The 72,089-nt window shown below is 44.1% G+C and overlaps 4 protein-coding genes across 7 annotated transcripts in view; 3 read left to right on the forward strand and 1 right to left on the reverse strand.

The window, feature by feature from the left end:
- The window catches only part of LOC123769762 (uncharacterized), a 27,869-nt gene extending 7,712 nt beyond the window's left edge, over positions 1–20,157 (reverse strand). The window contains exons 1-11 of one of the 3 annotated variants that reach the window (XM_045761006.2): positions 19,920–20,157; positions 17,679–17,789; positions 17,352–17,534; positions 15,244–15,426; positions 14,971–15,078; positions 14,462–14,599; positions 12,047–12,107; positions 5,200–5,377; positions 3,368–3,532; positions 2,651–2,783; positions 2,003–2,118 (exon numbers count right to left, since the gene is read on the reverse strand). In XM_045761006.2, the coding sequence (XP_045616962.2) occupies positions 2,003–2,118; positions 2,651–2,783; positions 3,368–3,532; positions 5,200–5,377; positions 12,047–12,107; positions 14,462–14,599; positions 14,971–15,078; positions 15,244–15,426; positions 17,352–17,534; positions 17,679–17,699 (1,286 nt within the window). In that variant the 5' untranslated portion in view covers positions 17,700–17,789; positions 19,920–20,157. Of the gene's footprint in view, positions 1–2,002; positions 2,119–2,650; positions 2,784–3,367; positions 3,533–5,199; positions 5,378–12,046; positions 12,108–14,461; positions 14,600–14,970; positions 15,079–15,243; positions 15,427–17,351; positions 17,535–17,678; positions 17,790–17,865; positions 19,821–19,859 lie in introns of those variants that run through there. The other 2 variants (XM_045761005.2, XM_069301425.1) reach the window with 2 other exon arrangements.
- Positions 20,158–25,636: 5,479 nt separating this feature from the next.
- On the forward strand, positions 25,637–34,118 carry LOC138350422 (dynein heavy chain-like). Its single transcript, XM_069301058.1, has 3 exons — positions 25,637–25,660; positions 31,371–33,611; positions 34,110–34,118. Exons 1-3 carry the CDS (start codon positions 25,637–25,639, stop codon positions 34,116–34,118), a joined length of 2,274 nt encoding a protein of 757 aa, XP_069157159.1.
- A 3,287-nt stretch (positions 34,119–37,405) lies between these two features.
- LOC123769761 (galactosylgalactosylxylosylprotein 3-beta-glucuronosyltransferase P-like) lies at positions 37,406–56,318 on the forward strand. 2 transcript variants are annotated; one of them, XM_045761004.2, is made up of 8 exons: positions 37,406–37,500; positions 42,631–42,812; positions 43,590–43,690; positions 46,911–47,052; positions 48,804–48,964; positions 52,161–52,337; positions 53,116–53,226; positions 54,463–56,318. In XM_045761004.2, coding segments are annotated over exons 1-8 (999 nt in total). In that variant the 5' UTR covers positions 37,406–37,498; the 3' UTR covers positions 54,586–56,318. The 2 variants fall into 2 exon arrangements, with proteins under 2 accessions (XP_045616960.2, XP_069157527.1); XM_069301426.1 differs by lacking the exon at positions 53,116–53,226.
- Positions 56,319–65,951: 9,633 nt separating this feature from the next.
- LOC123769760 (uncharacterized) overlaps positions 65,952–72,089 on the forward strand; it is a 49,886-nt gene continuing 43,748 nt past the window's right edge. The window contains exon 1 of the mRNA XM_045761002.2: positions 65,952–66,079. Coding sequence (XP_045616958.2) covers positions 66,007–66,079 — 73 coding nt within the window. The 5' untranslated portion in view covers positions 65,952–66,006. The remainder of the gene's footprint in view (positions 66,080–72,089) is intronic.

Below are 72,089 nucleotides of genomic sequence, written 5' to 3' on the forward strand. Positions count from 1 at the left end.
CATTATATAGTGTACAGTACAGTACACTATACAGTGCTCATACTCTCAGTCAAACCAACAGACTCATACTGGACTCCTCTGATGCTACCAAGTTTGATGATAAATTTACTTTTTATTACTATAAAATTATAGAGCATACTTTAGCACACATTTTGGTACCCATGTCAATTGAAGAAGCAAATTGTCAAAAATTTTGTTGATTTTACTTTACGTTTCTCGATACCAATATTCTTGTCCAACAAAATGCTCGAACTGCTCCACCAGAAATCATCTGTAATATCCCATTGTAAATGACCATAACTATCATACAACTGGAACAGACTCCTTCCATTGCATCCAGCACACAGATGTACAAAGGAGGGAAAGTGACCAAGCCAGCTCATTCTCTCGAGTTGCCACAATGAACCAAGTACTGGGTTTGGGCTTTAGTACTGGTTTACTAAAATAGGTGAACCCAAATCACCCACCTAACCTAACCAACTAATGCATAGAAAATGTGGATATTGGTGAAAGACTTAGGATCCAACAAAATAAATTTCTATATTGGAAATGAATAAAGCAACATAAGACAAAGACCCCTCCTTACATGAAATAAAATTTTAAGGATGAGCAATAGTTACTTAAAACTTTGCCTGGGCGGGGACGCATATTGCGACCTTAAATAAATCTATGGATCTTGGGCGGGGACACACGTTGCGTCCAAAATTAAAATATTTGTTAAAATTCCATTTTATTTCCAATCATTATGGGACATGTTTTAAAATGTGTGCCACCCTCTTCCCCTTTTCTATAAAAAGAGCTTGCCAGATATTTGGGACTGACAATGTTGATGGGCCTTGTAAAGATGCCAACGATGAGAATGTACTGGCAAACAGGTAGATTGTGGCATGTACCTTCTTCAATAATTTTATGACTGTGAAACGATATGTAATGATTGCAAAGTATTTTCATATTCATAACAATAATGCCATTCCCAAAGACAATCAAGACAGACTAATAAAAGTTAGAACAGTCATGGAATATCTAACACATAAATGTAAAACAATACCTCAGAAAAATCTGTGTTTGGATAAAGGCACAATCATGGAGGGGCTGACTAGCTTTCAAGGTTTATAATCTAAATAAACCTGATTAGTATGGTGTAAAGCTGCACATGCTGGCTGAATTGCATACTGGTTACATCTATGACTTTGAAGTGCATGCAGGAATTTGGAAGACAACAAATCAAAAGGTTATGGGCTTGATTGAACCACTGAAGAACAAAGGTTACCATTTATATATATGAATGACTACTGTAACTCGATTCAACTTGGTGAAAAATTGATTGAACAGGGTGTATACACCTGTGGTACTCTCAGATTGCAGCGTGGTGCACAAAAAGATCTTCAGCTACAAGCAAAAGGGTAAACTGCCAGTAGATAAAACTCTATTTCGACGGAAGGACAATACTTTTATAATTCTTGAATAATTCTCATATATCCCTTTAGAGAATTCTGTTGCGAACAATTTGATACAAAAATGGACGACGTAGTACAAAATGAACGACATAGTTGAGGTGAGAAAACTGAAAAGAGTATACACATTTCAGTGAGGGTGTGCACACTCACAGGAAATGCCCGACTAACTTTGGGGTGTGCTGGGGGTCAAATGAGGATGGTGGCTTCCTAAGTATCTGTCAACATTATGGTGCTGAGGGTAGTGACCAGATAGACCAACTAGCACCTAGCAGAAAGATGTTAAGATCATGTAATCTCTATTGTTTCCCTTCCCCAGTTACTTGGTTGTGACTTCCCCAGTGACTTGGTTGTCTTGGGTAGAGCAAGATATTGGTTAAGGAAGGAAAATAGTGGCCTAGCTCAGAAATATAGAATTCCACTGATTTTGTTATTTTTTTATTTTAGAAAAGCACTGCTGGTTAAGATGGAAAGAACATATGAAATAAATAAAAAAAAAATTTAATGTCATAAATAATGGTTAAAACTAAATTGTCAACTGAACTTACTTGACTGAATAAACTTTATTTTTGCTCTTAATCTTATAGACTTCATATTTTCGCACAATAAATTCATATTTGTCCCCAGCTTCTACAAGATTCTTTTTAATTGTTTCCAGCTCAATCTGAAAAAGAATACAGCAAAACTACAATCATAATTCATTAATGAAATTACAATAATAATTAGAACAGTTAACTTAGAATTTACTGAACCAATTGGGAACAGACTCGGTTTGTAATTTATGTCGTTTCATTAGACAATATGCAAAAGTTAGTGTAATAGTACTGAACTGTTCATTATCTTTTGTATTTGCACAAATGATAAAACTTATGTTTCTGTATACAGTGTACTATACTGTACTCAATATACAGTACTATACTGCTTTCACTTGCATTTACAATAAGCTGAATTGCCTCATCATCCTCTCAACATATACCAAAACATAACAGTATAGGTATTTGAATTACTGCTGCTTAGGCATAGTTTTTTTTTTTACTTGAAATGTGTTGATTTTGCAGTAAACCAAAATCAAGAGCTGTTTTGGTTCTGCCAATCTGGCAGTTTAGCTAATTGAAGTTTGGAAAATCAAGAGCGTCTGCATATGTAACACTAAGCATTCCAAGATAACAATATACATGAAATGATAATCAACATACTTGAAGCTTCTTAACCTCTTCTAGCATACTGATTTGGTTTCTGGAACTTTGAATTTGTTCGTCAAAGAGTGAATGGAGCTTTCTAGGGGAAGTAGATCCACAGCTCACAATGCTGTTGCGATGACTGCCAAACCTAGACAAAATAAAATAGCCATGAAATTAATTAAAAAACATGACAAGTTGGATATATGAGAAAAATATTCAGACATCTATTGGCTTTTCTGATTTAAAAAATTTAAAAGCAATAGTTAATTCAAGCATGAATCTGTTAATAAGTTGAGTATTCATAATGTTTGAAGAAGGCATTTCCATCACTGAACCCTTGCACTGCACATTACATCATAACGATGTAATGTGCACCAATGATGTGGCACATCACATCCTATAATGTTTTAGGTACTTTGCAGCATTTAAAACTCCCATGTATAACGTGTTCCCAATCGGTATTTGGAGCCTCCAGTAAACATCTGCCATCTTGAAGAGTGACTTACAACTTTTTGGACGTTGTTCCTATGCTCGGGACATGGTTTTTAAGAATATAGGAAAACAAAAACATTGTTTTGAAAATAATTTTTCTGTACATGTATAGCCTTATACCTGTATAACATTTAAGCAATGCAAGGGTTAATGTATTTTAAGTTCAAGATGCAAAATGGATATGGACAGGTATATAATTCTAATATGACAATATACAGTATACAAAAGGAGCTCTCTTACAGTTCATGACCTTTCCCGAGTAATGATGATGCCGACTCTCCTTCGTCAATGTGAGGCACGGCATCCTTAACTTCAGCTCCTCCGCCCAAGATGCTTGCCCTGTCATTGTGTCTTTGCCTCAGGCTATTCCTAGGCGATTTGCCTCTTTCCATTCTTGCTGGCTCCCTGGAAAGCGGAGAAAAATTACTAATATGAAAAATGCCAAATAAGCTTATGAATTAGTTATTTCTATTAAGCTGGCCTATGACCACTGACTACAATGTTGGACCCCAAAAAGTTTACATTTTGTATTACTGAATTAGCCCAAATGGCATACACTACCGTACTACAAAAATGGAAGAGAAACCATAGAATTTAACCTAACCGGTCCAAACAATCCTAGGCCTAATATATGATGTCTTAGGCTTAATATGGTGCATATAAATGTGTTATACTAGGCCTATAAATGTTAAAGTTTATTCTGTGGTCTCAACAAAATTAACAGTACACAACATGAACAGTGTTGGCTGTGTGTTGGCCATATATATTTCTTGCAAAATCCTTGAGGAAGGTTCACAGAACTTTCACTGAAAAACATTGGAAAATGGGAGTCATAATTTTGTCTATAAATACAGTACATGACCTGCAGAACCCAGTCTTATTTATGCATCCCTTTTCAAACGGTCTTATCACTTATTCGGAGAGAGAGGAGAAAGTAGAGAGTAATTTCACTTCACAAATAAAACAACTACTGACTATAATGCACATTAACAGATATAAGCCCCTCACCCCAACTTTAAATGATAACTGGGAACTGCCCACCACTTGACTACTACCAACTGGCAGCACTAGCTAGATAACAGGATTGGAGATGTTGGCAGTCCACTCCTCCCCCCCCCACCCCCCTTAAAACACAGGACATCCTAACATTCTCAGGATATTGAGACAAAGGGTGAGAATGGGGAGCAACTAAGTGGCCACTCAAAAAGGAGCGTTCCATGTTATTCAGTACCATATTTCTGCGCAGAGCCTCCCTCGGATGCTCCCCAAGCCAACTTCTCATGGAGAAGTTGGCTCGGGGAAAACAACATACTATGGCACTCATACAAAATCAGGGAACTTACCTAAACCAGCACCATGAGACATAAATAAAAAAGTGAACTGGAGCCTAAGAACTAGGTGCTGGTTCATGAAGACGATTCAGCATGTGGAAATGTGTTCCAAGTTAAATCAAAATTACTGAGCTGAGAGAGATATGAGAGATAGCTTGTGGCAACTGTTCTGTTCAATCTACAGAAACTTTATAACTAACAGGGGAGATTAGAAAGCTAGATGCTGAACTAACCCAACAGAGTAAATGTCCCAAACCAAATATAAGAAAGAGCCTCACATTTCCAAAACTCACAATGAAACTTACAAGTACTGTATCAAGGTCTAAAATTTCCATCACATCCTCATATAACAGGAGTCAACAGAGCACATACAACATTAGCAATGCCAGAAGCTGACACTCGTATAGTTGCACAACCAAACAACAGTGTCATAAGTTGAAAGGAGTCTTAAGAAGGATAGCAGACCACCTCTATCACTGTTCATATATATGCATGTGAAAGGGGTCAAAGGATTACACACCCAACAAGAGGCAAGCCGGAAACAAAAGGGGTGATAATTGAGGTTAAAAAACAGATTAACATTCCGAAAAATATTGCACAAATAGTGAGGTTCAGAACCAGAATGGGACATATTAATGCCGTACAACTGGATCAAACCTGTGTCCCAGAACTCCTCAGGTACATGCAGTACCAACTGGACTTGGGGGAGATTTAATATTTTCTTGCATAATAATTTCTTACCTTAGCTTTCTTCTGTCGCTACTTCTTGAAGACTCTCTTTTGTGAACACCCTTCCTTTGAGAATCCCCATGAGAGAATGCACTGTCTGAAAGTGGTAGGCTCCTTAGGCTTTGTGGTTCAAATTCCTCTTGGCTCCGCAAGCTTGTTCGTAGTGATTCTCCTCGTCTGAAGCACGAGTCTGAAAATATATAAATTAACATTCAACTTATCATTTTATAAGCTGATTCAAAATTGCTTCTTATTACAAACATTTGGGCATCATATCATTAATAAAATAATTTAACATCTACAACTTGCAAAGCTATTCATTTAGTCATCATTATTGGGATAATAGCAGAATAATTTACAAATACTGTACTGTGCATGGATCAACTATGTAACATATTACTGTTATACACTTCAACATACAGCCAGCCCTTGATCTGTGCAAAATTAAAGAATGTAAATTGGTAAAGTTATAAGAGAATGAGGGTCAATTCACTGTACTGTACAGTACACATTTTGACAGTGCAGTAGTTCATAGTTTGGGAATTGTTGTGTTGGTGTCGTAGGTCTCCCTGTTAATGTGCTCTTTTCCTGTTGGTACCCCCACACCGTCACACGTGGGGCCACCCCACAGGGTCATCTCATATGTGACGGTGTGGGGTGGCCCAGTCCAAACAATTGTGTCCGAACCCCATGCATCATCAACTGAATATCATTGATGAATAACATTTTGTTAGTAGTGAGGCATGTGTGGCTGAGAAGTGCAATAACTACAGTAATTGTTTCCCATTGCCAAAGACGGGAAGCCTGTTAGATTCACCAGTGCTCCTAATCTAGGCCAATGACTGGCCTTGCCCTAGATTACAACCCACACCAGTCACCAAACATTTGAGTTTGGTGACTGGTGTGGGTTGTTATATTTTCTGCTAGATGTCTGGAATCTAGCAGATTCCGGACATCTAGGACAATATTCCAGACAATAGTTTCTGTTAGATGTCCGGAAAGAATCTATAACTTCTCCAGTGTATCCAACCCTGAAATGTACAAATTTACTCAGCACAAGGATTTCCCGCAAAGCAAAATCCAGCATACGCAGATCAAAGGCCAACTATATTTGCAAAAAGACATGTGCAGTTCTACAATGGTTTGAAGAGTAACCTTGCAAGCATGTTGTGAAACATTATAAAATGATAACACAAGAGGGTGTTGTGTTGCAACAACAATCAAAAGTGACAAGCTACAATAAAAGGAATTAGAAAGCAAGGAATAGATAAATGCTTGAAAACAGCAATTATTTAATGAAGAAATACAGTATGAAAAGCCCATAAAGAAAAGCTGACACCAAACCCATAAATCTGAAAATGAAGAACCAATGACATATTGGTCCATCCAAGACCATTATCAAGTCGTATAATTGATTTTTCCTTTTCAGGTTTGTGGGATGACTGTCAACTCTTCAGCCACATTATTGTGACTCATTATCTCTCCATAAGGGAAACTTAAGGATGCTATAGGAGTATTGTGTATAAGAAAATGAAGGAGCACTATGATAGCAAATATATATGTAAAGTGAGCTAAAATTAAATGTTTTCATCAGAAATGCAAATGAGTGAAGAAGTCAAATAGTCAAGAAATTAAATGGGTGAACTGACAAGCCTCAGAATATTTGGCAAAGAGAAACAATTTATAAAATAGTGACACCTTCACAAATTTAAGTTGTATGCCATGTACAAACAAATGCTTACTATAAGTGCTTTTAAATAAATGGAAGCACAATGTTTCTATTGTAAGTATTCCGTGTTTACCTGAAGTTTACAGTGTTCAAGTTTTTCAAAAGTGGTACTATATATATTTCTTGTAAATCAACACTTATCATCACTTTAATGGTGGGGGAAAGTATTTAGCCAGAAGTTGGAGAGAATTTAAGAAAAGATAAGCTTCCGACATGTCTCCTTCCACTTTACTGCATGGGTTGTGTGTCTTTATATCACTGTATGTATATCAAACTAAGTATAAATACTATTACTACTACTATTTTATTTATAAAATTACAAAGCCTCAGATCACAGTGGTTAGTCAGCAGGTACAGTATTTGTATATTTGCAGGTATTGAGGATCACTCGTGGTGATTTGTCACCTACTGTCAATTGAGGTGATTGAGGACAGTACTGTATGTCACTTTCGCGAGCCGCTTCCTTTTTCTAGTACGACAATTTGTGGCCTTATGTAACAAATACAAGCGAAAAGCGACATTCTTTGTAGGAGGACAGGTTGGACAAACAGGTGCAGAACCAGAGTGACAATGTACAGAACAGGAATTTACTAAACACAGGAACAATCTCGCAGCCATATATTCCATATGGCTGAGAGCCTAAGCCACAGGAACAATATCAGGAGTTTAAATTGTTTTTGCAAACCAAGCATGACAGAGGTATTGTTCCTACAATTTTAAATTTGGTTCATGAAAAAGAAGCCATCTTCAATTTGACTGGCCATCCATTACAATATTCATATTAGTATTATCAAAAACTTTTCACATAATTTAGGAGTATGCTAGCATCCATTATTTGCACACAGCAAAAGTCCAACCTAAAGCTAAATGCTTTATCAATGACCAAAATCAAAATTTAAGTCTTCTCCAATTTCTATGCTCTCCATTAAATATTTTCCCTTTCCATATTTTGTCATTACTTTAGTATCTTCTTGAGGTTATCTTGAGATGATTTCGGGGCTTTAGTGTCCCCGCGGCCCGGTCCTCGACCAGTCCTCCACCCCCAGGAAGCAGCCTGTGACAGCTGACTAACACCCAGGTACCTATTTTACTGCTAGGTAACAGGGGCATAGGGTGAAAGAAACTTTGGCCATTGTTTCTCGCCGGCGCCTGGGATCAAACCCAGGACCACAGGATCACAAGTCCAGTGTGCTGTCCGCTCGGCCAACCGGCTCCCCCCTAGTAATGAATGAACCAACCTAGTAATAAATGAATAGCTAATATTTTAGTTATATTTAATCTATGATCATCCATACACTTCAATCTTAATCCCCTAATCACTATTACATTGCAAGTTTCCCTCAATACTAGTGAAGCCCAACACTATGGTTTTCCCAGTATTGAAAACACACAGCTTGTTAGGCTTGCAGAGGTGTCCCTAGGATAACAACTAACTTTTCCCAGGCACATCCACAACAGCTGCCTTCTTCCTTGGTATCTATTTACTTGTAGGTGAACAGAGGCATCAAATGTAATAAAACATGCGCCAATTTTCTCATCCTGCCTGAGAATCAAATCTGAGGTCACTTCGCTATAAGTCAACTACACTAATCATTATGCAGTTGAGCACAGTTTTGGGGGATTTATGTGCAAATCTTCATTCCTAAGTCCTGAACTACAATGAGGCCATGCATTATTATTTTCCAATTCCTTGTTTCCTGCTGGTTTACCTGCAAGATAACTGACACTAATATTTAATTATAATCTATTCAACACATAAAATTCTTAAAACACCTGTACAACTTTCTTAGGATTTGCAAATACAATTACAATTGTATTTGCATTTTTTCTATAATGGGTCATGAAAGCACATGTATCTTGCAAAGCCACTCACACACACATTAATGGTAAATTACCTTAACCATGTTAAGTTCTCTGTAAAGGAAGAACAATAACAGTTCATGAAATAAAAGTTACACCCTTTCGAGCATGCCAATTTCGTCACATAACTGATGCAGTAATTTATTATTCTTACGAATTATGTTTACCCTCTGATGACACTAAAAGCCATGCAACATAAAATTAAAGAAAAAACTACTGTATATTGTATAAGCAAAACATAATCTGAAAACTATAACTTAATAACTCAAAACTGCAGCTCGGTGTTCATGCAACATTTTACACAGTGCACACTCTAAAAAAAAAATCCAGCGTTGAATGTAATGAAACGCCATTTTTTGGGTTGAGCCCCGGACGCTCCCTCAAGCTATCAAACTGATATCTGCCATGGTAGTCTAGCGCACCAGTTACTGAAGTCCTTTGCCTACCAGGAACCATGAGCCAGAACCTAGTTCTCTCACGGAGGCATAGGGAGCAATGGCTTATGAAACACTCCACTGTTTGAGAGTACAGTCATGTCTGCCATTGACTGGGGGTATCACCCAGAAAGGTAGGTGAACCAAGCAACCAACCAAGGCAGCAGAGAGCACAGGAACCTGGGCATGCAACTGCTGCAGCCCAACCTCACAAGAAAGCACAGGGGCATAAAGGCACTCATTGAGGATCTCAAGAGAGTCCCTCCAGGAAAACCTGTAACACTGAGGAAACCTCACGCCACTCAAGCATGCAGGAACAACAAAACCCATGCTAAGCCCCCAGAACAAAGAGAGGGCAGTCTGCAACCCAGGAAGACCCAGGAACCTTGTAACGCACCCAGTATAGGGAAGAGGAACTGAACTCAAAAGAGACCGGGTCCATAATAGAGGTGAATTCCGGGTCATGCAGGAGGTAGGCATCAAGAGAGCCTCCTGAACATCTGCAGGGGAAATCCGAGAGGCAGAAAACCTCTGGATAGACGAATCGGAAGAACCCAAAGGAACCTGGACACGAAGCCAGGGGGGAGGGGGGTCACCCCAAATCAAATTCATACATGGAAGGGGATACAAAAACCCCAAACCTTGCAACAACCACCCATGCCCCAAAGGCACCAAAGCCCAGACATGGTCAAATGGAGCCCAAGAGCCCCAAGCCAACTTCCCCACCCCCTGCCCCGGGAACCCCTGACACAAGCTCCGGGGTAGAACCGATATCCACGCCCACCACCCCGGAAGAAAGGGCAGAGTCCAAGGAAAAAGCCTCAAAAAAGATGGTCTGCTGGGAGGACTCGGAAGCCTCGGTGGGATGAACGGGCTCAACCACCTCTGTACCTGCATCGAAGGGGGCAGCCCCCGAAACTGCCCAAGTCTCGTCCTAAGCTAAACCTTGCCCTGACTCCGAAACCCTAAGACGTTTGGAAGCTGGGAACAGGAAGGGGAAGGAGCAGGGCGAACCACGCCCACCGGGAAAGGAATCAGGGGAGCGGACAAAACCAAGGCCAAAGCAACCAACACCCCCAATTCTGATTCCCTAAAATCAAAATGGGGCAGCTCCGGGGCATCCGAGCGGGCTACAAACCGCACACATTGCAACAACATAAACCCACCATGGAACGCAGCCGCTACCTGACTCCTACGGTCCCCCAAAGAAGAATGGGTCAGATGGATGATTAGCAGGGAACAAGTCGCACACGACACAGGGTCGTAGGCATCACCGACCCAACAAGCAATACGACAGAGATAGAACAAATGATCGTCATCCTGAGACACTTACGATAAACAACCTTGAAACTCGTACAAAGCTAGGGGGACACAGAAGACATATCCATAGATGTACTGAGCCCCAAGGGGTTTACCAGGACCCACAAGAGGAGTAATCCCGACAGGGAGCCCAGTCACTGGTGTAGCCAAGTCGGTTGACCCCCGTCTAGTACTGAGCAAACAGACCCCAGGAAGCCGTGCATGCAGCCTCGAGGGGCCCAGAGGAGGATACCAAACACAACCTAGGTGAACCTAATTAGAAGCTAGGCAGACCTCCTCCAGGTAATAATAAAATAAAAACTGAACCCTCAAGAGTACACCACCAACAACTAGAGGCCAGAGAGAGACACAGTCGCCGCGATTATGCAAGCTGTGCAAAACATCATGCGTCCCACCCAACAACAACACCCCCTACCCAGGGCCAGACAAAGTGCCCCACAACCCCTGCTGAACCCCAAGGGCGAGGTTAATAAGTGACACCAACCTCAGCGGGATTGCAATCCCGAATGTCCCAGGGAAGAAAAGCCTGGATATGCAAAGTACTTACTAGGCGCTTAGGAAAGATAACCCTAGATGCATACAGCCTGAGTACTTCTTAAAACACCTGCCCACAGCACAAGAATCACAGAGCCGGTACAACTGCACAAGGTAAAATCCAGCAGGAAACTGAGGCCAGAGGCAACGTCAGCTCTAGGCGACATCAGTATATGAACTGCTGGCTCAGCGCTTGCGGCCGTGTGGGCGGGGCCCCCCTACCCCGAGAACTAATGAGCGAGCGGGCACGCTGGTTTATTGGACTTTTTGCTAGTTTGGTGTTTTCACTTGGGGGGAGTTCTTTGCCTCTGTTTGGTCTTGAGTTGCAATATTTTACCAGTTAGGACTTGTGATGGTTCACCTACCTTTCCAGGTTATACCCACAGTCGATGGCAGACATGACTGTACTCTCAAATAGTGGAATGTTTCATGAGCCTCCCTGCGCCTCTGTGAGGAAACCAGGTTCTGGCTTCTGGTTCCTGGTAGACAAAAGACTTCAGTAACTGATGCTCTAGACTAATATGGCAGATATCAGATATCAGTTCAATAGCTTCAGGGAGCCGTATATGTGTGTGTGTGTGTGTAATATAAATATATATATATAATATATATATATATATATATATATAAATATATATATATAAATATATATATATATAAAACAAACAAACTCTATGACCTGACCAGGGTTTGAAGCTGCATTACCAGGGCTTACCCCCCTAGTGTACATAATACCATAATCACTTCACCAGTGATTGCCAATAAGAATTGGTCAGTCCTGGAGCTCATTAACTGAGCTCCATGAATGACCAGTCCTCAGTAACACTCGTGGAGCAATTTGGGCACAGTTTTTCATTAAAACCTGGTGCATGCACGGATCGTGCTAAGCCTACAAAAAAATATACAGTATAGAGATCATATACAAGAAATGCAGCACAAAACCTAATGCAAACCCATCGCATGTATTATTACATAAACTCACTCTTGCCGCATCGTCGGAGTTGCCCTTCATTATCCTCTATCTCAGCCAAGGCCTCAGAGAGCTAAAGAAATAAGTTACTATAATCATGCTCGAGATACACATGTAATAAAAATGTTTCTTAAAGTTGAATAATTAATTATTAAAGGTTTTACACAGATAGGATCAAAGTTATATAAGTTCATGCATATGGTTAATTAAAACATAACTGGGAATGCATGACAACATTAAACTAATGGGCAGATTTCTAAGTGGGGGATTTATATCGGAAGATTTCTATGGGATTTCTATGGAAGTTAAATAACTAAAGAGGCTGAAGAAACTGAAAAAGTAAGGATCATACTAACATTAAAAAAAATGCCATTACAGCATTATAATCATTTTTAAACTATTTTTATTCAGACAGGTAGGTATTCGTTTTCCGTCTGAGACAGTTCCCAAATGCCTCTCATGTGAGGTGTAACTGACCAAGTATTGATTTTGTCATCACAGCACACATTACATTTTTTCACTCATTCCTTGATCATTTTGTTGAAAATACTAAACATCTACAAGTTACAAGGATGATTAGCATCTTAACTACTCAAGGATGATTAGCATCATCCTTGAAATGTCTCATATCTTGAGGTTATCTTGAGATGATTTCCAGGCTTAGCGTCCCCACGGCCCGGTCCTCGACTAGGCCTCCTTTTTGTTACACACCTCAAGGAAGCAGCCCGTAGCAGCTGTCTAACTCCCAGGTACCTATTTACTGCTAAGTAACAGGGGCATCAGGGTGAAAAAACCCTGCCCACTTGTTTTTGCCTCCACCGGGGATCGAACCCAGAATTACAGGACTACGAATTCAAAGCGCTGTCTGGCCCCCTGTGTACTGAATACAATGTGAACGGAAATTTTTCCATATTTTGAAGGAAAATTTATATTTTTGGCCATTATACTCAAAGTGAAAGTGATACAGCAATACAGGTGATAAAACCAGTAACGTAGGCTAAAATAAAGATTGTAAATGATGCTGTGTGGAAGTGATACAAGTAGATACAGTATGAAATACAACGAAAATTGAGTCAAGATGGTTCCTCTTGAGGAACTTTGAGGAAAGCAAAGGATTTCAATATGAAAATCAAGATTACTAAGAGGCATTCATATAGAGAAGGTTGGCTAAGACACTTTCAGAGGCAGTATGGCATTAAGCATGTGAATATATGCTGGGAGAGGGAGTCAGCTGATGGAAAACTTCAACATCTCTGCCAAACTTTCCAAGGATTCTAAGTAAACTTGCCCCATATAGTCTCCATATTCTTCCCTCCTACTACCTTTTTCCTTACATATAGGGACCACAATGACCTTAGTTTATTCATCTGGCACCTCGCTCTCCAGCCATGCCATCTTTATATATCTAAATTATTTTCACCATGAACTCACTCACATACCTCAACATACAGTATCCATAGTTATTCCCCACCTATACCAGGAGCCTTTCCCCTCTTTAATCCTTCATACATTCTCTTAACTTCCCCATACCTATGCTCCTCTGCTCCACTGATCTTATTCCACCCATCTGTTTAGTCTAAACATTTCATTGCTGTAATGCCTTTTCTTCACCATTTGTAACCATTAGACTACTTAAGAGTTTTCACTTCACCTTTTAGTAACACCGTGCACATTTGACAACAAGGTCATGTGGCCATCCCATCCTTTTACTATTTACTTACCCCCCATTTCCCCAACACCGGCTACCTTTAACTTTTCTATAAATAATTCTTTAATTCTTACAAAAGAACAAAGTCCTCGCTCAACTGTCTCCCAAACTCACTGCATACATTCTGTTCATCCTTAACCATTTCTCTTACATTTTCCCAGGAAGGTCTGGCAACATAGCCTGGGGGCACACTGCTCGGGCACACCTGGATACACCACCCAGACACACCGCCTGGGAACGTCCATGCAAGCAGCCCAATAATATACGGGTGCACAGGCGACTTAAGTACACCCTTGGCAAAAGCCCAAAGCAAAAGCCCAAAGTTGCAAGAAGCACAAGGAGAATGCTGGTCATGATCATAACAAACATACAGCTAACTACAGTACTGCATTCCCCATTATCAGTCCTTGCAGTGGAGAACATGTAGTTTGTAAGGTAATAAAATCAAATATAATGAAAAGAACTACCTGCAGCCTTCAAAAGGTTTGCATGTTGGGTGTATTTACAATGACTTGTTGTGAGATACTGCTTTCATTACTGTATCTAGATCAGCCAGCCCACTTGATCTCCATTTATATCTAAACATGTGTGCTTGTTTGTTTTATTCAGTATTTTTTGTATGCATGTATATATGCAGGTATATATAATGTAATGTATAAATACACTATGTATATCTATGTATGTATTCTAGCTAATAACTATGGCCTTACATACTGTACCTTATAGGCCAAGGTCTCATTGTCCAATTCTAGTTGACATGAGGCCTTTTCCAGTAGTGCAACTCGGTCCGACATTTCCGTCAGCTGACATTCTGCCTCTTGATGAGTTCGCTTTAGAAGTTCTAAGTCTGTACATGTCTGTGAACATAAGGCACTTTACAGGCTTAATTGAAATAGCAAAAGTCAATAAATTATATAAATACAATAAAACCCACTAAATACTTTAAATGTCATAGATTTGTTTTGAAAAAGTATTAACCATAATTGCCAGACATAAGAAATAATACACTGCTTATTAAGGAGATAAACCACGATAATGAATTGCAGATCCATAAACCCTATTTTCTATAACGTATAGAGAATTTGTAACAATAAACCATATGATGGAAAATAATAACTGAGAAACTAGATAAACATATACTGTATTCTCACAAATTAAAATTACCAATAATTTCCTGTTATTTCAAATTTATTGATATGTTACTTAAGATATCCAAATTCTCTTCTACCTTGATGAGCTGAGTTGTCAGATCTTTTTCACGATCAGAAGCTGGTTTGGTTCGAGCAGCAGCCAGTTCTTCGTTCAGCTTTGACCTCTCCACGAGCAGGTAAGTAATCTATTGAGGACACCATTGTGAAATAGGCCATGTATTCCAAAAAGCTACAACACAAATAAATCCAAATTTTATGCTTAAAAAATTGTCAATTCACTAAAACTGCAAACACAGCTGTCACTATCATAAACACACATTACTCAGGTGCAGATATATAGGCTTGCTTACCTGTTCCCCCAATGAGCTCTGAGCCACATCCTCTAAGCCTTCTTCAAGAAGCAAGGCTGAAACTGCTTGTGTACCTGCCAGTAGAGCCTCCAAATCCTCCTTCAAGTGTTGGACCTCGTCATCTAGCTCTTTAACTCGTTCCTCACATTTAGCACGTATATGTTCAGAATATTTCTCCAGTTCCTGTAAAATTAAGCTTACTCAACATATACAAATTCTGAGGATTCATATTCATATGGTACTGGATATTGAAGGGCTTTTCCACTCCTATCAGCTTCTTTTGACTTACGTGGTCTACAGTGAACCAAGACAAGATTCTGGTTCATTGAACAAGATACAGGGAGCTTGGGGCTCAAAGATGAACTTAAAACCAAATATTATGCTGTCTGATATTTTTTCTAGGTTTTGGTTTTATCTCTGAAACTGAAGCTCCCCTCAAGTAGAGTCAAATTCAGGTCCCTGGTTCCCATTTGGCAAGGGTGGATCTCAGAGGCCTAGGGCATGTCCTTTAGACATGACTGGACCAGCTCACAGCTTAGGGGAGAGGGGGTGAACCCTCCCCAAAAATACCAGCACTCACCACAAAAAATTTAATCCCTTTTTCTTTGACTAATTGCTTTTCTGCAGCATGAAATGTTCCATAATAATAATTTAACTAGCAAGCATCTTTCAATCAAGAGGCCATATATTCATCACAATATGGCGAGATTACTGTACCTTAAAAGGTAGGGTTGACATGTGAGGATATTAGCTAGAAAAACAAGAGTATAAAAGGCAGATTGAATTAACACTTTCGCGCTCTCAGCGCTCAAAAAAAAACAATACCCCAGATGCTTTCGGCACTTCGCGCGCCTACGCGGTAAGACCGAAAAGTGTACACTCTTTTGACTGTCCTGACAATAATTGAAGGCGCACGTATTTAAATTTGGTATCACTGTGTTCGCAATGAAATTGTCTATAAGAGCATACCTATAAAATGCCGCCCAAGCATAAGGAGTATCAACACCAAATAAAAAACTATGCAGATCACTCGCCGAGAGCGCCAAACAGCAACAAAATGTTTCCACTCTCTTAATGGTTGCGAAGCCTACAGTTGTCCTACATCGCTAATTTTGGTATCATTGGAATCGCAATAAAATTCTCTACACGGACATATGCATATGAATGTTTAATATAGGTAATTGCCCACCCGCAAGAGTGTGTGAAGTGGAGAGTAGTTAGCCGCGAGCGCACTGGCGAAAACACAGGGGGGAAATCATGCTTGGAAAGTTTATACGTTTCCTGACCCTACTTTTCTATGTACGTATTTCTTTTTTATACCAATGTGTTCGCAATAAAATTTTCTATAAGATGAACTGTATAACATTTGTACAAAGCATGTGTAAGAGAAGCGCCAAATATAGAACCACGTCGCTCAGTATGCGTTCGCGGCAGAAACGAACGCATTGTTTTCGTTCGTTTGATGTTTGTCATGTTTATACTTGTTGAAACATTTTATAATTTGTATGACAGTGATCGCAGTAAAATTCCCTACACAGACATATACATAACACATACAAATATTTCCCACGTGTTGGATATATCAACGGCTAAAGAGAACCCACTGCCACACGCTCGCCACACCCCCAAACATACTTTGTGTATTTTTTTTTTTACTCATAGAAGTTTATGTGATATAATATTCATTCTGGTACCAAAACATTCGCAAATAAATTCCCTACAAAACAAAAGTATCCCCATCCATTTCGGTTAAAAAATGGAATTTATAGAAATATTTTTTCGATGGACGAGAAAACTCGGCTGTTATGCGGAATCGTAAGAGAAAACGGCGACGAGTTATCTCTAATCTAAAGCGCGAAAGTGTTAAGAGTTTAAGGGAATAAGGGGCACACAAAATTGTGTTTTGCCTCCCTGGCACTATACACCTCAGTAGGCCCATGATCAGTACCCATTAGTGTGTTTTTAATGTGCTCTAAACTTGACTTCCCATTCATCATGGTCTTCTGAACATCTTCAGTTAATTCTTACTATAATATCTAGTACCCAACAATATTCTTCATTACCACACCCAGATAAACATATTAATTCCAAATACATAGGCAACCTACCACTTTTTCCTCTTCATGTTGTCTTCTCAATTTGTCATTAATATGGCGAGCTGCTTTCAGGTTAGCTTCAGCATCCACTATCCAACGCCACACGTGGAGAGTCCGCGAATCAGACTCCAATGTCTCCCATTCCAGCCCTTCAATGCTAAACCTTCTACGCAAGCCAGCCCATTCATCTTCAATCTACCAATAGAGTATATCTGAACAATGATTGTCATATGTGAAAGGCATTATATTCCTTTCAAGAACAAAATGATGTATATTAAAATGTTCCACAGATTTTTATGCAACATTCATTTGCAAAGACTAATTTGCTCAAATACTTACAACACTGTCATCACCATCCATATCTTTTGAGCAGCTTCCTTATGTTGAAATTACTGCCAATAAATGGGACTTGTAATAAAAACTGGTCCTTCAATTTGTTGATCCATTTGCCTTTCAAAGAATAATACATTAATTTGCATTTAAAAATATAATTTTTAAACGGGAATTAAGAAAATCAGTCATTCACCTGATAGTCATCACTAGGAAATGACACACTCAGTACGTCATGATCATTTCATTTGGATCAAAGTATAGCAAGTTGCTGTGTTATCACAAGAGATGTGGACATGTGACATCAAGGGATCTTGGATAGCTGAGCTTGCTCTCAAGAACTTAAAAATATTCAAGGAAAGAAGAAATAGGTTAGTGATGGAACAGTCAGCAGTGCAGGCATTGAGAAGATACTGAGTGAGGCAGCAAAATGTAACTAAAATCTTGCTCTTTAGAAATTGAAAGATGTGGGAACACTTTGAAGGGCACAAGCTAATGTGAGTTATTATTTCTTCTCACCCTTCTTTCTCTTTATAAGCATTAGCCCTGTGTATCTCACAATTAATAAAGCCCAGACAAGCAAAATATTTTCTCCAATAAAGAATTCTCTCAACTCAAGTTCTGCTTAACTTATTCTTTCCTTTAAATCCTATTATACATCAACATTGTAAAGGTAAATCATAGTTACTCGATTTAAAAACAAAACAAAAATTCATTGCCTATGGTAAGACGTGTTGTCCATTGTGGGTAAATGCTGTAGACACATTTCTCAGGAAATTACTAATGTAACTAAAAGCTAACAAAATACAGTACTGTATCTAGTATCTACTACATGTACCTGGCACCTACCAAATTCCAGACAGAGCATTATACTATAGGTTAGGCCCCTACAAATAATAATAATAATTCATTGTGTCGGGGCACAGGCAGCCAGTGTATTTAAACATGTTAAGATTATATCAAAATTCCCCCAAAGGTCAAACTAATGACAGTGCATCTCCACAACAAGCTGACTAACTCCTGGGTACCTACTATATTTACTGCACAGGGACATTAGGTAATAGGAAATGTGCCCAACCATTTTTGTTCCACTTAAGATTTGAACCCAGAATTTCTAAATGAGTCGAGAACAGACATAACTGTATTATCCTATTGGCCTATTGACATATCTCAAGTGCATGGGGGAGTTGTGTGAAACCCTGGTTTGTGCCTCGAGGGAGGCTGCAGGATGCTGTACAAGGGTTTATTGCACTGCATACAAAACAAATGTGCTTGTTTTGTATTTCAAATTGTCATGCACTATTAGGTTACGATATGTTGAGATTAGGCTAAGTTTAGTTAAACTAAATTACAGGTGGTTTGCAGAGGGAGCTCAGGCAACCAAAATACCCCTGACCTTTTCTTCCTCAAAAAAATTAAGGTAGCTGTACAGAAAAAGCACTATGCCCATACTGTATGTAACTAACACAATGGTGGCTGAAGTTGAAGAAGTACTAGAATAGTTGCCTCAGATCTGACTTACAATCGAGGATCCCAGGTTAGATTTCCAGGCGAGACAAAAATGGTTGGGCACGTTTCCTTTTGCCTGATGCCTCTCAAGGCAAGTCAGTAGTTCAACTTGGGGGGACCTCAGTACAAGCGTAAGTAAAGGCATCCTGTCTCTGACAATGAGAATTACCAAACTAAATAAAAAATGTGTAGTCCAACTCTTTTCCACAGTTTGGGCCAGGAAGATTGTTAGGTTTAAAGAGGCCTCCTCCCTATGATAATGCTTAGCCTATCCAGGATGCAATAACTCCTGGGTACATATTTATTGCTAGGTGAACAGGTACATTAGGTGAAAAGAAATAGCAAAATTTAGGGTCCCAGTAGTACAGTTGGATTCGTTCTAGACTTCAAATCGAGAATTCCGGGTTCGAACCTCGGGCGGGACAGAACTGGTTTGGTGTGTTTCTTATCACCTAATGCTCCTGTCCACCTAGCAGTAAATAAGTACTCAGGAGTTAGATTCTGGGGCGGTTCAGTAATTCTACCTTAGGGGATGGAGACCTCGGCATCAACCTAACATATACTGCATGAATAAACTGACTGCCTGTCTCCTCATACAATGAATTACAGTATAATAATAGCTTTGATAAGCTTGAGAGTACAAGCCTCCCCCCCCCCCATCTCTCTCACACACACACACACCTGCAGAGATCTTTAGTGTGTGGAAGTGTCCATGTACCGTCCTACACTCCGTACACACACCTGTCACGCGTCTCGGATTCTGAAGGTACGCCAGCCCCCGAACTGACATTATGCATCCAGCACTAATGTTCCACTTTGAGATTGTCCTTTTCTGAGGGGCGGATTATTTCATGTCCTGAAAGGCTACATCTAGTTAGGGACTACAATGAATGGCCAAAAGTTGTGAATCTCTTCGAGCTCCTCAAATTCAGAGCAGGAACTGAGGATACAATAAGGGCTTTCCCCCATTGCTAAAATGGCTCGCCATGAACAGGTCACACTGTCCGAAAAGGCTCTGAAACAAGAAACTGGCAGCTTTTATGTCTGGTATTGTCACTATATGAATCTATAGACCCCAATTCTTTGAGAAAGCTCATGGCACACTTGCCACAAAATAAGGTCAATGACGGGATTCGTGCCGATTTACCTGAATTTACCTTAGGGCCACTAACACTTTTTAGATTAGATTACATTTTTTATTCGGGTAAGTTTACCTGAATAAGTTTACCATAACTTGTGCCTTCGGCGAGGACAGGAAGCCGGCGGCTTGTCAAATGCCCCCCCCCCCCTATTTGTCCTGATGATTTATGAGTCGCTCTTTGACATGATTGGGAAGGTCATTCCACATTCTGGATCCCTTGATTTGTAACGCATTTCTAGTTTGATTAAGTCGTACTCTTGGAATATCAAATAGGTATTTGTTTCAGGTTTTGTGCCCATGGGTTCTGTTACAACCTTCTAAGAAGCTTTTAAGGTCAGGATTGACATTACAGTTCAGCGTTTTATATATATAAAATACACATGAGAGGATGTGCTGTGACTTAATATCTAACATATTCAGAGATCTGAGTAATCTTTAAAGCATCCGCAATGCAAACCATACAAGCCATAACTATTATTATTATGATGATGATGACGATGATGGTGTTTGATTTTGCTGGGTAAAGCGGCGAGAGTGTAACCAAACTGTGCCATATGGTAACTCCACAACCAAACGTCTGTTTGTTTACCTATGACGTCATTATTATAATTGGCGCGTTTGTTGAACTTAGTGCTTACCTATCAGTGACATTAGGGGGAGTGAGATCTATCTCTTTTATAATTCAATGTGAATGAGCTAAATCTCATTTCCCCATTCTCACTGATAGGTAAGCATTGTCTTCTGATGCCCCGCCTCCAGTCCGTTTATATCTGACTCGCTAATTACCTCTCTCTCAACATAACGTTTTCATCAACTGTAACATGCTCGTGTCCGAAGCTAAACACAAATACAACAAAATTATTAAGGATGGTAACAGAGTCCATTTCATGTGGTCTCCATCTCATGTTGGCCTCCGATAGAGCTGATAAGTTAGCCAAAGAATCTGCCTTTAAAGGAGCCGTTGAGTGTAACCTTGGATTGTCAATGAGCAATCTGAGAGCAGCAGTACACCGAGAACTTCAACAAGATCTTGTAGATCTGAGGCAAAGTGAAATTGACACCAGTAATTCCATCTATCATACTATCATGCAAGAGGAGCCACACATCTATGGATCATCCAATAAAATCAGCAGACTTCTAGATGTTACTACTGCTCGGCTTAGACTCGGTTACAAGTATCTCTGGGAATTCTCATTATCTGCTGATGTAGACCTGACCAAATGTAAACTGTGTCAACAAAATTATTCGCACACCCTCCGTCACTATGTGATGGAGTGCGAAAAGATACGTGAATTTAGAGACAATTCTATAACCAATGTTCCAGCGATGTGTCAATATTTCATTCAAAATGATCTGCTACCAGAAATTTTAGCCAAATATCCCCAGTTTGCTAACTGTAGGTAGTAACTAAGTGATTGTAACCTATCCACCGCTGCCCACTGGATGGGGGACGGTGTGCAGGACAAACATATAAATTTTGACACTAGCTCTCCACATATGTCAGTTGCTTAATTTAGAACCTGTACTTGAGGTCGATCTCGAACCCATTGTTGATGTGATGACTTATATTGAATTTTGTAACTAGCTCATCAAGATTGTAACTTGCTTAGCTAAATGAATTGTGGGGTTCAGTCCCTGAGCCCATTATGTGCCTCTGTAACCCTTTCCACTACCGCCCACAACATGGGTATGGGGTGCATAATAAATGAACTAAACTAACTCATACGTTTTCATAACATTATGGATGGAATTGACTTCAACAACCTCTTCCTTCGGTGTATTTCACTTGTGGACCACCCCCACAAAGAACGAAAACTTTCTTACATCTTTTCAACTCAATTGCGTGTCCAGCTTCCTCTGATGTTCCCATGCCCGACCTCTTTATTTTTTTTAATTTAAATAAAAATAATAAATAAATGTTTATTTAGGTAAAAGTACATACATATAAGATGAGTTACAAACAGAATGTTGGATTTCTAGATAGAGCTAGTACATACTATGCCTAAAGTCACTAATACAGCATTTCGGGCAAGGTGTTGGCACAGGTGGCCGTGAGATCGAAGATCGATCGAATTGAGATCGAAGCATAAACTGAATTGAAAAAGGGGAAAAAAGAATGATAAAAATTACATGATGGATGTAACAGCAGAAATTGAAACAGAACAACAGAAGTAATTTTAAGTAAATAAACAGAAGGCTTCAGTTTTCTTTATATTTATATACACAAGAGTTCTGACATTCTTGTAAAGCCACTGGCACGCATAGCTTTTCGGGCAGGTAACTAATCTTAATTTTCCCTGGAATACGACCCGCCAAACCGTTTAGAAACAACAATTCACTGCTGGGTGAACAGAGGCCGGACAGTTAAGGATTGGTGCTTAGTCAATCCTCCCCGGCCAGGATACGAACCAAGGCCAAATCGCTTGCGGGGCGAGTGTCTTAACCACTGAGCCACGGGGCCTGCTTATAATTTAAATAAACTTCTTGAAAATCTACTAATACAAATATAGCCCGCTTCCTAGCCGTAACAGCACCCCATGCTGGAGATTTTTTATGTGCTGTGCCCAATGCAGCCCTGGGAACTCGCCTTAATCACGTACGATACCTTTTGTATTTTTATATCGGAGTAATCCTTCACCTTGCCACCCCCATCCTCACTGAACACAGGTGCATCTCTGGGAGTGCAAAGGCAGACCAATATAGTCAACACGGTCTGGTATGTCATATACAGCAGAGTAAGGCTGCAGGACATGAAGAAGGGAAAGGGAAGAGAACTGTCAAGAGAAAGCGCCAAGCCATTACGACTATATAGCACTTGGAAGGGATCAGGATAAGATTTTGGGGGATGGGATGGAGGAAAGGAATGGTGCCAAACCACTTGGACGGTCGGGGATTGAACGCCGACCTGCATGAAGCCAGACCGTCGCTCTACCGTTCTGCCCAAGTGGTTGGGCAAGATGTCATCATGAGGAGCCTGGCCACAGCCCACTGTCCAGCACAAAGAGAACCACACCTATGCAGACACAACGGATCTCAGGAACTTTCAGACGGGATCACCATGCTTCCTTGGAAGGATGGCAAACTAGTGGTATAGGACTACAGATGAGCATCCACACTGGCCAGTATCTACCTCCAAAACAGAGCAAGCGAAGCGGGTGGCGCTGCTTCTTTCAGGGAAATGCAGAAAACCATCAAATACAGAGGTCTGGCACATTGCTACAGCTGTGTTCTGTTCGGCTTGGAGGCCCTTGATTTGTGAAGAAAATGTGCACTGAAGTTCCCGAAGGAACTGGGCGACAAACTGATCAGCATTACAAAAGGCCGAAGAGCGACACGTTTCTTGTTCCAGCGCCTCAGTATGGCAGTTCAGAGGGGAGACACCTGGTATCATCCTTGGGACGCGTCCGTCCAACCTCGGAGGAGTTCAAGGTGTTTGACTTGCAAGAGTGATCGAGTCTGTTTATGATATCTATTAATGTATCCCGTTGGTGTGTTTTTTAAATTTCACTTGCAATAGTTATGTCATTTATGTGTTAATGCAGCACAATTTGCAATCATGTAATTATGTACAATAACGTTCACAATAAAATAGGGGTGGCAAAAGCAACTACTCAATAAATTTGAGACAAACGACAATTTTTCTATGAATGCTCCCTGCAGTATTTGCTTCTCTCCGAGGCTACGGGTCCCCACAACTGCACCAGAGGTGGTACCCCTATACATATCCAGATATTACATATATATTTGCCAGTTAATGTTAGCACAGCTGCTAGGCCAAAGGCCCATCATTAACGCAACACTGAATTAATGGCCACCTGTATTAACAGAGTAATGAGTAACCGACCATTCAGTGCCGCGTCCCGTCCTCAGCGCTAATCCAACAAGTGTTTGCGGCCCGGCATTTTATCTAAGCAGTTACTGTCCCTCACGACACGTGTGGCCATAACTGCTCGTGTCCGTCCCCCACACCTGCTAAACTTATCAACCGAATATATTCCTCTAATTTATTGCCCATTTCCTAGCTTAGTTTGTGCTGATTTGTTCTATGAATGATTCTGATCTGTATTACACTAGTGTCTATCGTTCTAATTGATCACGTGGAACCTAGCAGGTCCTGGCTGTCTATTGGCCTTTCAAGTAGAAGTTAGCAGGTCCTGGCTGTTTATAGGCACTTCAAGTAGAACTTAGGAAGTAAATCACTACATATTGGTACTTTCTAGCGGTCCAGCACTACATATTGGTACTTTCTGGCGGTCCAGCACTACATATTGGTACTTTCTAGCGGTCCAGCACTACATATTGGTACTTTCTGGCGGTCCATCACGACATATTGGTACTTTTTGGCGGTCCATCACGACATATTGGTACTTTCTGGCGGTCCATCACGACAAATTGGTACTTTCTTTATAACTAGATAAACTATATAGCTTATCAAGACTGTTCTTTACCTAACTTAATGAATTTTTGGGTTCAGTTCTGAGCCCATTATGTGTCTCTAATGTTTTCCACTACCGCCCACAGTATGGGTATGGGGTCCACTACCGCCCACAGTATGGGTATGGGGTCCACTACCGCCCACAGTATAGGTATGGGGCCCACTACTGCCCACAGTATGGGTATTGGGCCCACTACTGCCCACAGTAAGGGTATGGGGTCCACTACCGCCCACAGTATGGGTATGGGGCCCACTACCGCCCACAGTATGGGTATGGGGCCCACTACCGCCCACAGTATGGGTATGGGGTCCACTACCGTCCACAGTATGGGTATGGGGTCCACTACCGTCCACAGTATGGGTATGGGGCCCACTACTGCCCACAGTATGGGTATTGGGCCCACTACTGCCCACAGTATGGGTATTGGGCCCACTACTGCCCACAGTATGGGTATTGGGCCCACTACTGCCCACAATATGGGTATGAACCAGATTCACGAAGCAGTTACGCAAGTATTTACGAACTTGTACATCTTTCCTCAATCTTTGACGGCTTTGTTTACATTTATTAAACAGTTTACAAGCATGAAAACTTCCCAATCAACTGGTTTTATTGTTATAAACAGCCTCCTGGTGCTTCGGAGTTCATTAACTATTTAATAATTGTAAACAAAGCCGCCAAAGATTGAGAAAAAATGTACAGGTTCGTAAGTTCTTGCGTAACTGCTTTGTGAATCTGCCAGTAGTGGAGACTCGCCATTAGCAAGTGTATATACATTTGAGACTATTCAGTGAGCAGCATGTAACACCTAATATATATATTTATATATCTGAGTGGTATTAAAATATGATTTATAGCCCGACACTGATTGGCGTGCCTCGATGATTGCCGACGTGAGCCTTCAAGTGAGGGGTTACTGAGTCCTGATGGGGAGGTTGTAGTGTGTATTCATCTAATTGTGCTTGCGGGGAGGGGGGGGGGGGTGTTGAGCTCTGGCTCTTTGGTCCCGCCTTATATGCTGTGTGTGGTTATAGTAGGGTGTTGTTGCTTGTTGATGAGTCTGATGTTGTCAGGTATATGGTTGGTTATAGTTCCCGTTACCTTGAGGTGCTTCCGGGGCTTAGCTTCCCCGCGGCCCGGTCGTCGACCAGGCCAGACCCGTTATGAGGTATTGGTTTAATTGGGCAATTATGAGATGATAGCGCTAAGCCAGGACGACTGACAAGCATTTGGGAGGGATGTGAGGACAGGGAACGGGGTTATGAGCACATGGATCTGGGAGAGGATGGTGGGGAAGGAATGGTGCTCAGTCACTCGAACCATTGGGGATCGAACGCTGAGCTGCAATAAGCTGACTTGTCGCAGAACACTTTTTTCACTGTTAGGTAAGCACATCGGCTGACCCAATGCATTAGGCAGTGATGTGGTGGAGGCTGACTCCATACACAGTTTCAAATGAAGATATGATAGAGCCCAGCAGGCTCAGGAATCTATACACCAGTTATTTGACAGATTAGAGAAGTGACCAATGAGCCAAAGCTCAACCCCCGCAAGCACTACTCGGTGGGTACACCACCTGTCATTTATATAATATTTATACAACATTTATGCAATATTTATACAATTTATACAGAGGGCAAAGGGAGCGAATTATCAGGGGAAAGCGCCAAGCCATTACGACTATATAGCACTTGGAAGGGGTCAGGATAAGGATTTGGGATGGGATGGGGGGGGGGGGTGGAAGGAATGGTGCCCAACCTCTTGGACGGTCGAGGATTGAACGCCGACCAGCATGAAGCGAGATCGTCGCTCTACCGTCCAGCCCAAATGGTTGGTACAAAGCGGGCTTATGTTATCTTGAGATCTCTTCTTGAAGTTATGTTGAGATGATTTCGGGGCTTAGCGTCCCCGCGGTTCAATAAATTGTCCAATACAATTTATACAATTAGGGAGCCAGGGCTCCATGCCGCTTGGCGTATCCAGTACTGTACCACTAGACCACACTGACTGTACAAAAGAATTGGAAGTTGTGACCCTTAACCCAGTTCCCGACAGCTCTCAGTGACCGTTTTGGGCACAGATATTTCATCAAATGACTTCATCATGCTGTGGCCACACATGTATCATTTGTGCGTCAAGCTTGAATTGTCCCGAAGCAAACATCCACCAGAAAATTCTTTTTCCCTGAAGGATTCGAACCCGGACAGCCAGGCCTCCATGCCGTAAGGCGTGTCCAGTATTGTCAGAACCCGTGTCGAGTGGCCCTGTTGCATCCAATCTGTATATAATGCTAGGAACGAGCTTGGGTCAGGGTGCAGTTACAGCCCCCCGCTCCTGTGCCAGGTAAGTCCACTACGGGCTCACCATAGCCCGTGCTACTTGCAACTTTTTGTTCCCAGTAGCTGAATCTAAAACAACAACAACCACGAACAAATCCACAAGGGGCCCGTGATGAGGGTTCGAACTTACGCCCGGGATGATCCCAGACGCTGCCTTAGTTAACTAGGCCACGACAGCAGCATCTGCGATCATCCCGGGCGTAAGTTCGAACCCTCATCACGGCCCCTTGTAGATTTGTTCACTTGATGCATCACGCTACTGTGATTTCTGTGTAGCAACAATCACTGTAAGTTCAATATATTGCAGTGCAACACAGTGTACTCCTGAAGACGTCACGTTGCTCACGAGACGTGTGTGTATATTATATATATATATATATATATATATATATATATATATAGTTGACTATATATATATATATATATATATATATATATATATATATATATATATATATATATATATATATATATATATATTATATATTGGTGGTGGTGGTGAGCAAACGTGGTTGGGTGGTGGTGGGTTTTTTTTTTTTTTTACAGAGCAAAGATAACAGAGGCACAGGTGAGGGAAAAGCTGTAGGAAGGGGAAATGTGTGAGTAATGATAGCAGGCGGGCTGTCCGCCTTGCTGACACCGTGTTGTGTGTGTGTGTGTGTGTGTGTTTGATAGCTATGTTTTGGTCCTCTGCTGGATTTTTTTTTTCGCGGGAGTTATCAAGTCATTGTTTAATATTGGAATTGTATATTGTAGGACGAGGTTTGTTCTCGGGTAGATCCAAGCTCTTGGGCCACCAGCTGTGGGAGCTGGCCATCTCATCTTGGGCCACCAGCTGTGGGAGCTGGCCATCTCATCTTGGGCCACCAGCTGTGGGAGCTGGCCGTCTCGTCTTGAGCCACCAGCTGTGGGAGCTGGCCGTGTCGTCTTGGGCCACCAGCTGTGGGAGCTGGCCGTCTCGTCTTGGGCCACAAGCTGTGGGAGCTGGCCGTCTCATCTTGGGCCACCAGCTGTGGGAGCTGGCCGTGTCGTCATGGGCCACCGGCTGTGGGAGCTGGCCGTGTCGTCTTGGGCCACCAGCTGTGGGAGCTGGCCGTCTCATCTTGGGCCACCAGCTGTGGGAGCTGGCCGTCTCATCTTGGGCCACCAGCTGTGGGAGCTGGCCGTCTCATCTTGGGCCACCAGCTGTGGGAGCTGGCCGTCTCGTCTTGGGCCACAAGCTGTGGGAGCTGGCCGTCTCATCTTGGGCCACCAGCTGTGGGAGCTGGCCGTCTCATCTTGGGCCACCAGCTGTGGCAGCTGGCCACCTCATCTTGGGCCACCAGCTGTGGGAGCTGGCCGTCTCATCTTGGGCCACCAGCTGTGGGAGCTGGCCGTCTCATCTTGGGCCACCAGCTGTGGGAGCTGGCCGTCTCATCTTGGGCCACCAGCTGTGGGAGCTGGCCGTCTCATCTTGGGCCACCAGCTGTGGGAGCTGGCCGTCTCATCTTGGGCCACCAGCTGTGGGAGCTGGCCGTCTCATCTTGGGCCACCAGCTGTGGGAGCTGGCCGTCTCATCTTGGGCCACCAGCTGTGGGAGCTGGCCGTCTCATCTTGGGCCACCAGCTGTGGGAGCTGGCCGTCTCATCTTGGGCCACCAGCTGTGGGAGCTGGCCGTCTCATCTTGGGCCACCAGCTGTGGGAGCTGGCCGTCTCGTCTTGGAGTAATGTTTCTAACATTGGGTCTCCTAACATTTGGTGTTGAACACCCTGGTGGCTTGGTGTTGTAGTGTGACGTTCAGTGGTTGTGTGTTGAGGGATTCTCGGAGCTCCTGGACGGTCTGGTGCTACAGTGGACGGTCTTTTGCTCCTCTCGGCACCTTCCTTTTGCATGTTAAATTTTCTTTAAGACTTGCAGTGGTACTGGAGGGTACTGGGGATGGGGCCAGGCTTCAGTCTTATATAAGTGTGTTCGTGTCAGAGCTACGGAATTGTTTTTTTTAGTTAGTCTAAGGCTGTTTTTGCTTACTTTATTCTGTCATTTAAGTGACCTTTGATTTCTGTTCTATTACTGTATTCCTGCCTACATTCTCGTGTTGATTTGGCTGCTTGTCAAGGAAAATGGACTGTGGATGCTGCGCCTTTTACAATGAATTTAACTTGGAATTCTTATTCGTTGGTACTTATTTTCCTTTGCTTTTCAAAGTATTTTATGAACGGTATAAGAGTGCAAAGGACATTACTTTATACTGGCACCCAGTACAAAGTGATCTCTTGGTACTAGGTGCCAGTATAAAGTGATTTGTTATATTATTATATGTTATATTATTATTATATTATATAGTTATATTATTGTTTTAACGTCACGGCCTAAAGTGACGTGTATTCTGGGTTAAGGAACGGTCTGGTCGGGCGGGAATATATATGTTGTGATGAGAGGGTGGAGGCCATCCTCCTAAGATGACAGTACTGGAAGTACCCAAGTGGTCGAGAGTACTAATATGTAGTGATGGACCACCAGAAAGTACCAATATGTCGTGATGGACCGCCAGAAAGTACCAATATGTCGTGATGGACCGCCAGAAAGTGCCAATATGTCGTGATGGACCGCCAGAAAGTACCAATATGTCGTGATGGACCACCAGAAAGTACCAATATGTCGTGATGGACCACTAGAACGTACAAATATGTCGTGATGGACCACCAGAAAGTACAAATATGTCGTGATGGACCACCAGAAAGTACCAATATGTCGTGATGGACCGCCAGAAAGTACCAATATGTCGTGATGGACCGCCAGAAAGTACCAATATGTCGTGATGGACCGCCAGAAAGTACCAATATGTCGTGATGGACCGCCAGAAAGTACCAATATGTCGTGATGGACCACCAGAAAGTACCAATATGTCGTGATGGACCACCAGAAAGTACCAATATGTCGTGATGGACCACCAGAAAGTACCAATATGTCGTGATGGACCACCAGAAAGTACCAATATGTCGTGATGGACCACCAGAAAGTACCAATATGTCGTGATGAACCGCCAGAAAGTACCAATATGTCGTGATGAACCACCAGAAAGTACCAATATGTCGTGATGAACCACCAGAAAGTACCAATATGTCGTGATGGACCACCAGAAAGTACCAATATGTCGTGATGGACCACCAGAAAGTACCAATATGTCGTGATGAACCACCAGAAAGTACCAATATGTCGTGATGGACCACCAGAAAGTACCAATATGTCGTGATGAACCACCAGAAAGTACCAATATGTCGTGATGGACCACCAGAAAGTACCAATATGTCGTGATGAACCGCCAGAAAGTACCAATATGTCGTGATGAACCACCAGAAAGTACCAATATGTCGTGATGAACCACCAGAAAGGTTTGTAGTATTGAATTTGGACAAACAACAAAAGTTTTCATATTAATGTTGCTAACAAAGTCTAACCTAACCTCCCTAGGCCTATTACACGCTATCTGAGGCCTAATATAGTACACATATATGTGCTATACTAGACCTAGGAATATTTTTTTGGGGGGAGGGGGCTTTTTTCCGGACTATAAAAACAGTACAAAAAGTGGCTTACTGGGGCTCCATTGCTACATATTGGTACGACTGCCAACATAGTTACAAAAACTACTATCATTACAGGATGATGAGTTACAGAGAGCGATACAGGCAGGTTCTACGTGGTGCTCCACTTTTCAGTTTAAGGACGTCACCCAAGTAGCTGGCTGCCTTTGGCGCTCTTTGCTGTTGTGATGTCTATGCAGCTGCACACTGTGGCAGCGAGTCTCATGTGGTTGCCCCAGCACAGGTATCTTCTACTTTAGGAACATGTGCCTGACTTGCTCGAACGTTCTCGACACATCTCTAAGCATTAGGCTCAGAGATCAGCACTAGGCTGTTCACTAGAACAGCACTAGGATGTTCTTGGTGGGTTTGTTATGCCCTCACGGCAAATGCTATATGCTCATGACCAGACCACACACTAGAATGCGAAGGGACGACGACGTTTCGGTCCGTCCTGGACCATTCTCAAGTCGGTTGTAGTCGATTGTTAAGTCGACATTCGACTTGAGAATGGTCCAGGACGGACCGAAACGTCGTCGTCCCTTCACCTTCTAGTGTGTGGTCTGGTCATCATACTTTAGCCACGTTATTGTGACTCATCGTCAGCTATATGCTCATATATCAGGGCTATAGCTGCATGAGTCTCTCTGTAGTTAGAGAACCCTTGTTGTCTGATGGTATATTTTGATTTACCTTCCATGTACTTCACCAGTACTTCACCAGTCTTCATCAGTACTTCACCAGTCTTCACCAGTACTTCACCAGTCTTCATCAGTACTTCACCAGTCTTCACCAGTACTTCACCAGTCTTCACCAGTACTTCACCAGTCTTCATCAGTACTTCACCAGTCTTCACCAGTACTTCACCAGTCTTCACCAGTACTTCACCAGTCTTCATCAGTACTTCACCAGTCTTCACCAGTACTTCACCAGTCTTCATCAGTACTTCACCAGTCTTCACCAGTACTTCACCAGTCTTCACCAGTACTCCACCAGTCTTCACCAGTACTTCACCAGTCTTCATCAGTACTTCACCAGTCTTCACCAGTACTTCACCAGTCTTCATCAGTACTTCACCAGTCTTCACCAGTACTTCACCAGTCTTCACCAGTACTCCACCAGTCTTCATCAGTACTTCACCAGTCTTCATCAGTACTTCACCAGTCTTCATCAGTACTTCACCAGTCTTCATCAGTACTTCACCAGTCTTCACCAGTACTCCACCAGTCTTCACCAGTACTCCACCAGTCTTCACCAGTCTTCACCAGTACTCCACCAGTCTTCACCAGTCTTCACCAGTACTCCACCAGTCTTCACCAGTCTTCACCAGTACTCCACCAGTCTTCACCAGTACTCCACCAGTCTTCACCAGTCTTCACCAGTACTCCACCAGTCTTCACCAGTACTCCACCAGTCTTCACCAGTACTCCACCAGTCTTCACCAGTACTCCACCAGTCTTCACCAGTCTTCACCAGTACTCCACCAGTCTTCACCAGTACTCCACCAGTCTTCACCAGTCTTCACCAGTACTCCACCAGTCTTCACCAGTCTTCACCAGTACTCCACCAGTCTTCACCAGTACTCCACCAGTCTTCACCAGTCTTCACCAGTACTCCACCAGTCTTCACCAGTACTCCACCAGTCTTCACCAGTCTTCACCAGTACTCCACCAGTCTTCACCAGTCTTCACCAGTACTCCACCAGTCTTCACCAGTACTCCACCAGTCTTCACCAGTACTTCACCAGTACTTCACCAGTACTTCACCAGTACTTCACCAGTACTTCACCAGTCTTCACCAGTACTTCACCAGTCTTCACCAGTACTTCACCAGTCTTCACCAGTACTTCACCAGTCTTCACCAGTCTTCACCAGTACTTCACCAGTCTTCACCAGTACTTCACCAGTCTTCACCAGTACTTCACCAGTCTTCACCAGTACTTCACCAGTCTTCACCAGTACTTCACCAGTCTTCACCAGTACTCCACCAGTCTTCACCAGTACTCCACCAGTCTTCACCTGTACTTCACCAGTCTTCATCAGTACTTCACCAGTCTTCAGTACTCCACTTTACATGTACTTCACCAGTCTTCACCAGTACTCCACCAGTCTTCATCAGTACTTCACCAGTCTTCAGTACTCCACCAGTCTTCACCAGTACTCCACCAGTCTTCACCAGTACTTCACCAGTCTTCACCAGTACTCCACCAGTCTTCACCAGTACTTCACCAGTCTTCATCAGTACTTCACCAGTCTTCAGTACTCCACTTTACATGTACTTCACCAGTCTTCACCAGTACTCCACCAGTCTTCATCAGTACTTCACCAGTCTTCAGTACTCCACCAGTCTTCACCAGTACTCCACCAGTCTTCACCAGTACTTCACCAGTCTTCACCAGTACTCCACCAGTCTTCACCAGTACTTCACCAGTCTTCACCAGTACTCCACCAGTCTTCACCAGTACTTCACCAGTCTTCAGTACTCCACTTTACATGTACTTCACCAGTCTTCAGTACTCCACTTTACATGTACTTCACCAGTCTTCACCAGTACTCCACCAGTCTTCACCAGTACTCCACCAGTCTTCACCAGTACTCCACCAGTCTACACCAGTACTCCACCAGTCTTCATCAGTACTTCACCAGTCTTCACCAGTACTCCACCAGTCTTCACCAGTACTTCACCAGTCTTCATCAGTACTTCACCAGTCTTCAGTACTGCACTTTACATGTACTTCACCAGTCTTCACCAGTACTCCACCAGTCTACACCAGTACTCCACCAGTCTTCACCAGTACTCCACCAGTCTTCACCAGTACTCCACCAGTCTACACCAGTACTCCACCAGTCTTCATCAGTACTTCACCAGTCTTCACCAGTACTCCACCAGTCTTCACCAGTACTTCACCAGTCTTCATCAGTACTTCACCAGTCTTCAGTACTCCACTTTACATGTACTTCACCAGTCTTCACCAGTACTCCACCAGTCTTCATCAGTACTTCACCAGTCTTCAGTACTCCACTTTATATGTACTTCACCAGTCTTCACCAGTACTCCACCAGTCTACACCAGTACTCCACCAGTCTTCACCAGTACTCCACCAGTCTACACCAGTACTCCACCAGTCTTCACCAGTACTCCACCAGTCTTCACCAGTACTCCACCAGTCTTCACCAGTACTCCACTTTACATGTACTTCACCAGGTTAATTATTTTGTTGATATATTTTGCCCGGTATCTCGAGAAAAACGAAATTGGTTTATAATTTCCTGTTTGAGTTGGAAGTTTTCCTGGTTTGGGAAACTTGATAGTGGTTTTTTCCCGTCTTTTTTCCCGTTTAGGTTTTTCCCGTCCGGATGCCAGGGCTGCATTGAATATTCGAGTTTTATGAATTAACGTCACTTGCAAGTTTGTGAATTATATTTTGTGTATATTGGTAAATGTCCAACAGCTTGGTTGACCAGTCCAGCAACCAGGAGGCCTGGTCGAGGACCGGGCCGCGGGGACCTTGAGCCCCGAAATCATGGCAAGGTAATGCCTGGTGCCTTGTTCTTAATACCTCGAGGGGTAGTGTGATGGTCTTGTGACCCAAATGTATATGAATAAATTAGATTCTCAAATTATACAGTGGCAGAAGTGGTTTTGGGAATGACTGGCTGCAACCCGTCCCCAGACCAAGTCCATTCCATCCAGCGGTCGACCCCAAAGACGCATTCATCAATTTTATCATGCTGTTCATTCAAAACAGATATTTTCTGAAATATAAATTAATATTGTTATATGTTAACATACTGTGCATATTTAGACATGGGTTAGGTTAGATGTTTAGGTTCTGTTGGCGGTTATTTGTATCTGTAGTACGTGGGGTGAAGCATTTATAGCAACCCGTCTTCGACTCAAGTCCATTCCATCCAGCAGTCGACCCCACAGACCGATTCATAACTTTTAACATGCCGATCATTCGAAACGGGAATTTTCTCAAATATAAATTAATAGTATATTAGCATATTGTGCATATATAGGCATAGGTTAGGTTAGGTGTTTAGGTTCTGTTGGCGATTATTTGTATTTATAGTACGTGGGTGAAGCATTTACAGCGTTGTGGCTCGAACAAAATTCGTCAGTGAAGCACTTGTTCCGGAAGTGTTCGAACTTCATCACTTGTGAGTCGTGTGTAAACTGTTTTTCATTCATAAACAGGGGGTTTGGCGGGTGCATGGAATGGACTTTGAGCCTTAGAGGACGGGCTGCTGAATGGGCTGGGTATGGAAGCGGATATTGTCAAGACATCTGAAACGCCAGATTGTCGGAGTCCTTAGAGACGCGGCCACAAATTATATGAGACTGACAGTACTTTAAGGACATGTTGACAACCCGTAGCTATAGCCAGACACGGTCTGGGAAGCTATGGTCAATGACGTGTTACGTGGAGGGCCAGAGGGCACGGATGTGGTGCCACGGACTCGTCTGCACGGTGACACGACCAAGATGGCACACCTCAACACGAGAAGCTCCATACTAAGATGACTCCATAGACTGCTTCACGTGTAGATATGATAGAGCCCAGTAGGCCCAGGAACCTGGGGCCAGATTCACCAAGCAGTTACGCAAGTATTTACGAACGTGTACATCTTTCCTCAATCTTTTACGGCTTTGGTTACATTTATTAAACAGTTTACAAGCCTGAAAACTTGCCAATCAACTGTTGTTATTGTTATAAACATCCTCCTGGTGCTTCGGAGCTCATTAACTGTTTAATAATTGTAAACAAAACCGCCAAAGATTGAGAAAAGATGCACAGGTTCGTAAGTGCTTGCGTAACTGCTTCGTGAATCTGGTCCCTGTACATTAGTTGACAGTTGAGAGGCGGGACCAAAGAGCCAGAGCTCAACCCCCGCAAGCACAACTAGGCGAGTACAATTAGGCAATTAGGTTAGGATTGTGGGCCGGCGGGACGCTGCCTGGGGGGGGGGGGGTTAATGACCCCAGGTGGTGTTTGCGGAAATATAATTACTGATGACTCTTGTATATGCTTGTGATTATATGTATATCAATTATTAACTGTGTTTATGTATCATCCTGTGTGTGGCCTTGCCAGATATGGCAGCCTCCATGACACACTACGGTATATGATGAACATGATATATTAATATGATGTAATTATATATATAACACTGAATATGATGATATATTGACATAGTATTGTAACAACAGGAAGGAGTGGTGTGGCGGGAGGGTGGGTTACTGTGGGTGAGGGTGGTGTGGCGGGAGGGTGGGTTACTGTGGGTGGGGGTGGTGTGGCGGGAGGGTGGGTAGCAGCAGGTGGGTGGTGTGGCGGGAGGGTGGGCAGCAGCAGGTGGGTGGTGTGGCGGGAGGGTGGGCAGCAGCAGCAGGTGGGTGGTGTGGCGGGAGGGTGGGTTACTGTGGGTGTGGGTGGTGTGGCGGGAGGGTGGGTTACTGTGGGTGGGGGTGGTGTGGCGGGAGGGTGGGTAGCAGCAGGTGGGTGGTGTGGCGGGAGGGTGGGCAGCAGCAGGTGGGTGGTGTGGCGGGAGGGTGGGCAGCAGCAGGTGGGTGGTGTGGCGGGAGGGTGGGCAGCAGCAGCAGGTGGGTGGTGTGGCGGGAGGGTGGGCAGCAGCAGGTGGGTGGTGTGGCGGGAGGGTGGGTAGCAGCAGGTGGGTGGTGTGGCGGGAGGGTGGGCAGCAGCAGCAGGTGGGTGGTGTGGCGGGAGGGTGGGCAGCAGCAGGTGGGCGGTGTGGCGGGAGGGTGGGCAGCAGCAGGTGGGCGGTGTGGCGGGAGGGTGGGCAGCAGCAGCAGGTGGGTGGTGTGGCGGGAGGGTGGGCAGCAGCAGGTGGGTGGTGTGGCGGGAGGGTGGGTAGCAGCAGGTGGGTGGTGTGGCGGGAGGGTGGGCAGCAGCAGCAGGTGGGTGGTGTGGCGGGAGGGTGGGCAGCAGCAGGTGGGCGGTGTGGCGGGAGGGTGGGCAGCAGCAGCAGGTGGGTGGTGTGGCGGGAGGGTGGGCAGCAGCAGGTGGGCGGTGTGGCGGGAGGGTGGGCAGCAGCAGGTGGGTGGTGTGGCGGGAGGGTGGGCAGCAGCAGCAGGTGGGTGGTGTGGCGGGAGGGTGGGCAGCAGCAGGTGGGTGGTGTTGCGGGAGGGTGGGTAGCAGCAGGTGGGTGGTGTGGCGGGAGGGTGGGCAGCAGCAGCAGGTGGGTGGTGTGGCGGGAGGGTGGGCAGCAGCAGGTGGGCGGTGTGGCGGGAGGGTGGGCAGCAGCAGCAGGTGGGTGGTGTGGCGGGAGGGTGGGCAGCAGCAGGTGGGCGGTGTGGCGGGAGGGTGGGCAGCAGCAGCAGGTGGGTGGTGTGGCGGGAGGGTGGGCAGCAGCAGGTGGGCGGTGTGGCGGGAGGGTGGGCAGCAGCAGCAGGTGGGTGGTGTGGCGGGAGGGTGGGCAGCAGCAGGTGGGCGGTGTGGCGGGAGGGTGGGCAGCAGCAGCAGGTGGGTGGTGTGGCGGGAGGGTGGGCAGCAGCAGCAGGTGGGTGGTGTGGCGGGAGGGTGGGCAGCAGCAGCAGGTGGGTGGTGTGGCGGGAGGGTGGGCAGCAGCAGCAGGTGGGTGGTGTGGCGGGAGGGTGGGCAGCAGCAGCAGGTGGGTGGTGTGGCGGGAGGGTGGGCAGCAGCAGCAGGTGGGTGGTGTGGCGGGAGGGTGGGCAGCAGCAGCAGGTGGGTGTGGCGGGAGTGATAGTGTGCCAGTATGGGTGGTGTGGAGGCAGGTGTGTGGCCACCACAACCACCACAACCACCACAACCGTCCTGCTGGCCGCCAGCACTCCCTCCACTACCTCGACACTCCCAACATGTGAGTCACTTCCAAAGTTGAAGTCAAAAAGAATTACTCAAAAAATTAATTAATTTACATCAATCATAATTCTGCATATATTATAATACAAATTATCTAACCATTTATTAATTCTTACACATACTTCATGGCATGAAAAATGAACGAATCTTCATGAAAATCTGAAGATAATTTGTATTTCATTCATATTCAACTCATGACAATCAACCTTTCAGTATAAAGTGTCTAAGTTAATTAAATCAAAATAATCATCTGGCGTACCAAGTTTTGATTTAGAGAGAAGATATGGTGGTATTCCCAGAGACTAATAACAGATTTGAAATAATAAAACACGTATATAATAATATCGAATTTGAATGTTAATATAACGTGCAAGAGAGATTAAGTTTATATGTATATAAAATCGTTCTTTTCAAGCAAATAAGCAACGTGAATGCTTGTATTAATATTTTCAATTCAACACATGAATTGTGTATATTTTGATGCCAGTCTACCTTCGTAGCCTCCTCGTCCGACCTAAATACAAACATACATATTACGAGAAAGTATAATTTGTGCTTGTGGCTGAGCCCAGCTGAATGGTATAGTGCTATCTTGAGGTTATCTTGAGATGATTTCGGGGCTTTTTAGTGTCCCCGCGGCCCGGTCCTCGACCAGGCCTCCACCCCCAGGAAGCAGCCCGTGACAGCTGACTAACACCCAGGTACCTATTTTACTGCTAGGTAACAGGGGCATAGGGTGAAAGAAACTCTGCCCAATGTTTCTCGCCGGCGCCTGGGATCGAACCCAGGACCACAGGATCACAAGTCCAGCGTGCTGTCCGCTCGGCCGACCGGCTCCCTGCTAGGCTTATAAGGCCTATATATCAACCTCTGGAGGATTATTAAGGTCACCACAATAGTGTACTGGGAACTTGGGTATAGGATCTACATAACATGTCCCCTCAACTTGGCCTGTGGAATAATACATCGTATTTTGACGTCAAAATCCACAACGGACAAAGTATGATGATAATAATAAATCATAAAGCAAAAAAACAACCCGCAAAAGTTCCCATTTTTTATGCTTGGGTTGACGGTTAGGTTAGGTTCGGCCAATTTTAGAACATAATTTTCGTGACGTGACAACTCGAGAGGACGGGCTGAACAGTGTTATCGCGACCGCTCTCGCGATTTGCCACTCCCCTAAAAAATGCAACTGTATTTTGCATTTTAGAACGCCTAGTAGAACGCCTAGCCAGAAACGTTCGAACCTAACCCACCCACCTCACCTGATGGAGGACGAGGCTATAAACCGTCACTATTAATATGCATTAATTTTACTAATAACCCCCCCCCCCCAATTTTGACGGAATGGGCGATTGCGTTATAAATGTGATGTATTTGGGGTGATTACAGGCTGTATCGGGGGGGGGGGGAGGGTGGGGGTTACCATTTATTTATTTATTTTATTTATATACAAGAAGGTACATAGGATTTGAGAGAATACATAGCATAGTATTTACAATCTTGTAAAGCCACTAATACGCGCAGCGTTTCGGGCAGGTCCTTAATCTAACAGATAATTGTAAGTAGGTAAATATGATATAATACCATATGACACTTCCCGCGTTGATATTCTCGTTGCCCTTACGGCTGCTCCGTTGTTCACGCCTCTAGAATGCTTTTGTTTTTAGTTCAATTATTATGTACTCTATATCCATCCTGTGTATAGTGGTGGACCCCCATAACCTTCCTGTGAATGGTAGTGAACCCCATACCCTTCCTGTGAGTGGTAGTGAGCCCCCATACCCTTCCTGTGAGTGGTAGTGGGCCCCCATACCCTTCTTGTGAGTGGTAGTGAGCCCCCATACCCTTCCTGTGAGTGGTAGTGGGCCCCCATACCCTTCCTGTGAGTGGTAGTGGGCCCCCATACCCTTCTTGTGAGTGGTAGTGAGCCCCCATACCCTTCCTGTGAGTGGTAGTGGGCCCCCATACCCTTCCTGTGAGTGGTAGTGGGCCCCCATACCCTTCCTGTGAGTGGTAGTGAGCCCCCATACCCTTCTTGTGAGTGGTAGTGAGCCCCCATACCCTTCCTGTGAGTGGTAGTGGGCCCCCATACCCTTCTTGTGAGTGGTAGTGAGCCCCCATACCCTTCCTGTGAGTGGTAGTGGCCCCCCATACCCTTCCTGTGAGTGGTAGTGGGCCCCCATACCCTTCCTGTGAGTGGTAGTGAGCCCCCATACCCTTCTTGTGAGTGGTAGTGAGCCCCCATACCCTTCCTGTGAGTGGTAGTGGGCCCCCATACCCTTCCTGTGAGTGGTAGTGAGCCCCCATACCCTTCCTGTGAGTGGTAGTGGGCCCCCATACCCTTCCTGTGAGTGGTAGTGAGCCCCCATACCCTTCCTGTGAGTGGTAGTGGGCCCCCATACCCTTCCTGTGAGTGGTAGTGAGCCCCCATACCCTTCCTGTGAGTGGTAGTGAGCCCCCATACCCTTCCTGTGAGTGGTAGTGGATTGCGTCCTCTTGTGTTGCCACAACGGAGTTTTAATGATGTACTGAAACGCACAAACTTACCGGTATAGGTCGAGCATCAACATGGTTCTCCGTAGTTGGGGACAGGCAGCCTGCTAAGGTCATCGAAGTCCCCATAGGCCAACCACTTGGCTCATTATGCACCCCGACAGCAGTTACACACAGTGGACTCCGGGTTGTGTAACTTTTAGCATATCATAGTCCATGGGTAAAGCACGGGCGTCTGGGGGGCCAGGATTTGTATTTGATTGTTGCCGCTAGAGGCGAATAGTTTATACTCATCCTGTGAGCGGTAGCGCAAAAAGTATTACAGAGGGCACAAAAAGTCTTGATTAGACCTCAATGGAGATTATTACATAAACAATTTCATCTATCCTTCACACTATAATTACAATGTCAGCTAGTGTATATCCATTTGTATACTTGAAATTTTATCCGACAGTGTATATGGTCTGTACTATTTTTTTTAGTTTGTATATTGTGAATGGGTTCCTGGGTGCTTAATTTAGCAGTAAGCTGGGCATGAGAGTTGTTTGTGATTAGTTTCTTGGTGGGGCATGCAGGGGTCAGGATGTCAAAAGGTACTATCTGCGCTGGCTCCATTTCGGCATCCAGCTCCAGGGATTGTCTCATCTACAGTTGTCTAACTCCCAGGTACCTATTTGCTGCTAGGTGAATATACATATGAAATGAGAATGTTTCTGTCCTGCTACAGGAATTGTTCCCGGGATCTTTCGGATGTGACCCGACTGCGCTGATAATAGGCAATCGAAGGGTAATATATATATATATATATATATATATATATATATATATATATATATATATATATATATATATATATATCCAACGCCTCAGTGTCGCGGTCCAGAGAGGAAATGCGTGCACAATCTACGTGATAATGGTCCAGGAGGGACCGAAACATCGTCGTCTCTTCACTTTCTAGTTTGTGGTTTGGTCATCATATATATATGTAAACCTACGCTTGAAACAGTGCAGCGATCCTGGGGTCTATTATGTTACCCTGTGGGAGGGAGAACCATCCCTGACTACTAAGCTGTCAGGCCATGTAAGCTTGAACACTTTAAGCTCAACCAATTGTGGTTGAGCTGGTGGCACCAGAGAACCTGGCAGTGTGAGAGTAGAGTGTCATGTGGCTGCTGCGATGGTACACACACACACACACACACACACACACACACACACACACGAGAGCAAAGATTGATGATCTTTGATTGATGATGATGATGATCTCAGGCAAGCCACGAAGGTGCCACCCAAATGTATCATTTGTAAATATTCTTCTAGCGTATTTAAGCCCTTGGTGACACAAGGTCTTGCCTGACCAAGTGCTCCCAGAGCCTCCAAATGGTACCGAGGTCTGCTAGTATGCCGATACACTGCCAGGGCCCCTACACACTGGGGAAGCCGTGCACGACACACCACACCCAGCAGGAGAGTCAGTCTATCTGGGCGCGTCTCCCGACTGCCATATTACGGGCTATTCATGCCCGTGCCACCTTTGGAGTAGCTTAATCTCTATCGATTAATCTTACAGCCACAACATTGGTGAGCAAAATTCCTCTTCAGCTCAAACTACTTCACAGGCGCCACCAACAAGGACGCTCGATGCTATAAAATAACCAACATTACAGACACTATATACACCTTCCGCTTCTCCTTGTAAAAATAAACAGTTTATTTTTGTCCAGGACTATGTTCAGGGCTCAAATATACTTGCTGGTTGGTCAGTAAGTTGTTGTAGTGGCCTTAGCACTCAAGAGGTTGACACGCCTTAAGCCCAACACCTAAGACAACAGTACTGAAGCAAGTGAGAGACAGAACCTCAAGACAAATCACAGAACACACCTGGAGGGCCACAGCACAAGACCCAATGTATGAAGAACAACCTAACCACATTACAATGGAAATGCAATGGACTCCGTACCAGATTTCAACTCAAGGTTCAGAGGTTTTTATAAGTTCCTCTGCTCTCATTGTGAAAGAAAACGGAGCTTTATTACGTATCAATGATAGGTCCTATCACGTAATACAAAATATGGTCGGTTGAACCCCCAAATGCCGATATTTTGTACTACTGGAGTGCTAAAGAGCATTATATGATTACAACCCATCAAAAGAACTGTTCCCAGGTTTAAATCAATATTTACCCAGGTCTTTGCTGTATCTAAACTAACGAACTTTAATTTTTTTTTTAATTTTGCCTCGAGGGGCGAGTTTATTGGGCAGCGCCACTCATCTTGTGAATGGACACACCGCCATAGCAGCATTTACAACACTCCCCAATAGGAAGATAACCCGCTTGGCTGTTCATCGTTCATTGTTTTGACTTCTATTTTATATTGATATACAGTACTTAACATATTAATATTACTCTTTGTTATACTCTTTTATCCATTTGTATACTTGAAATTTGAGCAATTATGTCACTCCGTACTCTTCATCTTTCTAGAGAATGTAAGTTAAGCTTTCTTAATACGCCATGTTCCCTCACAGGATGAGTGGCCCAATACTGTCTCTCTCTCCCCTCCCTCCCTTCCTCATAACTAATCCCTCATCTCCGTCCCTCACAACTAATCCCTCCCTCATAACTCAGGTGCACTGTCCTACGACGCAGGAGGGACCAGACGTGCATGGCCGTGACTGGCCTTGTGACAATGGTGACAGTGTGCTTACTGACCATCAGCAGGTCTCCAAGTGTCTCTGAGCTCCGGGACAGTTACCAGGAGTTCTCCAGCTCCGTGTACCACCGTCTGGAGGAGCTGCGGAGAGTGAAAGGTGAGGGCAGGTTTGTGTAGTGTGAAGGTGAGGGGCAGGTTTGTGTAGTGTGAAGGTGAGGGGCAGGTGTGTGTAGTGTGAAGGTGAGGGGCAGGTGTGTGTGGTGTGAAGGTGAGGGGCAGGTTTGTGTAGTGTGAAGGTGAGGGGCAGGTTTGTGTAGTGTGAAGGTGAGGGGCAGGTTTGTGTAGTGTGAAGGTGAGGGGCAGGTTTGTGTAGTGTGAAGGTGAGGGGCAGGTTTGTGTAGTGTGAAGGTGAGGGGCAGGTTTGTGTAGTGTGAAGGTGAGGGGCAGGTTTGTGTAGTGTGAAGGTGAGGGGCAGGTGTGTGTAGTGTGAAGGTGAGGGCAGGTGTGTGTAGTGTGAAGGTGAGGGCAGGTGTGTGTAGTGTGAAGGAGCTTCGAAGATTGCAAGGTGAGGCAGTATTTGTATACAAACTATATATTAATCATTAATACTAACTACCAATTAATAACTGTGACCAAGATACGCCCCGTCGGGTGATGTGTTCGTGTCACGACCGGTCCAACAGTTTACCGCTGCCACGGTTCGAATCCTTGAGCGGTCATTAGAGTTGACATCTGTGAGATTGATTCAAGGACCATTCAATCTTTACACACACACATTTCTGCCCTTGGACGTAAGGTAAGGTCACACATGTAAGGTCAGGGTCTCTACAATGTAATAATTCACCCCGTTCTGAGTGGCCGTTCTGTATAATAAATGCAACTGTTTAATTTTAACTGATTGGTGGTAAAACAGAGACGTGTGTGTGTGTTGCAGGGTGTGAGGGAGAGGCCGGGGACGGTGCTCCACACGCCTCAACACATCACCACCTTCCAACCATCTACATTATCACCCCAACCTACAAGCGCCCCGAGCAGGTCAGCATTTAACCAACGCACAACGTAACGGTAACTTTTATTAAAGAGAAGTCTGGGACAGTACACGTTTCCTTGTATATCTGATATCGCTAATCATCTAGCCGTAAACACCTACCCAGGAGTTAGGCAAAGCTGTTGTGGGTTGCATCCTCAGGATCGTCGGTCATTTGGTCTATAGGGAGACCTTTCAACATGTCCCCTTACCGGACACTGTACTAGTGTATATCTTACGCCATGAACCCCAGCATAAAAATCGCAGTGGTTCAATTCAATTTCTTTCTTTATTATGCACCCCATACCCATTCCGTGGGCGGTGGTGTAAAGGATTACAGAGGCACATAATCGGTTCAGGAACTGAACCCTCTAGTTCGTTTAGCTAAGCAGTGGTTCAGGGACATTAAAAGCCACCAAATATTGACGCTTCTTGGGAATAATGAATATCGTAAGGTGGATTGCCTGTTCTTAAGTTTTGACGCTATGGGGCATTTTAAGGGGCTTTACAGCTGAGTGGACAGCGCTTCGGATTCGTAGTCCTAAGGTTCCCGATTCGATCCCCGGTGCAGGCAGAAACCAATGGACAGAGTTTCTTTCACCCTGATGCACATGTTCACATAGCAGTGAATAGGTACCTGGGAGTTAGACAGCCGCTACGGGCTGCTTCATGGGAGTGTGTAACAAAAAGGAGGTCTGGTCGAGGACCGGGTCGCGAAAACGCTAACCCCCGAAATCATCTCAAGATAACCTCAAGATGGGTTAGGCGACCACAGCGCGTCATCCTAGGCTAAACCACTGTATTTTGTGCGGAGTGCTGGAGAGAACGGGGTCCAAACAAGCTTAACAGGATTCGTTAACTTCATCAATAGGAAACGAGTACGGAAAAAATAACGAATTCGCCTTTGGCGACGGCTTCTGCTTGGACGAGCTATATCGTGAAGATGAGTTGGTGACGACCCCGGCTTCTTGAGATGATTGATTTGATTTGTTGAGTATAGCCTGAGAATGGCTTGAGGTAGCAACCTGTCATCTTAAAAAGAACGTCGCTTTTGGCCGTTTGCCCGTATGGCCGAATATGGACGTAATTTGAAAATGAAAAAAAATTGAAAATAAATTAGGGATTTCTTTTTTCAACAACAATAAGTTAAGGGTCCTCTGATAGGTTAGGTGGGCAGGAAATTCTCATAAAGTTTCAAAACGTTATGAAAAACGTTAATTGAAAGTTCCTCTTCTAAGCTATCCGCGTACGCCGGACGACTCAAACAGAAAACGGAACAGTACGTCACTTTTGTGAGTCGATTTCATTTCAAATTACGTCCAAATTTGGCCATAGTGCGCATACGAGCCAAAAGTGACGTTATTTTTAAGAGGACGGGTTGAGGTAGACCATAGCTTAGACGAGTATATCCTGAGAACAAATTACCAAACTGTAATGACTCTCTTCAAGTCCTCCCTAACGACCTTTACTCTGAGAACCAGACACTACGACATTATGGCTTCAAGAGGATTTCAACAATCAACGAAATCCCCCCCTCCCCTCCTGCCCGTCCCTATCCGTCTCTGTCCGTCCCTGTCCGTCCCTGTCCGTCCCTCGTCAAGATAACCAGTGATAACAATACCTATTATCAGCTGTTACCTTTAACTTGTGATTTCCTCTTTATGGTGACGTTGTGTCCTTAACTGGGCCCCAAAACATAAAAATGTTTATTGTAATGTTTGTCATGGGCCCCTTGGAAAATAATAATAATAATAATAATAATAATAATAATAATAATAATGGACAGTGTGTCAGCCCGTTCTGCTGATTTCAGAAGCGTCAGATTTGAAGTGATTTCTGTATAAATCTATCCACCCACCTAACCTATCAAGGCCAATTATCTATTCTAGCTTCAATTGTTTTGCTTTCGTATCTGTTCCTGTTCTTCCTTTTTTCCTTGCCTCTTGTCTTAGTTTCTCTATTAATCTTTGCTCACCTTCCTGTTTTTTTTTGTCTTTAGTACATTCTAATTTTCACAAATCCATGGGGATTATGTTTGGGAGCCATTTTTAAAAGGGGGGTCAAAGTATATCTTTCGCAATTAATGGAGTTGAATGACATCAGTCCCAAGCCTATACTCATTATCCTAGTTGTGTGCAGTCGTTGTTTCCGAGGTCACATAGCTGACTCGCATGGCAATGTCAGAGACAGTGCTCTCTTCCCGCACACAGCTGACTCGCATGGCAATGTCAGAGACAGTGAGCACTTCCCTCACACACCTGACTTGCATGGCAATGTCAGAGACAGTGAGCACTTCCCTCACACACCTGACTTGCATGGCAATGTCAGAGACAGTGCTCTCTTCCCGCACACAGCTGACTCGCATGGCAATGTCAGAGACAGTGAGCACTTCCCTCACACACCTGACTTGCATGGCAATGTCAGAGACAGTGAGCACTTCCCTCACACACCTGACTTGCATGGCAATGTCAGAGACAGTGAGCACTTCCCTCACACACCTGACTTGCATGGCAATGTCAGAGACAGTGAGCACTTCCCTCACACACCTGACTCGCATGGCAATGTCAGAGACAGTGAGCACTTCCCTCACACACCTGACTCGCATGGCAATGTCAGAGACAGTGATCATTTCCCTCCCACACCTGACTCGCATGGCAATGTCAGAGACAGTGATGACTTCCCTCACACTTCCCATCTAGTGGTGTGCACATTGAAGGTATTCATCATCTCCTCCGTGGTCACGTACCTCACTCACCCGGAAATGTCTAGCACAGTTATCCTTATCTCATTCCCATTTTTATATCATCTCTTTTAATACATACTATTAAATGCCGCGTTCTGGTATCTCAGAATTCTCACTATCGGGTGCTACTTAAATGAGACGTCTGTAATTCTTTTACTGATATGAAACATTGGGTCATTTCCTGTTTCTCAACTGCCCAATATTATTTAAAGTGAGTTGCTGGCTAACGGGCTGTCTGATTCGCTGGCTAGCAAATTGACTGACTGACTGCCTGACTGACAGGCTGTCTGATTCGCTGGCTAGCAAATTGACTGACTGACTGCCTGACTGACAGGCTGTCTGTGTGCTTGCTGACGTTTGCTAGCTTGCTTTCTCACTAATTGGCTGATTTTCTAACTGACCTGCTGATAAATCATCAGATATTTTATGACTGACTTACTGATTGATTGGCTGACTACCTAGCTGACTCTGAGGCATGCCTACAGATGCCCGAGCTGACGAGGCTCGCTCAGACGCTGCTGAGCGTACCCAACATCCACTGGATCGTCGCTGAGGACAGCAACACAACCAACACTCAAGTTGTTGAGTTCCTTAAGTACATCCGTCTACCATACACCTACTTGCTGAGTAAGTCTACTGCCTCTACACCTACTTGCTGAGTAAGTCTACTGCCTCTACACCTACTTGCTGAGTAAGTCTACTGCCTCTACACCTACTTGCTGAGTAAGTCTACTGCCTCTACACCTACTTGCTGAGTAAGTCTACTGCCTCTACACCTACTTGCTGAGTAAGTCTACTGCCTCTACACCTACTTGCTGAGTAAGTCTACTGCCTCTACACCTACTTGCTGAGTAAGTCTACTGCCTCTACACCTACTTGCCGAGTAAGTCTACCGCCTCTACACCTACTTGCCGAGTAAGTCTACTGCCTCTACACCTACTTGCCGAGCAAGTCTACTGCTTCTACACCTACTTGCCGAGTAAGTCTACTGCCTCTACACCTACTTGCCGAGTAAGTCTACTGCCTCTACACCTAATTGCCGAGTAAGTCTACTGCCTCTACACCTACTTGCCGAGTAAGTCTACTGCCTCTACACCTACTTGCTGAGTAAGTCTACTGCCTCTACACCTACTTGCTGAGTAAGTCTACTGCCTCTACACCTACTTGCTGAGTAAGTCTACTGCCTCTACACCTACTTGCTGAGTAAGTCTACTGCCTCTACACCTACTTGCTGAGTAAGTCTACTGCCTCTACACCTACTTGCTGAGTAAGTCTACTGCCTCTACACCTACTTGCTGAGTAAGTCTACTGCCTCTACACCTACTTGCTGAGTAAGTCTCAGACATGGAAATAATGAGTAAATTTAGTCAGCAAATAGTCGTGATGAGTAAATTTATTTAGCAAATTGCAGCAATGAGTAAATTTACTCAGCAAATAGGTGTTCAGATTAGATTTACTAAGCAGCTGGGTGTAAAAGAACTTACTCATCTGTAGGTGTAGAGAAAGTAGACTTACTCATCAAGTATGTATAGAGTAAGTAGATTTATTCATGAAGTAGGTGCAGAGAAAGTAGACTCATCTAGTAGGTGTAAAGCAGACTTAATCTACACATAATTGATGAGTAAGTCTACGTTCTCTACACCTACTGATGAGTAAGTACTGTCCATATACTCACCTGCTGAGTAATAAGCTACTCATCTCAATGTCTAAAGTAAGAGAAAGTTCCCTCTCTATATTTTGGTGGTAAGTTCTATTCATATTCTTAACTAATGAGTAAGTTCTTCTACATCCAACTGCTTAGTAAGTCTAATATGAACACCTATTGATGAGTAAATTTACTCACTGTGTCTAATTACTAAGTAAATTTATTTTATGAGTAAATTTACTCATTATTTCCATGTAAAAGCCAATCTACTGTGGACGACCACTCATGATACTCTGATACTCACCGAGTTAAAAAACACTTAAGTTCGTTCTATATATTTAGCTGACGAGTAAGTTCCAATCCTAGCTGATGAATAAGTTCCAATCCTAGCTGACGAGTAAGTTCCAATCCTAGCTGACGAGTAAGTTCCAATCCTAGCTGACGAGTAAGTTCCAATCCTAGCTGACGAGTAAGTTCCAATCCTAGCTGACGAGTAAGTTCCAATCCTAGCTGACGAGTAAGTTCCAATCCTAGCTGATGAGTGAGTTCACTTCTTATGAGGAACTTTTGAATACATCCTCCATAATCATATCTGTATCCCACCATACTCACCCTCTCCCCACCATACTCACCCCTCTCCCCACCACTGCCACCATACTCATCCCCCCCCAACGACACCATACTCATCCTCCTCTCTCCACCGCCACCATACTCATCCCCCTCTCTCCACCAGCACCCATGCCCGAGGTCTTCAGGAACCCACAGCTGCTGGCGCAGCCAAAGGGCGTCGCCAACAGGAACGCCGGCATGGACTGGGTTCGCGTCCACGCCACAGAGGGCGTCTTGTACTTTGCAGACGACGACAACACCTATGATATTAGGGTCTTCGAGGAAGTACGCTGATGTTCTTACGTTGTGATGTTCTACTGTTGTGGTGTTCTACTGTTGTGATGTTCTACTGTTGTGGTGTTCTACTGTTGTGGTGTTCTACTGTTGTGATGTTCTACTGTTGTGGTGTTCTACTGTTGTGGTGTTCTACTGTTGTGGTGTTCTACTGTTGTGGTGTTCTACTGTTGTGGTGTTCTACTGTTGTGGTGTTCTACTGTTGTGGTGTTCTACTGTTGTGGTGTAGTGTTGTGGTGTTCTACTGTTGTGGTGTTCTACTGTTGTGGTGTAGTGTTGTGGTGTTCTACTCTTGTGGTGTCCTACTCTTGTGGTGTCGTACTGTTGTATTCACCTAGTTGTGCTTGTGGCGGTTGAGCTCTGGCTCTTTTGGCCCGCCTCTTAACTCTCAATCAATATTTTGTATTTCTTTCATATACACACACACACCCAGGAAGCAGCCTGTAGCAGCTGGCTAACTACCAGGTGTGGGAAATTTTACCCAATATATCTATATTATTATCTAAGAAATATATTATTACTATATCATATCTAAATCATATTAGAATCATATCAAAATCATATTAGAATCACGTCAGATTCATTATACATCTGGATCCTAGATGACAATGCCACTATCATCACTTACACCATCGGGTCCTTAGTTGCCTACGTGACTTGGTGCATGATTTCTCAAAGTTCTAGAAGCTTCGAGAAGAATATCTTAATTAAAAACTATTGGAACATTCAATCGATTTCCGGTAAGGATTAAATCAAATCCTTAATAAGAATCAATAGTTCTAGCAAGTACTCCGTATAATCTTTAAATCTTATATCTAATTATATTATAATCGTATCTTATCTCAATCATATGTCTAGACAGTAAAAATAATCAATGAATATACATTGAAAGCTACCCTCTCTAGGGAAGGGTGGAGCCAAACTCGAGATTGAAGCGAGCTACGAGCCGTCCCGGGGCAGACCGCGTGTGTTTACAAAACATTGAATAAGCGATACGGTACCTTGCGAACTTTAATTTGTAAAATACACCATAATAACATACCTTTATCACCAGTGATTACTCTCTAGAACTGGGGAAGTACCTGGACAATATCTACATGGAAAAATTCCTAATACTTTATCTAAATCCTCCACCATCAACACCGATCTTATCCTACTGCAAACGCAATTAAGGACATAATCAATTAGCAACGCTACCAGAATAATAAACAGAAAAACTGTGAAATAAAATAGTACCCAAAAACTCGACAAGAGAATTAACCAGTCTGGCAACTCGTTAGACAGTCACCCGGCACTCAGACATAAGTATATTTGAGTGTTATTGCGTGTTAATTGGCCAATTGTATGCTTGTATAACCTTAATATATCCAATAAGTCTGTTTGTCGTTACAGGATGAGGCAATGCCTCATATCTCAGTAAGTTTTATTAATATTGTAGCGACTGAATCTTTTTAAAGTAACCATACACTCGTGAGATTCACAGCCTCATGAGTGTCCCTTGTCTAAGAAAAGTCAAGTCAAGCCTAATTGAATCTCTTCATATAATCTGAATATATCTGTATTTAAATGATAATATACATTAAGTTAACAATTGCTTACTTAATAATCTTAAATTTATAATATAAGTTTATCATATTCCATATAATCTCTTGTACTTAGTTAATAGTACTTAGACCACATTTAAGGTCATTTGATTGCATATTCATACATATCATACTTCTACAATATAAATTGTTGTGTTTATTAATATATGAATATTGGCTGTTAAAGTCATGGTGCTAGACTGGACTGTGTACATGTTTAGATCCCTGATTTAAACAGAACCAGTGTTCAGTTATAGAACCGATTTATTAAATCTTATCCTTGTAGTAACAATCCAAGCTGATGTGAGAAACTTGTCTGCAGGTATATTGTTGGTCTTCCATCAACTTCTCCATTCACCCTTAGGGTCCCCACCTGCCCCTTACAGCCCACAGTCTGTCATTAGCAAAAGAGGAGCTAGGATTTACGACCCTAGCTAGAGACTTTAGTTGAATTAATTTTGCATAGAGTAATTTTTAATTTAGTACAGTACAAATCCCTAGTAGTTCTCCTTATATATTAATCCCGACAGTTTTCCCACACCAGGTACCTAATTACTGCTAGGTGAACAAGGGCATGAGGATGAAAGAAACTCTGCCCATATGTTTCCGCCATCGCCGGGGATCGATCCCCGGACCCTAGGATTACGAAACCCGAGCGCTGTCCACTCAGTCACCAGGCCCCCTAATGTGTGTGTGTGTGTGTGTGTGTGTGTGTGTGTGTGTGTGTGTGTGTGTGTGTGTGTGTGTGTGTGTGTGTGTGTGTTTGTGCGTATGCGTGTGTGTGTGCGTGCGTGTGCACGCTGCCTGTTACCTTACTTTACACATTTATAACTGGCTTATGATTGCTCTAAATCTGGTCATTCAATATGCCATACATGATGTGACCTGACCTAAGATCTTGACCCATGCTGCCCTAATGGTAGTACCTATAAGTACCTATAACCACTATGAACAGAATGTTCAAAATATGAACGTTTTGAACTAATGGTGTACTGAAGCGCATAACAAACCTGCTACAGCCTAACCAAATCTGCCCCAAGCCTAAATATCCAATTCTAGGTCTAAGCCCTAGCATACTCAGGCTTAAGCCTAATTGTGTATGATGGACTGGTATTTGTTGGAAGGGTGAAAGAGTGTGTATTATGTACGTTGAACCGATTGTCGCTATAGGTTCTATAGGCACAATCATTTTTGGATGATAGGGGATGATAGGCTGCAAGGTGTACAGTTTCTGCCTGTCTTCACTATGTCCTCCGGCGCCCATAGCTTGCCTCATCATCATGGCAGCTCAAATTGAAATAAGTTTGTTGAGGTATTAATACACATCACAAACAATAAGCATATTACCGAACTTTCTGAGTGATATACAAATACATTTCTTCGGAGCTAACATTGTTTATACATACTCCTACTCATATATACGACTCGCCCCTCACACGACCCTGTTTTCTCCTCACACACACAGCCTGTAACACTCACACGACTCATAGCTTCACTCACACGACCCTAAGTTCCGTTGTTCCGCTAGACCTGACTCGCCTGAACACAACCTCTGACTCACCTCTCTCTCTCTCTCTCCCCCGCCCTTCTTCGTGCTCCTGCAGATGCGGTACACGAAGAAGGTGTCTATGTTTCCCGTGGGCTTGCTGACGACGGCGGGGCTGTCCACGCCAGTGCTGAAGGAGGGCCGGTTTGTGGGATGGTACGATGGGTGGATAGGTGGACGCAAGTTCCCCGTCGACATGGCTGGCTTCGCTGTCTCCGTCCCTTATCTTCTTAGTGTAAGTATAGGGAAGGATAGCCCGTCCTCATAAACAGCCCCTCCTCATAAGCAGTATCATGTCCTCATAAACAGTAGCCCGTCCTCATAAACAGCCCGTCCTCATAACCAACAGCCCGTCCTCATAACCAACAGCCCGTCCTCATAACCAACAGCCCGTACTCATAAACAAAAGCCTGTTCGACTCACAACTAGGGACATTCGAATATTTCTCGAACAGTGCCTCGCTGAGTACTGAGTTCAAGGCTTCAATGGGCCAAGTGAACGAAATTAGGGTCGGGGGTAGATTGGACACGCATAGCGTGAGGGCGGGATGGGAGAGGAGAGTGGGATGGAAGGGTACTTCGCTAGTGGGAGGGATTAATTGTGGCTTGACTGGGAAGAAGGGACGGGGGACTAACAAGGGTCAAGAGAGGTAGGAGAATAGTGATGAGATGAACGAGGTCATGGCCACACGGGTGTGATATATGACTATTGAACTAAATATTACAAGTGTAATTATTTAGGCAAATTGCAGCTTCCACTCATCAGTATAAATTTCCTTGTTTTTGTTGAACCTTAACACGCACTTACAACCCCCTCCCCCTACCCCCCTTCCCCCCTCATTTACTACCCCCTCTCCTTACCAACCACTAAGACCACCTCTCCCTCATAAAGACCTGCTCCTGGTCGTTAAAGAGGGTCTTGTTGCTCCCTCCATCTCCCTAACCTCATGAAGGCCCCTTCTCAGCATCCTCACTAACATCTCCTTGACATCTCTCACCCTTTGGATGGTGCAGGTTCCAACAGCCAAGATGCCCTACACGGCCGGGCTGGAGGAGACGGGCTTCCTCACCAGCCTCAATGTCCAGCCCGAAGACTTAGAGTTCCTGGCTGACAACTGTACCAAGGTTACTCATACTCTATACTTGCTGCTCTGTGTGTGTGTACTCTCACTCATACTGTGGCTTGTACTTGCTGCTCACACTCTCTGTGTACTCTCACTCATACTGTGGCTTGTACTTGCTGCTCTCTCTCTCTGTGTGTACTCTCACTCATTCTGTGGCTTGTACTTGATGCTCTCTCTCTCTCTCTCTCTCTCTCTGTGTACTCTCACTCATACTGTGGCTTGTACTTGATGCTCTCTCTCTCTCTCTCTCTCTCTCTCTCTCTCTCTCTCTCTCTCTCTCTCTCTCTCTCTCTCTCTCTCTCTCTGTACTCTCTCTCATACTGTGGCTTGCTGTGGTTATTGCTGTGAGTGTTGCTGTGGTCATTGTTGTGTAGGCTGACAATGGTTGTTGATGTGGTTGCCATGGTTAATACTGTGTGTTGATGTGGTCATTGTTGTTGGTCGACATGATGACTGATGACGTTTTAGGTGTATACCGATGACTTGTTGATTACTGAAGATACCAGGGGGTCCTCTGACACATATACACAGAATAGGCTGGCCGACACATCGTCGACTTAGCATCATGCAGGGTCGGCGTTCGATCCCAGATGGTTCAAGTGGATGGACATGGTTCCTTCACACCATCCTCATCCCTGCACCTAGCCTGTCCGTGTATACGTCCCATGTGCCATACAGTCACAATGTAAAAGATGATGTGTTTAGCGATGTCGCTTCATACATAATGCTGTCTTACATATAAGTACCGTGGGAGAGCATAAATGATATGTGCAACAAGTGGGCTGCAGCCACTTGCGAAACCTGTACATCTTTCAACTATCATAGCCACTTAGTTGACATTTACTGAATAAATTACGAGTTCCAAAGAAATACGAGTTTGTTTATAACAATATTAACCTTGGGCTGTGTTCGTAAACGATTTAATATATGTAAACAAAGCCGACATAATTGAGGAAGGATGTACAGGTTTCGTAATTGGTTGTGTACATGCCTGATGACGCCTGTCCCTGGACCTGTGGCTGGCTGAGCATTCTTATATATTACTGGGAAAGTCTTATAATAGTCTCGGTAGTACTCACAGATCTTGGAACATCTTCCTTCAGAGCTTGTTCAAGATTACTGAGGCAGACACAGTTACGGTGTCCTCACACCCTGAGGCAGACACAGTCCACCACCCTCCCAGCTGATGCTGGCATTTTCCACACCTGTTCACCACCTCTGCTCCCCCCCCCTACAGATATATGTGTGGCACACCAAGACCTTCAGGAACGCCGCCTCTAGCAGGAACATCCTCAAGCCGGAGTACAACGACACCAACCTCCGGGTCCTACAGGACCTCCTCATCATCAATGAGTCCTGACCTACGTCGCATCTCACCTGAGTGAATCAATGAGTGAGTGAGTGAGAGTATGGTTAGTGTGTTAAGGGTATACGTTGTTGTATACTTGTTAGGTACATGAAGGCAGTGGGCTGGTCGGTAGAGCGAAGGCCTCATTTCTTGCAGGGTCGGCGTTCGATTCCCGATGGTCCAAATGATTGTGTCTTATCCTCATAGCCCATCTCCTTATCCTCATTCCCCAGCTCCTGTTCCTCATAACCCAGCTCCTGTTCCTCATACCCCAGCTCCTGTTCCTCATATCCCCAGCTTCTTTTCCTCATATCCCCAGCTCCTTGTCCTCATACCCCAGCTCCTTATCCTCATACCCCAGCTCCTTGTCCTCATACCCCAGCTCCTTGTCCTCATACCCCAGCTCCTTGTCCTCATATCCCAGCTCCTTGTCCTCATACCCTAGCTCCTTATCCTCATACCCCAGCTCCTTGTCCTCATACCCCAGCTCCTTGTCCTCATACCCCAGCTCCTTGTCCTCATACCCCAGCTCCTTGTCTTCATACCCCAGCTCCTTGTCCTCATACCCCAGCTCCTTGTCCTCATACCCCAGCTCCTTGTCCTCATACCCCAGCTCCTTGTCCTCATACCCCAGCTCCTTGTCCTCATACCCCAGCTCCGTGTCCTCATACCCCAGCTCCGTGTCCTCATACCCCAGCTCCGTGTCCTCATACCCCAGCTCCTTGTCCTCATACCCCAGCTCCTTGTCCTCATACCTCAGCTCCTTATCCTCATACCCCAGCTCCTTGTCCTCATACCTCAGCTCCTTATCCTCATACCTCAGCTACTGTTCCTCATACCCTAGCTCCTTTTCCTCATATCCCCAGCTCCTTGTCCTCATACCCTAGCTCCTTATCCTCATATCCCCAGCTCCTTGTCCTCATACCTCAGCTACTGTTCCTCATACCCCAGCTCCTTGTCCTCATTCCCTAGTTCCTTATCCTCATATCCCCAGCTCCTTGTCCTCATACCTCAGCTACTGTTCCTCATACCCCAGCTCCTTGTCCTCATACCCCCAGCTCCTTGTCCTCATTCCCTAGCTCCTTGTCCTCATACCCCAGCTCCTTGTCCTCATTCCCTAGCTCCTTGTCCTCATACCCCCAGCTCCTTGTCCTCATTCCCTAGCTCCTTGTCCTCATACCCCAGCTCCTTGTCCTCATTCCCCAGCTCCTTGTCCTCATACCCCAGCTCCTTGTCCTCATTCCCTAGCTCCTTGTCCTCATACCCCAGCTCCTTGTCCTCATACTCACCTATAAAGTGCAATATACTCATTATGCAACCCATCCTCCCAAAATTATTGTACTTCCAGCAACTGTTTGGTCGAACGTACAAAAGAGAACTGTTGCAGCCATGAACTATTTATGTACTTGTAATTATGTATAGGGCACTGAAAACTTAAATTTTCCCAGGCCTAGTAAATAAGTCATAAGGTATACTTTATCTTATACCTTATCTTAAGGTATAATTACCTTAATACCTTAGTCATAAGGTAGCGTATATTAGACCTAGGATTACTTATTTATGCCTTGGACAGGTTAGGGTAGGATAGATTAGGCTAGGTTAAATACCTTACGTTGTAAATACCTTGCTGAGAAGAATATGTACTATGTAATTAATGTATCGCTGTGAAACCCTGTCATACCCATCAATCATCATTCATTTTATTTATGGATATTTAATACTAAATATATGGAATAATACGTTTGTTTGTTTGTTTGTATTTACCTGCTTGAGTCTACGAGAGTGATGCTGGGGCTAAGCTAGCCACCTTTGTCTCCTAACACACACACACACCAGTTGATTTACGGTTGAGAGGTGGGACCAAAGAGCCAAAGCTCAACCCCCACAAGCACAACTAGGTGAGCACTCAGCGCTCAACTAGCCCCACTGGCTAGCACCTCAAGGACGACCTAAGTACTCTTGTCAGTGTCCCTGGTTTACTGACTCCTCTAGCCTGTCACCGGTAGCTGGTCACCTCCCAGCACAGAAGACTGGAAGATGGGGAGCTAATATTAATGGGAGGGTCAACTGTTATAGTTTGGAACCTGAATCATAGATGGCGCCGAGGTCCGTCTCTCTCTCTCTCTGTCTCTGTCTCTCTCTCTCTCTCTCTCTCTCTCTCTCTCTCTCTCTCTCTCTCTCTCTCTCTCTCTCTCTCTCTCTCTCTCTCTCTCTCTCTCTCTCTCTCACACTACTGTGGGGAATGATAAAATAACGAGGATAAGACAGGACAGAGATGGCTGGGCAGACTGCATATTTCTGGACTGCCAAAAAGCCTTTGATACAGTACCGCACATGAGACTGCTGTTCAAGCTCGAGAGGCAGGCGGGGGTGGGGGGAAAGGTCTTAGCATGGATAAGGAACTACCTAACAGGAAGGAGCCAAAGAGTTACGGTAAGGGGCGAGAAGTCGGACTGGCGAACAGTAACAAGTGGAGTACCACAAGGATCGGTGCTGGGACCAATTCTATGTCTTGTATATGTTAACGACATGTTTACAGGCGTAGAGTCCTACATGTCGATGTTTGCGGATGACGCAAAGTTGATGAGAAGAGTTGTGACAGATGATTGCATGGTATGATTGCAGGATAGGTATGATTGCAGGATCCTCCAAGAGGACCTGAACAGGTTGCAGAGATGGTCAGAGAAATGGCTACTGGAATTCAACACGAGCAAATGTAAAGTTATGGAAATGGGACTAGGAGATAGGAGACCACAGAGACAGTACACAATGAAGGGGAACAGCCTACCTGTGACGACGCGTGAAAGAGACCTGGGGGTGGACGTAACACCTAATCTATCTCCTGAGGCACATATAAATAGGATAACGACAGCAGCGTACTCTACACTGGCAAAAGTTAGAACATCATTCAGAAACCTAAGTAAGGAGGCATTTAGGGCGCTTTACACTGCCTACGTGAGGCCAGTCTTAGAGTATGCCGCCTCATCATGGAGTCCCCATCTGAAGAAGCATATAATGAAACTGGAAAAGGTTCAGAGGTTTGCAACGAGACTCGTCCCAGAGCTACGAGGGATGGGGTATGAGGAGCGCCTGAGGGAACTGTGCCTCACGACACTAGAAAGAAGAAGGGAGAGGGGGGGGCATGATAGGAACGTATAAGATACTCAGAGGGATTGACAGAGTGGACATAGACGAAATGTTCACACGGAATAGTAACAGAACGAGGGGACATGGATGGAAGCTTGAAACTCAGATGAGTCACAGAGATGTTAGGAAGTTTTCTTTTAGCGTGAGAGTAGTGGGAAAATGGAATGCACTTCAGGAACAGGTTGTGGAAGCAAATACTATTCATAATTTTAAAACCAGGTATGATAGGGAAATGGGACAGGAGTCATTGCTGTAAACAACCGATGCTCGAAAGGCGGGATCCAAGAGTCAATGCTCGATCCTGCAGACACAACTAGGTGAGTACAACTAGGTGAGTACACACACACACACACACAAACACATACACACACACACACACACACACACACACACACACACACACACACACACACACACACACACACACACACACACACACACACACACACACACACACACCTAATCTAACTCCTGAGGCACATATAAATAGGATAACGACAGCAGCGTACTCTACACTGGCGAAAATTAGAACTTCATTCAGAAACCTAAATGAGGAGGCTTTTAGGGCGCTTTACACTGCCTACGTGAGACCCGTCTTAGAGTATGCCGCGCCATCATGGAGCCCCCACCTGAAGAAACACATAAAGAAACTGGAGAAGGTTCAGAGGTTTGCGACGAGGCTTGTCCCAGAGTTACGAGGGATGGGATATGAAAAGCGGCTGAAGGAACTGAACCTTACGACACTAGAGAAAAGAAGGGAGAGAGGAGATATGATAGGGACATATAAAATACTCAGGGGAATTGACAAAGTGGAAATAGAAGAAATGTTCACACGTAATAATAACAAAACGAGGGGACATGGGTGGAAACTGGAAACTCAGATGAGTCACAGAGATGTTAGGAAGTTTTCTTTTAGCGTGAGAGTAGTGGAAAAATGGAATGCACTTGGGGAACAGGTTGTGGAAGCAAATACTATTCATACTTTTAAAACTAGGTATGATAGGGAAATGGGACAGGAGTCATTGCTGTAAACAACCGATAGCTGGAAAGGCGGGATCCAAGAGTCAATGCTCGATCCTGCAAGCACAAATAGGTGAGTACAAATAGGTGAGTATACACACACACACACACACACACACACACACACACACACACACACACACACACACACACACACACACACACACACACACACACACACACAGGGCGTGGAGAAACTATAAAAATAACAGGACACTTGAGAGCAGAGAAAGGTATCATAGTGCCAGGAATGAATGTCAGGTTGAGAAGAGAGGCAGAAGGGCAATACGAAAATGACATCCCAAGCATGGCAAAGACTCAACCTAAATTGCTGCACAGCCACATCAGGAGAAAAACAACAGTAAAGGAACAGGTAATGAAATTGAGGATAGGGGGAGACACATTCACTACAAATGACAAGGAAGTGTGCGAGGAACTGAATAAGAAATTCCAGGAGGACTTCACATTAGAGCAATCTTGAGGTTATCTTGAGATGATTTCGGGGCTTAGGGTCCCCGCGGCCCGGTCCTCGACCAGGCCTTCTTTTTGTTACACACCCCCAGGAAGCAGCCCGTAGCAGCTGTCTAACTCCCCCAGGTAGCTATTTACCGCTAGGTAACAAGGGCATCAGGATGAAAGAAACTTTTTGTCCATTTGTCTCTGCCTCCATCGGGGATCAAACCTGGAACCTCAGGACTTCGAATCCGAAGCACTGTCCACTCAGCTGTCAGGTGCCTTCCCAGGCAAGGGGATGTTCCAGAGATAAGAGATGGAATAGTTAACCAGGAACCACTAGAAGAGTTTGAGATTACCAGCGGGGAAGTAAGGAAGTTCTTGCTAGAGTTGAATGTGACAAAGCCTATAGGCCCGGATGGAATCTCCCCTTGGATACTAAAGGAAGGAGAAGAAGCATTGTGCCTGCCACTCTCCATAGTGTATAACAAATCACTGGCAACAGGGGAATTGCCAAAAATTTGGAAGACTACTAATGTAGTCCCGATATCCAAAAAACGGGATAAACAGGAGGTACTGAACTACAGGCCAATGTCCCTAACCTGCATACCATGCAAACTGATGAAGATGATTGTGCGAAAAAAAGCTAGTGGAACATCTGGAGCAATAGCACTTTGTAACACAACATCAATATGGGCTCAGAGATGGCAAGTCTTGCCTCACAGGCAAGGAATTCTACGACCAGGCAACAAAAATCAGGCAAGAAAGAGATGGGTGGGCAGACTGCATTTTTTGGATTGCCAGAAAGCCTTTGACACAGTACCACACAAGAGGCTAGTGAAAAAGCTGGAGATGCAGGCAGGAGTGAAAGGGAACGTACTCCGTTGGATAAGGGAGTACCTAAGCAACAGAAGACAGCGAGTCACTGTGAGGGGTGAGGACTCAGATTGGCGAGACGTCACCAGTGGAGTCCCGCAGGGTTCAGTCCTTGGACCTATACTGTTTCTGATATATGTAAATGATCTCCCAGAGGGTATAGAATCGTTATTCTCATTGTTTGCTGATGATGTAAAAATTATGAGGAGGATTAAAACAGAGGATGACAGTAGGAGGCTACAAGATGACCTAGACAGACTGAATGAATGGCCCAACAAATGGTTACTAAAGTTCAACCAGAGTAAATGCAGTCATGAAACTAGGCGGTGGAAACAGGAGGCCAGACACAGGATACAGAATGGGAAATGAAGTACTTCATGAAACTTTCAGAGAGAAAGATCTAGGAGTTAATATCACACCAAACCTGTCTCCAGAAGCCCACATAAAAGGAATTACATTTGCGGCATACGCGAGGCTGGCTAACATCAGAACAGCCTTCAGGAACCTGTGTAAGGAATCATTCAGAGCCTTGTACACCGCATATTTAAGACCAATCCTGGAATATACGGCCCCAGCATGGAGCCCGTACCTTATCAAGCACAAGACGAAGCTGGAAAAAGTTCAGAGGTATGCCACTAGACTAGTCCCAGAACTAAGAGGCATGAGTTACGAGGAAAGGCTGCATGAGATGCACCTCACGACACTGGAAGACAGAAGAGTAAGGGGGAGACATGATCATTACCTACAAAATTCTCAGAGGAATTGACAGGGTTGATAAGGATAAACTTTTTAACACTGGTGATACGCAAACAAGGGGACACAGGTGGAAACTGAGTACCCAAATGAGCCACAGGGACGTTAGAAAGAACTTTTTCTGTGTCAGAGTAGTTAACAAGTGGAATGCATTAGGAAGTGATGTGGTGGAGGCTGACTCCATACACAGTTTCAAATGTAGATATGATAGAGCCCAGTAGACTCAGGAACCTGTACACCAGTTGATTGACGGTTGAGAGGCGGGACCAAAGAGCCAGAGCTCAACCCCCGCAAGCACAACTAGGTGAGTACAGACACCACTGTACACAGGTCGTTGATCATGTAGTTATGAAGACAATAGCAAGAGGAAGAGAAGAGCGGAGGCACACCATACAGGCGAGGACCCCAAGGTGAGATACCCCGCCCCCCTCTGGTAGTTACCTCAGGAAACACAACTAAGAGAAAACACAAGACATTTTTTACTTAATTTCTAACCAACGCATACTATAGAAGCTGCATAGAAGAAGAATGGAATGCATAGAAGCTAAATAGAAGAAGAATAAAATACATAGAAGAAGAATAGAATACATAGAAGCTACATAGAAGAAGAATAGAATACATAGAAGCTACATAGAAGAAGAATAGAATACATAGAAGCTACATAGAAGAAGAATAGAATACATAGAAGCTACATAGAAGAAGAATAGAATACATAGAAGCTACATAGAAGAAGAATGGAATACATAGAAGCTGCTTACGCATAGAAGCTGAAGAAAGATTTATACCTCTCTTAAGAGATAAAGGAGACAAGAGAAAAAAAATGCCTATGGTTTAACATAAAATTCTTAAAGACAAAAGGGAGAACTATAAGAGAATGGAAGAAATAGAGGAAGCACAGAACAGAGGCCCAACAACATATATATACAAGAGAGAGGAAATATTACACAGGCATGCGGAGAGCAGCAGTTATCTTGAGGTTATCTTGAGATGATTTCGGGGCTTTAGTGTCCCAGCGGCTCGGTCCTCGACCAGGCCTCCACCCCCAGGAAGCAGCCCGTGACAGCTGACTAACACCCAGGTACCTATTTTACTGCTAGGTAACAGGGGCATAGGGTGAAAGAAACTCTGCCCAATGTTTCTCGCCGGCGCCTGGGATCGAACCCAGGACCACAGGATCACAAGTCCAGCGTGCTGTCCGCTCGGCCGACCGGCTCCCTTGAAGCAGGTGGAGAAATTGAATTGAATTGAAACAAGTTTATTGAGGTAAAATACACACAAAGGGATGAGGTAGCTCAAGCTATTCTCACCCCGTTCAGTACAACGTGTTAATACATACATATAAACACATCACAAACAATGAACATATTACCAAACATTCTGAGAGATAAACATATATACATTTCCTCCTTCACAAGTAGTATGGTATCAGACGTACCATGATATGCCCGAAACGCTTTGCGTAATAGTGGCTTTAGGCTTTGTATGTACTAGCTCTTATCTATAAAGCCAACAAACTTTGTAAAATCTCTTTATGTATGTACCTTTGCCTAAATAAAAATTATTATTATTATTATTATATATAGCTTCCAAAGCCAATGATTAGCCTAAACTACTGAACAGTCACATGAGGAACAAAATATCTGTAAATGAACAAGTGATGAGTCTACACGAAAGAGGAGGACGCCACGAAGAATATGATAAGGAAGTGTGCGAAGAAAATAAAAACTTCCAGGAATTTTTACAAAGAGAACCGGAGCTGCCCCCAGATGTAAGGTGCCAAACGGGTCAGGCACTACCCAAATAAAACCTGCTTAAAAAAGCAGTGCCACCAGAGGAAGTAAAGAAACAATTAGAGGAGATTAAGGAGATGTAAACCACAAGGGAAGGGAACTATCAGGGGGAATCGCCAAGCCATAACGACTATATAGCACTTGGGAAAGGGTCAGGATAAGGATTTGGGATGGGAAACAGGGAAAGGAATGGTATCCAACCACTTGGATGGTCGGGGATTGAACGCCGACCTGCATGAAGCGAGACCGTCACTCTACCGTCCAGCCCAAGTGGTCCTGACAAGATCTCACCATGGATCCATTAAGAGGCAGCACCGGGGTGCACCGCTTGCTACACCCACCACTTCCTCACTAGACATTGGGGAACCACCTGAAATTCGGAAACCGGCAATTTTGGAAGGTATAAATAAGAAAGGGGGAAGATAGGAGCCACTGACCTACAGACCAGTATCACTAACAAGTATTCTGTGTAAGATATCAGAGAGACTCATTAAAAGAAAGCTTCTGGAACACTTAGAAAATGGATTTCGTTTCCAAACATCAACATGGATTCAGCAAAGGAAAATTCTTGCTTGATCAGCTTATTTAAGTTCTATGACAAGAGGACAACACTCAAACAGGAGAGAGAAGGCTGGCCACACTGAGTATTCCTGGACTGTTATCTTGAGGTTATCTTGAGATGATTTCGGGGCTTTAGTGTCCTCGCGGCCCGGTCCTCGACCAGGCCTCCACCTCCAGGAAGCAGCCCGTGACAGTTGACTAACACCCAGGTACCTATTTTACTGCTAGGTAACAGGGGTATAGGGTGAAAGAAACTCTGGCCACTGTTTCTCGCTGGCACCCGGGATCGAACCCGGGACCACAGGATCACAAGTCCAGTGTGCTGTCCGCTCGGCCGACCGGCTCCCGGGGTCTGGGTCGGCCGCGCTTCATAAAGCTTTTGACACTGTTCCTCACAAGTGACTTATGCAAACTAAAAAAAAAAAAAAAGGCTACGGGTGTATTGGGAAAAGTGCTAAAGTGGGTGAAGGAATAACTTTCAGGAATAATACAAAGTCATAGTAAGATGAGAGGTGTCATAATTGAGAGAGGCAATCAGTGGAGTGCCTCAAGGGTTGGCACTTGAGTCCATCATGTTAGTAATGTGCGTAAATGACTTAGCAGAGGAAGTAAGCTCATTCTTATTTATGTTTGCTGAAGATGTTAAGGTAATGAGGCAAATTAGAAAGTAAAATTGCAATACATTACAAGATAAAATTCCCAGAGATAGACTTAGAAATGGCTACTAGAATTTAACCCTGACAAATGCAAGTTTATGAGGAAAGGAATTGGAGTAAGAAGGCCTAAAATAGAGAACAGGATGAAGGGAAGGCAACTTACAACTCCTGAAAAAGAGAAAGACATAGTAGACATAACTGGAGGTCTAACACCAGAGAAACACATCAGCAGGATAACGAGGGCAGCATATAGCCATACTGGCAAACGTCCGGTTATCCTTCAGCAACTTGGGAAAATATCCCTTCCGAACGCTGTATACATCATTCGTGAGACCCGTTCGTGTAGCCCTATTCTCCTAAAATGCTAGTACTTATAGTAATTATAAGTCAGGGACCATCAAAAAGCTGACTTTTGTGTTACTGAGTTTAACCAAACGAGAAACCTTTTAACCGCTACATAAACAGTCCCTATTCTAACCCAAGCTCTCCTAAGAAAGGGGATTAGGATATCTCCTAGCATCTCCTAATATCCATATCTCCTAGCATCTCCTAATATCCATATCTCCTTGCTAGGAGATATCCATATCTCCTAGCAATGCCAGGTCTAATCCACACTAACTTAGCTGAAATATAGTACAGGAACAGGCCGTGTTCCTGTACTATTGGAACAGGCCCTGTTCGTATTATGTGCTGTAATAGACCTAAAAATGTTTAATTTGGTTTGGCTTTATTTTTTCCGGAGTCTATAAAATTAAAAAGTACAAAACTTGAATTATTGGTGGTTGAGCACTACATATTGGTACTCTCGACCAAAGAACTACTATAAGTACTATCATTTCAGGAGGACGGGATGTATGCCTGAGTATGACACCTCGGCATGCAACCCCTACCTATACATACACAAAACAAAACTAGAAAAGGTATAAAAATATACAAGAATGCTCGTTCCTAAACTAAGTGAATTGATCTATGAAAAAAGTCTGAGGAAACCAGACCTCACTCCTCTGGAGGAAAGTAGGAATATGGTAGACATGATAATGACGTACAAGATACTAAGGTTAGTTTAGTTTATTTATTATGTACCCCATACATAACTGTAACTGTAACATGCTCGTGTCTGAAGCTGGGCACAAATACAACGAAATTATTAATGATGGTAATAGAGTCCATTTCATGTGGAGTCCATCTCATGTTGGCCTTCGAATGCATGATAGAGCTGATGAGTTAGCCAAAGAATCTACCTTTAAAGGAGAAATTGAGTATAGCCTTGGATTGTCAATAAACAGTCTGAGAGCAGCAGTACACCAAGAACTTCAACAAAATCTTGTAGATCTGAGGCAAAGTGAAATCGACACCAGTAATTCTATCTATCATCATACTATCATTCAAGAGGAGCCACACATCTATGGTTCATCCAATAAAATCAGCAGACTTCTAGATGTTACTACTGCTCGGCTTAGACTCGGATACAAGTATCTCTGGGAATTCTCATTATCTGCTGATGTAGACCTGACCAAATGTAAACTGTGTCAACAAAATTATTCGCACACCCTCCGTCACTATGTGATGGAGTGCGAAAAGGTACGTGAATTCAGAGACAATTCTATAACCAAAGTTTCAAAGATGTGTAAATATTTAATTGAAAATGATCTGCTACCAGAAATTTTAGCCAAATATCCCCAGTTTCTAACTGTAGGTAGTAACTAAGTGATGGTAACCTATCCACCGCTGCCCACAGGATGGGGGGCGGTGTGCAGGACAAACATATTATGCTTCACATATGTCAGTTGCTTAATTTAGAAACTACTTGTGGTCGATCTCGAACCCATTGATGATGTGACGACTTATATAGAATTTTGTAACTAGCTCATCAGATTGTAGATACTAAGGAAGATGAGGAAGTATATAAAGAAGCAATGTTCAAAGCGAGGAAGAGTGAAACGAGAGGACATAACTGGAAACTGAAAACACAGTTAAGTCACCGAGATATCAGAAGAAACTTGTTTTAAAAGTGGCCGTGATTGACTGGAGCGGACATGAGAGTGGAAGCAAGCATTAGGTTGGACGTCCAGCAGCGCACGACGAGGCCGGCGCCTGGGCGCATGTGCACAGTGACAGGAAGAGAGGATATAGAGGTGGGTGAGGCGGGCAACCGCTCAGTTTAACAAGGGCCGTCTATGATGGCGTGTGTCGTCCTGGGTGTGGCTACGGCCCTGCTCCTCTCCCTCCCCTCAACACAAGCCCTTTACAGTGAGTTGTCTTCGTCTACTGATTGTTTTGATTTTCCTATGAACCTTTCTTGCTATCCCAGGTCGGGTGTTCCATGGCAGTCTTGCATATATACAGTTTTCAACCCGTTCTAATAGCTAATAAGTCGCATTTTTTACAGAATCGACCAATCCGTAAAAAATACGACGTAATTGTAAAATTTAGAGCACCATAATATTGACGTTTTCTATGTACCATTCTCGATAGGCTAGGAATTGTTGCTCGGGTACGTAGGCCAAACAGTTGCATTTTTTAACGTAGTGGCTCACTCGAATTGAAAATACAAATTGGATTCATTACGAATAAAGGTAAATAATGAAATGCTAGAAGCTGCTAATCTCCAACTTCTCAGTTGCTGGGCTGAGTATCGTGGATGTAGTGAGCATGTTCCCTCTGTACAGCCTCATTAAGGAATTAAAATAGGAAGTTGACGTCTCTCGGGTTTGTGGATAGTTCAACCCGTTCTCGCACTTGCTTACAGTCAATATTTGGCATATGAATAAGTGCATATGTGACATACTAATTTATTGCTTACTCACCAACCACCTCATATACTTTACTCCGTAATATTAGACTAAAGCAAACTATTAAGTGAGACACAACGAGACATGAGGTACACTTCTCTGAGTACATATTCCTTTTACGTGTCTGGTGTATCGCAGCCCGGCCTCCAGTTGCCACACCATCACAAAAAATAACGTACTAAATTACCCGAACCTAACCTAACTTAACCGAGGACCCAATAAAAGAAAATGGGACAGCCCGTCTATTTTGCGAACCGCTGTGACTTATAGTACATCATATTTTGGCCGTTGGAGCCAAAATACATCAAAATGCAATGTGCTCTTGGAGAGGACTGGTTGATAGAACCCAGATCCTTGAGCAGTCTCTTCACACTCTTTAGCCGGGGCCCAAGGATTTATAATGCGATTGTTGTTGTTGTTTTAGATTCAGCTACTCAGAACAAAAGTTGCAAGTAGCACGGGCTATGGTGAGCCCGTAGTGGACTTACGAGGCACAAGAGCGGGGCTGTGTGTATAATGTGTTGTTGTTGTTTCAGATTTAGCTACTCAGGACGAAGTGTCCATGTAGCACGGGCTAAGGTGAGCCCGTAAGTATAATGCGATATATAGGGACAACTTTATACTGATAGTCCCCCGGGGTCCCTCCAGAACCAAGGGGTCTCAAGAATCCGTTTTATAAGTTCCGGAAACGGAAAATGGTGGTCGTGTGATGGGATACTGTTGTAAAAGGTTCGAACGTAGTTACTATTACGAACAAAAATCACCACTAAAAACAAAACCCATGAACTAGAACCACATATAGCAAGCATTTGACCTTCCATATGTCAGCTGGGGACGCGTTGCGAGTGTGTACATTTACAGCAACCCGTCCTCAGGTTCGTCCATCCAGCGGTCGGCCCCAAAGACGCATTCACCAATTTTAACAATCTGTTCATTCAAAATAGGAATTTTCTCAAATATAAATTATTATTATTATGAATTAGCATTTTGTGCATATTTAGGCGTGGGTTTTGTTGTGTGTTTAGGTTCAGTTGGCAATTATTGATTTTTAACCCGTGGGTGAAACTTTACAGAGTTGCGACTCTAACATAGGAAGATAGCAAGGCAGTGTTCGAGAAGGGATATATATATAGACCGAGAGTTGTAACCCGGATCTCGGTGTATATACACTCAGAGTTGACTTACCTGAGGGCCAATAGCACTCTAATGGCCTCTACGAGGATAGGAAGCCGGCGGCTAGTCAAAGGTCACCCCATTTGTTCAGGTGATTTTTTCAAGCTGGACTTTAAAATTCAGCAGTGTTTTGGCATTAATTGCTTCGGCGGGTAGGCGGTTCCATGTGTTTATAACCACGTGGGAAAAAAATCACCTCCTGTTTACAGTCCTACAGTGTGGCTTGTTCAGCTCGAAACCGTTGTTCCTTGTGTGTGTTACATCTGACCTGAAGAAGTTGTCTGTTTAAACATCCTCCAAATAGTTCAATATTTTAAAAATTTCGATGAGATCCGCCCTGTCGTGTCTGGTTTACACAGTGTTGTAACCCCTGAGGCCCTCAACCGTTCCTGGCATGAAAGTCAACTTAATTCTGGAATAATTTTTGTCGCCCGGTGTTGAAGTTTCTCCAAAGCAGATATGTCTGTCTGAAGATGAGGTCTCCATGCTTGGACACAATAATACTTAAAAGTCAAAGATTCGCTTGATTATTCCTAGGATTTCGTTAGCTTTTATTTTTTAACTGCAGCTCCCACTTGTTCTGCAACTTGATGCATTCATGTTGTGCAATGAATGATGGATTCTGACTCCAAGGTCTTTTTCTTAATTAATCTACTGCAAGGTAATGTTGATAATTTGGTAGTTATGACGTGGGACGTTATGCCTCACATACAAGGTCACGCATTTTTCGATAATAAAGAGCATTTACCAGTCTTCTACCATTTGTGGAGTTCCTGCAGATCTCTATGCAAGGCCTCAATATCATTTTCCCTCCCCACTTTACCATAAATCTTATTGTCATCTGCAAATTTTATAATGTAGTTTGTAATATTCTCGGTCACTGAGGTATATGACATACATCAATGTCATATATGTATGAGTTGGTGGCAGAATGGACCCTTGAGGTCCATTCACCACAGTTCTCCAGTCAGACGTTAAGGACGACTCTTGAAATTGAAATAAGTTTATTGAGGTAAAATACACACAAAGGGATGAGGTAGCTCAAGCTATTCTCACCCCGTTCAGTACATCGTGTTAATACATACATAGACACACATCACAAGCAATAAACGTATTAGGACGACTCTTAGGTTTTTTTTTGTTTTAACCACTGATTTATTCATTCTAGTGTCCTACCATTTATTTCACCCGCCTGTGGAATAAAGTCCTCATTCTTTAGAATAAGGCTTTACTAGTCTTTCATGTGGTACCTTTCATGTGGTACCTTTTTACCTGTGGTACCTTTCATGTGGTACCTTTTTACCTGTGGTACCTTTCATGTGGTACCTTTTTACCTGTGGTACCTTTCATGTGGTACCAGCAAAGTCCATGTATACTACATTTACCGGAAGTCCTTTGTCTGAGGAGCTGGTTACCGTTTCCAAGAATGTGAGCAGGTTTGTAAGGCAGCAGCCCGTCCTCTAAGCAAAGAACCCAAAGTCCATTCCATCCACCCGCCAAACCCCCTGTTTATAAATTAAAACATATTTACACACGACTCACAACTGATGACGTTCGAACACTTCCGGAACAAGTGCTTCACTAACGAATTTTGTTCGAACCACAACGCTATAAATGCTTCACCCACGCACTACAAATACAAATAATCGCCAACAGAACCTAAACACCTAACCTAACCTATGCCTATATATGCACAATATGATAATATATTATAATATTAATTTATATTTGAGAAAATTCGCGTTTTGAATGAAAGGAAGGAAATTATCAAGAGAAAGCGCCAAGTCATTACGACTATATAGCATTTGAAAGGGATCAGGATAAGGATTTGGGATGGGACGGGGGAAAGGAATGGTACCCAACCACTTGGATGGTCGGGAAACTGAACACCGACCAGCATGAAGCGAGACCGTCGCTCTACCGTTCAGCCCAAGTGGTTTGAATGACCAGCATGTAAAAAATTATGAATGCGTCTGTGGGGTCGACCGCTGGATGTAATGAACTAGTTCTGAGGACGGGTTGAAGGCAGGATCTATTTTTAACAAACCCATGTTTCGTTGATTATACAAGACTATTCACTGTGAGGTGGTGAATAATTCCCTCCCCTGGGAGGCTCTCCATGACGTTCGTGACTAAAGCATACTTGTTGGTTGGTCAGTAAGCTGTTGTTGCTTGCTTTAATAACCTTCCGTAAGTCCACTGGCGTAAGCTAACACCAAGCAAATACTCGAGTAAAGTTGTGTTGTGTATATATATATATATATATATATATATATATATATATATATATATATATATATATATATATATATATATATATATATATATATATATATGCAAACAAGCTTGAATGGGTCCCAAGCCAATATGCAACTGAAAACTCAACACCCCAGAAGGATTCGAACCCAGACAGCCAGGGGCACTATGCACCTTGGCGTCCCTGGTACCTTAACCACTAGACCACACTGACTGTACATAAATGTTGGTAGTCGTGAGACTATTTATTTAAGATCCGACAGCGCTCGGTGGTCAACTTGGGCATAGATAATGAACAAATCCACAAGGGCCATGACGAGGATTCGAACCTGCGTCCGAGAGCATCCCAGACGGTGCCTGGGATGCAAGGGACTTATGAGACTTATGAGATAAATATGGGTTCCCTGGCGCTCGAATTACTAGTCTTTAAACTGAATAAAGTGGTAACATTAGGGGTGTTAACTGGGCGCTACGAGCTTACTGTGTTAGAGCAGCTGGCATAGTGCTCCTGGCTGCCTGGGTTCGAACCCTTCTGGGGTGTGGTATATATATATATATATATATATATATATATATATATATATATATATATATATATATATATATATATATATATATGTACAAGGTGGGTCGGTATGAAGGCAGAGGACAACTTGTAAGGCTCAGTACGGAGAGGGAAAGACAGGGAGATGAGAGTAGAGATTTTGGGAAGTGTTGGAATAGGGAAGATAGGTAAGGAACGGTAGGGACTAGGAGGCAAAGAAAGGAATGAATAGGGTAAGGTGCACCGGAGTAGGCTTAGAATTGACACTCGTTGATCTACTGACGTCAGGGGCTATTCATGCCCGTGCCACCTCCTGGTTGGCTTGTGACGAGGCCTATATCGACTGACTAACCTCAATCCTGCTGGTTTGATCAGTACTTACTGAACAATGTACCGGGTACCACTACCAAATTGACCCATAATAATAATAATAATAATAATAATAATAATAATAATAATAATAATAATAATAATAATAATAATAATAATAACCTCATGCTGAGGACGTATGAGGTTGAACCTCCTGGAGGTGGTATTCTGTCTAGCACATACGGACTAGGCCGTAATGATGGAAGTACAGGTTACACACGATGTAGCTTCCTCGCCGCTCTCACGCCCCACCGCTCTCACGCCCCACCGCTCTCATGCCTCGCCGCTCTCGCACCTCGCCACTCACGCCTCGCCACTCTCACGCCTCGCCGCTCTCACGCCTCGCTGCTCTCACGCCTCGCCGCTCTCACGCCTCGCCGCTCTCACGCCTCGCCGCTCTCACGCCTCGCTGCTCTCACGCCTCGCCGCTCTCACGCCTCGCCGCTCTCACGCCTCGCTGCTCTCATGCCTCGCCGCTCTCACGCCTCGCCACTCTCACGCCTCGCCGCTCTCACGCCTCGCTGCTCTCACGCCTCGCCGCTGTCACGCCTCGCCGCTCTCACGCCTCGCCGCTCTCGCGCCTCGCCGCTCTCGCGCCTCGCCGCTCTCACGCCTCGCTGCTCTCACGCCTCGCCGCTGTCACGCCTCGCCGCTGTCACGCCTCGCCGCTCTCACGCCTCGCCACACTCACGCCTCGCCGCTCTCACGCCTCGCCACACTCACGCCTCGCCGCTCTCACGCCTCGCCACACTCACGCCTCGCCACACTTACGCCTCGCCGCTCTCACGCCTCGCCACACTCACGCCTCGCCACACTATCGCCTCGCCCCACTCACGCCTCGCCACACTCACGCTTCGCCGCTCTCACGCCTCGCCACACTCACGCCTCGCCACACTCACGTCTCGCCACACTATCGCCTCGCCATACTCACGCCTCGCCCCACTCACGCCTCGCCGCTCTTACGCCTCGCCACACTCACGCCTCGCCACACTCACGCCTCGCCACACTCACGCCTCGCCACACTAACGCCTCGCCACACTCACGCCTCGCCGCTCTCATGCCTCGCCGCTCTCACGCCTCGCCGCTCTCACGCCTCGCCACACTCACGCCTCGCCACACTCACGCC

This window comes from Procambarus clarkii, chromosome 45 (assembly GCF_040958095.1).
Source record: "Procambarus clarkii isolate CNS0578487 chromosome 45, FALCON_Pclarkii_2.0, whole genome shotgun sequence".
In the NCBI taxonomy this organism is placed as follows: Eukaryota; Metazoa; Arthropoda; class Malacostraca; order Decapoda; family Cambaridae; genus Procambarus; species Procambarus clarkii.

Bases quoted from the DNA above. Each gene is read 5' to 3' on its own strand.
- LOC138350422 (XM_069301058.1), top strand. From the start codon at position 25,637: ATGATTGCCGACGTGAGCCTTCAA. The intron at 25,661-31,370 runs GTGAGGGGTTAC...GTACTTCACCAG, and splicing joins TTGCCGACGTGAGCCTTCAA to TACTTCACCAGTCTTCATCA.
- LOC123769761 (XM_045761004.2), top strand. The intron at 42,813-43,589 runs GTGAGGGCAGGT...TGTGTGTTGCAG, and splicing joins GGAGCTGCGGAGAGTGAAAG to GGTGTGAGGGAGAGGCCGGG. The intron at 43,691-46,910 runs GTCAGCATTTAA...GCATGCCTACAG, and splicing joins CCTACAAGCGCCCCGAGCAG to ATGCCCGAGCTGACGAGGCT.